The 72,089-nt window shown below is 45.0% G+C and overlaps 1 protein-coding gene and 1 long non-coding RNA gene across 2 annotated transcripts in view; one reads left to right on the top strand and one right to left on the bottom strand.

Annotated features, from left to right (window-relative positions):
- The window catches only part of LOC146008097 (uncharacterized), a 13,611-nt gene extending 11,327 nt beyond the window's left edge, over positions 1-2,284 (top strand). The window contains exons 2-3 of the long non-coding RNA XR_014444459.1: positions 836-1,203; positions 1,748-2,284. This is a non-coding gene — a long non-coding RNA (uncharacterized LOC146008097). The remainder of the gene's footprint in view (positions 1-835; positions 1,204-1,747) is intronic.
- A 17,036-nt stretch (positions 2,285-19,320) lies between these two features.
- Positions 19,321-46,624, bottom strand: RAB22A (RAB22A, member RAS oncogene family). The gene is made up of 7 exons (XM_083147023.1): positions 46,235-46,624; positions 36,774-36,853; positions 36,603-36,684; positions 27,779-27,850; positions 26,933-27,039; positions 25,030-25,139; positions 19,321-23,080 (listed from the first exon to the last, which is right to left on the bottom strand). Exons 1-7 carry the CDS (start codon positions 46,268-46,270, stop codon positions 22,986-22,988), a joined length of 582 nt encoding a protein of 193 aa, XP_083003149.1. The 5' UTR covers positions 46,271-46,624; the 3' UTR covers positions 19,321-22,985.
- Positions 46,625-72,089: the final 25,465 nt, after the last annotated feature.

Genomic DNA, 72,089 nt, shown 5'->3' with positions numbered 1-72,089 from the left:
GTATTAATTTTTCATACACCAACATGTTGTATGTGCGTTGTTATAGGCGTATGTATTAGTACATGGTTGCGTGTATAATTTTTCGTACACTGTATATACAGTACGTGTCTACCTACATTGAATGCATAATGTATGTTCTGGTGTGCATATCGGAATGGGCCGATACATATTGTTAATGTAAGATGGATTAATAAAGTTAACAATAAAAAAACTAGGTTTTAGACCAATCAGCAACCACCAAAAGTTATATATGTACCTGCAATTAATAACTGCGCCATTGCCAATATGTCTTTGACACGGGCTGCCCCATTTTCAAGGGAGGAACTGATGGCCCTAGTCTATGTTCTGGACCGTCACCTGGGGGCCAGGGGCCCTTATGTCTCCAATATGGAGAAGCGTCGGGCGTATAACGCTGCCAGGCGCTTAATTTACGCCAGGACCCACGTTCAGAGAAGCCTGGCAGGTGGAGAGGCGCTGGTCGGACTTGCGCCGCCGGCAGCCAGTGCTTCTATGCACACTTCGGCGGCATATTAGCTGATGAAGTATATATTTATTCTCAAATATGTATGCGTTTTTTTGCAATGGTTTCAGGAATTACTTTTAAAATGTGCATGAGTATGTGGGTGTATAGGGGTGTATGTGGGTGTGTAGGGGTGTATATGGATAAGTTCTGATTTTGTGTGTAGCAGATCTTAAAATTATCACTAACATTTTTAAAACAAAATGTAAATGTATCATTTATATTTATATGACCATGACTAATGTAATTTTTTCTTTCACTCCTTTTCATGAAACGCAACCTTCAATATCGATACCATCAACATCAACATTTCAGCACTCGCAAGGGCATGCATGAGTGCCAGAGAGGAAGCCCAGCTGCAGGAGGCCCAGCTGCAGGAGGAGGATTTGGTGGAGACCACCTTGGGGCCTGCTGGTACCCACACCATCTCCCCCTCCACTTCCACCAGCCAATCTCCCACCCCCAGCCACTCACCCACCCCCAGCCAGGCATCTGCCCCCAGCCATCACCCACCCCCAGCCAGGCATCTGCCCCCAGCCACTCACCCACCCCCAGCCACTCACCCGCCCCCAGCCAGGCATCTGCCCCCAGCCACTCACCCACCCCCAGCCAGGCATGTGCCCCCAGCCAGTCACCTGCTACTGGACACCCATCCAGTGAAGAACAGGATGGCAGAAGTAGCCGTAAGTAAACAATGTGCCAAATGTTTACATACACATTTATACACATAAACAATCACAACACCCACATATGTGTATCCAACATCATCATTAGTTGCAACATATCAATGCAGTGAGAGCCATAGCTGTGGCCTGTCCTCCTCCAGGAACAAAGGTCCTCTTGGTGTATTTTCAGAGTGTGCCCACGCCTCACCCCTTGAATAATTGACATAACAGTACATCCAATTACATATCATACAGTAGTGTTGTAAAAGTTATGTGGGACCAGGTGTTGTGTACAGATGGAGTTTGTCCCATCCTTGTAGGGGATGGCGCTGGCGACGCCAGCCGCCATATCGATGGCGAGAAGGGGACGGGCCCTTCCGACGGCGCTTTCATCCGCTCCCCCGGGTACCCGCCGGCTTGTCGGCGGTAACCCGGGGTTCAATGTAGTTGAAAAATGTGTGTCCTTCACACTTAACTCACAACTTCTTATTATGTAAAAATACAACACAGATTTGGGTATATTATATATTAATTATAATGTTTTTTTTTCCCTTCACTACAGACACTGGACAGCACCAGGATGAGGTAGCCCAGATATTGAGGGAAATCTACCTCACCCTATTATATTTGGAGATTCTCTTTGGCCAACTGGAGGTCCTCGTTTAAATTTTGTTTTCATTTTAATATTATTGTTATAAAAAAATAAGTTTATGTACAGTTAGAAGTTTTCTGTGTTGTTAATCAGAAATATGTTAGAGGGTTTGTAAGGGCAGGTACATACAGATGTGTAATGTCACTTATATTTGTAATTTGAGGTGAGGTGTAACGATTGATGTGTGAATGTGTATGTTTTTGAGTTAAATAACACATAGTGAAAATGCATGAATGTTTAATGTTGTTAGATTAAAACATCACACATAACATCAGGGTAGGTATACATGTTTAAAATTCTGATCAAAATAATTATGGACATAATTTAGTACATACACACAAACACCAACATAACTTTATTTAAAAGTAACAGCAATGTGGGGACACATAGATAGTGATTAAAACATTAGAACATAATAAATATACATGTAAGGAGGGGTAAAATGTATTTTTATTAGATAATAAGGTAGACAATTGAGGTAATAGAAAACAATAATTGATTAACAATTAGAATAATTCATTTAATTAGCTTAATCATAGTTGAAAGGCTAGATTAGCAGGGTCATATATGTGAAGGATATGCCAGCGTGCACGGACGTACGCTCACTCTCACAATCGGTGACATACGCTGAGTTTTCCATTGAAAACATGCAAGACCCGTCCGTGCAAGGTGGCTTTACGCTAAGATAGCCGTAAGATGTTGGTGTGATAGGGGACGAGACCCGTCCGTATACGGTGGCGTACGCTCTGTTGTACGCCAGTTATGGGAGTCTAAGAGGAGATCCGTCCATGTACGGTGGAGTACGCTCAAGTGTACGCCACTCCCCTTTGTCGGTGTTTGTGACTGTCCGTATGCGGATGTTTTGTGGGTGGACTTTCGCTCGCCGTCCGCGAACGGGAAACGTAGTGATACGGAACGTACGTATGTTTGGCCGCCCGAACCAGAATAAGGGCCAATGTATGCTATCTGCAGAGCATTGCACTGTGCCCCAGTTCTCCTCACTATACATGCTACAAGATAAAAGACAGAATGTGGGGCGCTCAAAGGTACACACAAAATATTAAAATTTATTGCAAAAACATAGACATACTTACGATAACAATATAAAATATTTCAATATATTTGCAAGTTAATAACTACCAAATATATGAGCTACTCCAGAGGTCTTCAACCTGTGGCCCTCCAGATGTTGTGGAACTACATGTCCCAGCATGCACTGACAGTTTAGGCATTCTCTTATAGGAAAAAATGTGGCAATGCATGTTTGAACATGTAGGTTCACAACATCTGGTTGCCCACAGGTTGAAGACCCATGAGCTACTCAATAGTGAAGGATCCTTCTGATTAAATATAAGGTGCTCTAATTGGATAGGTAATGTCTCGTATTGAAAAGGTCTCTATAAGAGAAACTGTGCCTGGTGAATGGTTTTAAATGTCATTATCTTTGATGAAATGGTAATTTGTAGCAGTCCTTAATAGGAGAATTCTCACTTGGGTGTATAGCTGAAAGATTTAAGTGATGTTTGTTAGGGGCATTTGCACCCTATTCAATATCCCGTGCTTCACTGATGTCCCGTGCTGCACAGAATTATTGCCAACTTTAAGCTGACAGGATTGCCCGACGTCAGGGGATGGTAACAGTTGATGTCTGCTAGAGCCGGAATATTGCTGGGCTCAATAGCGGCGTACGTCGGGCAGGGAGGGAGTGCTTGCCGCTGCTTGTTTGTAAGGCTCCGACACAGCCATATCGATGTAGAGCTCGGTAACCACGTGAGCCCGGCTGGGGGGATGCCGGAGCCGCTGTCTATCCCTTGGTCCTTGTCACGGATGGGGGAAAGTTGAAAGCAAAGCTGCTGTAATTGCAAGGTCTTCACTCAGGGATATCAACATATACCATAACCATATGTAAGTAGGGCTCCTTTCAAAAAACACATTTTGCCGCTCACTGGGCAGCTTTTTCAATCACTATGTATGCTATCTGCAGAGCATTGCTCTAAAGTCCAGTCCTCCTCACCATTGTAGTGTGCCCCCCTGGCAATGCAAGGCCCATCCCCGATGGTGCAAGGCCCATCCCCGATGGTGCAAGGCCCACCCCCTGGCGATGCAAGGCCCTCCCCCTGGTAACACAAGGCCCGCCCCCTGGCTTTTACATTTTCTCCCTGAAATGATATTTCAAAAGTAGGCAACCCTGACTACCCCTCCAAATGAAATACGTCCCTTACACATTATGCAACACGGAATGAGACAAACTTCACATTACAGTAATGCCACACGAGGAGCTAAAATTCACATTCTGACGCAGGGAACGTGCGCGACATTCACATTCTGATGCAGGGAATGTGCGCGACATTCACATTCTGACAGAGGGAATGTGCGCGACATTCACATTCTGATGCAGGGAATGTGCGCGACATTCACATTCTGACGCAGGGAATGTGCGCGACATTCACATTCTGACATATGGAATGCGCCCCAAATTCACATTCTGACACAGGGAATGAGCTGCAAACTTCACAGTGTGCCACACAGAATGACGCAAATTTCACATTGTGCCACACAGAATGAGCTAAAATTCACATTGTGCCACACAGAATGAGCTAAAATTCACATTATGACTAGGGTGAGTTTGAAGAAACTCAGGGAGCCCGAGGTGTGCTCCCACCACCAGTGCATTACTAAAGCCGTGCATAATGGGTCATGCGATCGAAGATCCTCTCCTATTATTTTCATAAGTTAATAACATTTTTCCTGGAGGGTACCAAATTTTGGGTTTAAAAAAATCTGCACTGACTCCCATTCCCCTACAGAATTCTCCTCAAACTCCTCCATACAAGACACTCTCTAAAGCCCCCACTAGTGCGATTTCGGCCCTTTTCATCCGATTCTGAGGAATCAGGCCAAATTCGCATGTGTTTAACCACACTCCCGCCCCATCTGGTAAGCCAATGAATGTCGCCTCTCCTCTACCCTGGTCTCTGCATCCACAAGATTTTGCCCATACTCCCCCCTTTACTGGAAGGAGCTCATTCCCTTTATTAGACTCTCTTCAGCCTTGCAAAGCTTCAAAGAGGCATAGAATAGCGTACCCTTCCTCAAAACTTAGTCACATTGCCACTCTCCCAACCTCCTGCCTCATGTCTTGGCCATCCATGCCCTGCTCACCTCCTGCCATCATTCCTCTTTGCATGCACCTCATGTCACCTGTCTGTCTCCCCTTCCCTCTAGATTGCAAGCATCATGGAGCAGGGACCTCTTCTAACTCCTAATCGCTTATCTCTTCCAACTGCAGCCTGACCCTAGTAGCATGCGAACAACTTTTTTACTTCTCTACATGTCAGCTATATTGTTGCACTGAGAATTGTGATTCTAATTGTTATGTGTACTCTGTTTTAGTTTTTTTAGTTGTGTACTAGTGATCGCAAATATGCGCTCACGTATTTTACCACTAATTTTGGACTCAATACTCTGAGTGGTTCCCAGGGATGTGCTCTGCTGCAGCCGGTGTAGAGGTAAAATGGATAGAAGTTTTCCCTGTAGTTCCCAGCATGTCGAGCAGTGTGCAGCCACCACGGTAAGGTGTGTCCCATGTGCCCTGATCTGTAGCATGACAGAGCCGGACAACCCCAGTGTCACAGAGGCTGTAAAGAAGCCCTGGCTCTGTCCTTCTTGGTTGTCTGTGGCCTGGTTGCTAACCGCTATTCCTACCTGAAAGGTCCAGACACCGAGTGAGAGCTTTAGCTGCCCATGCTACCTGGCGCCTGCTGCCAGAGCACTCCTGCTCCCTGGACCACACGCCATTCTCTGATGCTGGTGCTCTCTGGACCACCCGCTGATGCTCATGAGCCTTGCTGCTGGTGCTTTCCTGCTCCTCGGACCACCTGCCGCTGCTCCCTGCTGCTGATATTCTTTTTGAGTTGAGTTGGTTGAGTGGACATATCTCTGGAAAACCATGGAATGGATCGGTATAGGTCCTGGTTTTATCCGCTGGGTTAAGGCGCTTTATAAGTCCCCAGTGGCTAGAATTTCAGCGAATAAATTCATTTCGCCTAGATTCAAGATTAAAAGGGGCACTAGGCAAGGATGCCCGCTGTCCCCGGGCCTGTTCGCCATCGCCATGGAGCCCTTGGCCTGTCTTATCAGAGGCAGCGCGGAGATAAGGGGGATGAAAATAGGTAACATTGAAGATCGCATTTCACTCTATGCTGACGATATCCTTCTATTTTTGGATGATCATGTTGAGGCAGTGCCGGGGGCCATGGAGGTGTTGGAGAGGTTTGGGGACCATTCGGGTCTCCGTATAAACTGGAGCAAGTCATGTATTCTTCCCGTAAAGGGGCCTTGCCCACCGGTAAACTATGTTCCAACACAGCTACAATGGGTTACTGAATTTCAGTATCTAGGCATCAGGATTTCCAGAGATATGTCCAATTTTATCCCCCTGAATATTGTTCCTCAATTTAATTACCTTAAAACTAAAATAAATGTATGGACACGTCTCCCTTTGACTCTTACTGGCAGAATCAGCCTAGTAAAGATGATAGTGCAACCTAAGATTGGATATGTGCTACAACATTCTCCGATATACCTCCCGAGGAAAATCTTTCAGCAATTGGAGGGATTGATAGCTTCTCTTATATGGGCTAAAAAGAGGCCTAGAATTAGATTAAAAACGCTCACTAGAGATAAAAAAAACGGTGGTTTAGCACTCCCCGATCTTCGTTTGTACTATATGGCAGCTCAAATGGCCATGGATAAACATCTATTGGCTCTAAATAGGGCAGACGGCTTAACGGAACTAATAAGATTGACCACTAATGGGCATAACCCTCTTCAGCTGGTGCTGGCCGGCAACCTTCGGAAAAACTGGCCCCCAATAATCAAACAGTTTTATTTAATATGGCAGCAGGTGGAAAACATCCTAGGTAAATCAGGTATAGATCCTGAAACCCCACTATATAACTGTCGGGTCTTTCTAGAACTAAAGGATTTACAAATGAACGAAATCTGGGGGGTAAAAGGCATAAAAGAAATAGGCCATTTAGTAGAGAACGGGGAATTAAAGTCCTTCGACTCCTTAAAATCTTCTTTTTCTCTCCCTAATAAATACTTTTTTCGTTTTATTCAGCTGCGCCATGCACTCTTAGCCCAGTTTAAGGGGCCCAGTATTAATCTACAGCATTCTCTAACTAAACAGCTACTCCGGAGGTGCCCAAAAAGACACGAGGTATCATGTCTTTATACTTACCTTAGGCAGGAAGCGAACCCGGACGAATTATTAGTCCTGAAGGGAAAATGGGAAGAGGATTTAGGTCCCATAAACAGCGTAGAATGGGCGGGAGCTCTGGCAAGCATCGGCAGGACAACCAACTGCCTTAGATTCCAACAAATCCAATTGTTTATTCTTCATAGGACTTATATGACTCCTAAAGTTCTATTTAAACTAGGAGGTAGAGGGAGCGAGACATGCCATAGATGCCCAAATACCATCGGGGATTTTAAACACTTACTATGGCATTGCCCGGTAGTATCTAAATTCTGGAGTGAGGTAACGGAGGAACTTATTAGAAAAGGTATCCCCAAGGAAGTTCTAAAAACTACAGCCTGTATTTTGTCTATCTTTGACGGCCAGAAGTTTGATAAATACCTAAGGCAATTTCTAACTAATGTATTATCCCTTGCCAGAATCTGTATTGCAAGGAGGTGGATGGCCAGAGAAGGCCCCTCAATTGAATTGTGGCACTCTTTGGTAAAATCTACAATGGCCAATGAAAAGTTTGTCTATATAGCACGGGGTGCAGTGGACACATTTGATAAAATATGGAACAGGTGGCATATAGAATAACGGAAATGAGAACTTATAGGACTTTCCTAGTACTCGGGGGACCATGCCGGGGGGGGGGGGGGTGGACTCGGTAGGATGTGGCTAAAAATTTATTACTTTATTTTCCCTCTTCTTTTTTTTTTTTTTTCTCTCCCCTTATTTTTTTCCCCACTATTGGGCCTGTTGGGTAGATTTGGAGAATACATCGGGAAGTTTATGAAAAGACGGAGAACACCCCTATGGGGGGAAACTAGATTATTGAGGACCTATCCCTAGAAACGGGAAATAAGAAATCCATAAGACACGCGGGGAGATGGGACTTGGGTGGAGAGAAGCAGGGTTTTTGAAGATTGGCACTGGTACCTGAAACACAGTGGATAGGGAAAGGGAAAGGGGGAGGGTGAAACAATGAAGGGAACTGGGTAGGGGGAAATTTAGAGGCATTTAAGATAACAAGATTATATTTTTCTTTTTGTTTTTAAACACAAGTACACAGGAGAAGATAATGAGGGGAGGACTGAGATTAATTACTTCATCACTAAGGATTGCTTTGAATAGTCACGTTTAGAGTTTTAGTAGTATAGAGCTTACACTATTTAACCACTTGCCTAGCACTTTTTAAATTAAAGAATATATAAAGCACAAGGAACTTGAAAACTCCCTACTGAAACCGCTAAAGATATATTAAATCATGCTTTGGAATTTGGATTAAACTACCATCCATCGTGGTGTAACGTTATATAGGTAGATAGGTCTGCATTGTTGTTAGTATGTCCCCGTCTTAAAATTTTAACGAATAATACCCTAGGATTTGAAATACTCTATTCTACCCAACATTGTGTATTTGACAACTGGTTTTAGTGTATGTTTATATCTTGCTGTATTTCCTTTTTATATTATTGTGGAAAGAAAAAAAGAAAGAAAAGAAAAGATGAAAAACTTAAATAAAGTTGAAATTAAAAGTATGGTGTGGTTAGTGGGATCGGCTGACACAGAGAAGAAAAGGGGTGTGTGTGTGTTAACACACCTAGGGTATGCCCCGTCGGGAAGTTATAGCAGTCTGACAGTTCAGCTGAGTCAAAGACCTGCATGTGTTTGGAAGCCATAGTGGGTAGGCAGGTTGAAGGCCAGGGTTTACACCTGTAGAAGACAGGGAACACCACCAAACACTGCATTTGGAAAGCTGTGGCAGTCAGTCAATCCTGGGCGGAACCAGTGTAATACTGAATATACACTGGGCATTTTTTCCCAGTGTGTAAGCAGAGCGATCATGTGTAAATTCGCTGGCTGAAAATGAAATGAGCAAGAAGTGATCTATTTGAGTGCTCATATTGTATTTTTCACATTGCACCCATTGGTTTAGTTGGGTTTAGCTGCTTAATGCACCGAAACCCAACACTTTTGCAATTAAAAGAACAATTAATTAAAATCGCCCCACAATATCCCATCACAATTTGTTTTTTTTTCCTATATCGATCGTTTTGGCCCATCAGAACGATACTGGTCAAAATATTGGCCAGTGTGTATGTTACAAACGATGATGCGTGGTCCAGCTGCTCGTCTACTATTGGTGTTCCTCAACTGTGCAGGCAGGTCAATTTTGGATGTCTTTCACAAAAAGTAAAGCTAGATCATTCATCATATCGTTTAGTGTTTATGTACAAGGTCATTCATCCAGAACACTGCGGAAGTATAAAGGAACGCTTGGATCACTATATAGAGAAAATGCAGTGGACTGTGAGCAAATATCCGCCACCCAGAAGGAAAGAATAAACACCCTTTGCAAAATTGCAGATACATCGCTAATTGCAGTGCATTCGCAGATCTATTCGCAATTCCCGGAATAACAAAGAGAACTTACCGCCAGAGCAAATCTGAGGTTTGCACTCATCTGTGACTGAGACAGGCTGGAAGTGGTCAGTGCTGAAGTTAGAGACCCACCCTAAAAACACCTGGCAACACCTGCATTTTTCACAAACACACAGAAGATTTTATGTTTTTGGCCACCAAGCTCCAGCTTTCTGTCAGTCAAAATGCAATTGAATTGCTAAGTATTTGCATTTCGCCTTTTGAGTTCACACACACAGTGACTGCGCTTCAAGTGCGGATTCAGACCATAATAACTCACTTTGCACTTTCTCTAATTAATGATCAATACTGAATAACCCTCTATGAGAGAGCATTTTCAGACTAGCTGGCCAAGAATAGTCAGGAGCCATGCAGTGATTTAGTGCCCTGAATGGGGAGAAATTTGTTTTGTGTCTATTGTCAGTAATGCATTATGTCTTTCATTTCCCCCAGAAACTGTGTGTGGATTTTGACTAAGCACCAAAACACCCTGCTACCAAGTTAATTACCTCATTCCCTCACAATATATATGTATTGCACACTCATATTACACAATACATTACAGAAAATATTCATATTTACTTCTTGCTTCAGAGGTGACTAATCTACACTAAGGCGGTATGCAATCTGAGTCGTGCTCCCGCAGCCATCTCCCGACGAGAGATGGCTGCGGGGCCCTATTCAATGCTGTCTTCCCCGACAGCATTGAACGGGGGTTCTCGGCAGAACGAGCCTGACATCACAAGCTGTCGGGCTCATTCTGCCGAGAAAAGACGGAAATAGGCGAGCTCCCGGCCGGAGCTCGTCTATTTCCATCCTCAGCTCGCGGCCACGCCCCCTTCTCGCCGCTCGATGGCCGGGACATTGAATCCCAACTGCCGAGCTCCAGGCGAGCAAAACGAGAACGGGACAGGGGCGCGGCTGTCGCGCTAGCTCGACAGCCATGCCCCTGACATTGAATACCCCACTTAAGGTGCCTACACTGTGGCCGATATCGATGCACCATTGACAGATCTGTGAACGGTGTTATAAAGATATAAGCGATGCGAGGGGATGCGGTGCACTTGAAACTGTGTCGACATCCAGGTAAAAAAAAAAGTTATGGATTATACTTACGATAATGCCTTTTTCTTCGGAATACTTCATGGCAGCAGGGCCGGTGCAAGCCTCCCCCCCGCCCCAGGCAAATCCTGCGCGCGCTCCGGGGGGGATGTTTGTGGGCGACAGTGCGGCGGGCGCCTGCTCGCTGGGGGGGGTTTGCGGACGATACCGCAGCCATTACCATGTCCAGGGAGATGCTGCGGCAGGTGCCCGCTCTCCAGGGGGGAGGGGGTGTGTGTGGGCGATACCGTGTCCGGGGAGGAGGGGGGAATGCAGCTTTGATCACGGGCGGGATGGGGAGGGGAGAGGGAAGAAGCACACGGTCTTACCTGCTCCAAGGAGTCCAAGCTTTCTATGGTACCTCTCCTTGGCGGCTCATTACCGCCATCCAGTGGCCGGCGCCCTAGGCAAATGCCTAGACCTGCCTAGTGGTGGCGCCGGCCCTGCATGGCAGCCATTACATTGGGTTCATCCCTCTCTCTCTCCCAATTAGACAGGTAGTTTTTTCCCCCAGGCTCTTGTAGAGTGTGCTTTAATACATTCTGGAGCAACTCGTCCTACTTTCTTGTATGTATAAGGAATTAATTCTTTGAGCCATCTTGAAATGGTCTGCTTCGACGGAACAAATCACTTGTTTTCTCCTTGTGGAACCACAAACAATGCTTCAGACTGTCTAAAACTGGCTGACCTGTCCAAATAAATTTTGATGGTTCTGACGACATCCAAGGAATGTAACTTTTCTTCCTTTTTGTTTGTCGGATTCGGAAAAAACATGGTAACACAATCTCTTGATTTAAATGAAATGATGAAACTACTTTAGGTAAGAAAGATGAATTGGTTCTAAGCACCACTCTATCTGGAAATATTTTCAAATATTGATCCTTTATGCATAGAGCTTGCAATTCACCAACTCTCCTGGCTGAAGTAACTGCCACTAGGAACACCACCTTCCATGTTAGGAATTTCAAATTAACTCTTTCCATTGGCTCAAACGGGGCCAACATTAAACCATTTAACACTAAATTAAGGTCCCATTGGGGCACCATTAACCTAATTCTCGGTCGAATCCTCCTAATGGCCTGACAAAATCTCTTTATCAGGCTATAGGTGCGTACACACGTACAGATTTTCTGTCTGATCTATCTGGTGGGAACAAAAACCTGGAAATGTATGGGAGCATATGACAATCAAACATTTCCACCAAATACAGGAAAACAGAAAAAAATATAGGCTTTGATAAATATGTTATATCAGAATGATTTAAACAATGTGTCTGACTGATCGCTGTCTGTTTTCAAGTGTTTGGGAACAATTTTTTGATTGTCATTTGCTCCCATACATTTCCAGATTTTTGTTCCCACCAGATAGATCAGACAGAAAATGTGTACATGTGTAAGGTGCTTTAGTTCTGCCAGCTTTCTGTCCAATAATGCACTCAAAGCTGAAATATGCACCTTAAGAGTCGCCACTGCTAAGCCTTTGTTAAAGCCATCACATAGAAACTGTAACACGTGTGAAATGTTCGCTTTAGGAAACAGAAACTTGCCCTTGGACCATGCAGCAAATATTTTCCATATTCTGTAATACATACTTGAAGAAACTTTTTTTCTGGCTTGCAGAAGCACCTCAATCACTTCCGGCGACAAATTCTTACTTTTCAACCTTTGCCTCTCAATTTCCAAGCCGTCAAACACAACTTCCAAGATTCTTGGCAATTGACTGGACCTTGGCTGAGGAGATCTATTGATTGAGGGAGGAAAAATAGATCTTTTATCGCCATACTCTGCAACATTGGAAACCAAGCCCTTCGAGGCCAGCATGGTACCACGACTATGACTCGGCTCCTCTCGGTCCTGATCTTCCACAACACTCTGTGTGAGAGGAAATGGAGGAAAGACATATGCCAGGGAGAAGTCCCACGTTTGGGATAGGGCGTCTATTCCGCACGACCCTATTGTCTGGTATCTTGAAAAGAACAGTGGGAGCTTCCTGTTGACCGATGATGCCATCAGATCGATTTCTGGCGGACCGAAATGCTTTATTATCAATTGAAAGACTGACTCCTTCAACTCCCACTCTCCTGGTATCACTCTTGTGCGACTTAGAAAATTTGCCACCTGATTGTCTTCCCCCAGCACATGCAATGCTGATATCGATTGCAGGTGTTCCTCTGCCCATTCCATGATATTTTGAACTTCTCTTAGCAACACCTGACTTCGTGTCCCTCCTTGCCGATTTATATAGGAAACGGTCGTAGCGTTGTCTGAAAAGATCCTTAGGCGTGACCCTGCGATCTCTCTGCCAAAGAACCTTATCGCCTGCCAGACCGCTCTCAGTTCTCTGTGATTGGATGAGAAAGCTGCTTCTTGGGATGACCATATCCCTTGACAGACACGGCCTTCTCCATGCGCACCCCAGCCTATGGCGCTAGCGTCTGTGGTGAGTACCTTGTAACTTGGACTTTCCAAAGACAATTTTTTTGTCCTCAAATGTCCTTCATCCCACCACATGAGGGAATCTTTTATTGCCTCTGTAAATCTCTATTTCCTGATCTAGAGCAGGCTATGGCTACACCCGACTTCAAGGAGACTGAGCTGGATAAGTGTAACCTTTTCAATGCACTCTCCATTTTTTTTTATCCATGGAGTCCTTCAGAGAGGCCCCATTCTCTAATGGAATAGTCATCCGTGTCATAACTTCCGACACTGCTGCGTCGAACTTAGGAATACTACACCATTTGATAAACTCTTCATCTTCAATTGGGTACATCTTCTCAACTCTTTTAAAAGACCCCACTCTTATCTGCAGTTTACCACTCTTTAGATAGAATATCCTTTACCGCCTTATGTACAGGGAAACACCTGCCCTTTTTTGACCTGTCTTCAAACAACGTCATACAAATTCTTCAACACCATTTCAACCAATTCAGGGTTAAATAACCGTTCATCTTCCGGAACTTCCCCTGACTCTGTACTGGAATCACCAGTATCTGTGTCTGAGCCAACAACTCCCGGCCCATGATCATCATCCAAACTAGTCTGAGATCTAGACCTCTTAGAAGTTAAAAACTCATCCTTGGTAACAAAGTTTTTCTTCATCCAGCCCATCAATTCTGAAATCTGATCAGAGACACTGGGCTTTTCTCCCTTTTTTGTACAGTCTGGACATAACACTCCTTCTGCAAACGATATGTCACATACGCCATTGCCCTTGTAGGGCAATGGCGTAATGCGTCCCCTCGCGAGCCCCGCGAGGGGACGCATTACGCGTCCTTCCGACCTTTTCGTACCCCCACTATTAACGTCAGCGTGGAGTTGATTTTATATAGTGTGGTGAGCGCAGCGAGGCACGCGGAATACCTGTGAAATTACCTGTGTGCGCTCACCACTCTTTATACCAGGCATGTCCAATCTTGACCCTCCAGCTGTTTTGAAACTACAAGTCCCATCATGCCTTGCCACAGTTTTGCTATTAGGGAATGCTAAAACTATTGCAAGGCATGCTGGGATGTGTAGTTTCATAACATCTGGAAGGGCCAAGGTTGGACATGCCTGCTTTATACAATCAACTCCATGCCGACGTGGATAGTGGGGGTATGAAAAGGTCATTAGGACGCGTAACCCGTGTGCTCGCCACGCTTCGGGCTTCGTTTGCCGGCGCTGTACATTTTAGACACCCCCTTTGTTAGCGGTGGGCCGGGCTGTTTGTTTCTCTGTGGAGCTAAAAGTGCCACAATGACCTGTCAGCGCTGGGCTGCCGTGGAGTCACTACGCTGACAACGTAGTTCAAGGCAGCCTATGAGCTACGCTGATAATGTAGCTTAGAGAAGTAAGCTGGGCATACGGCTGCCAGGATTCAAACGTAGCGTACAGCTGCCGCCGTGAAACTAAACAAGTACCCCAAAAAAAAGTGAATAACCCCACGTCGACCTAATGCTTGTGTCAGCCTATTGACCTGTCGACCTGGGGTAATAAACAGGTTTAATTTTCCCAGAGATTACTGACACTAGCCTCATATAATAGGACAATATATGCCTCAGAGTCAATTTCATTTAGCTGCATAATACCTTTACAAAAATATTTGATTGAGCAGTGCTTCTTTTACGATGGACTGAATTTGTTATTTATTATCTGGTACTTGACACTCACTTTGCAATAATCCTGGGTGTGCGTGATATTATGAATTCATTGCTGCGCATGTGCAGTAGCAAAAAAATTCTCCACTGAGGAGTCCAATATTGACACTGAATGGACCTCTGAATCAGACCAGCAATGCTTTGTCTTTAATCTCTGATTAGCTTTCATTAATTTGCTTTTATAAACATATGTAACAATTCACAAAAACAAAAGCATTTTTATTATTTTTTACTTTTGAGCCAAGAACAGAGTTAAAACAGATTGACGTTAAAAAGCTTATGTTTGTTTTCCTTTACAAGTAGATGCCAATTGCACAAACAAACAATATTTATAATATTAGCACAAAATGAAACAATTATTACATTTTCTTGGTGCCTGCCCAAGTCTGAAGTACAAAAATGAATTTCTTTTGGAACTTTGCTCTGTAATATTACAAACAAATGTGGATATTCAATGAAGTATACAATTAACTATGTATAGATTGCAAGACAATTACTTAAAATATGTCAGTACTTGTAAAAACATTAAAATTGTAACCCAGTTTTAACAAAGCCTTAAAAAAATAAAAATAAGTAGTTAATCCGTTGTAGAAGGCATTTCAATTTAAATGTAATCTGCAATTTTGGCTAATGGTAATATTTTAGCAATGACCACTGCCTAAAATATACTGACAGACCATAACCCCGCCCAACCCTCACTACTAGAATTGGACATTTGTTACAAAACCTATTCACTCCTCTGTACTTTAAGGGAGGTGAAGCAGAATTACTTGTGAACTGTTAAACGCAACAGGCACTCATTTGCACCCACAATCTAATTTAATTGTAATTTAATTTAGTTGTATGCACACATGTATTTGGTGTGATATATGTGATGATGATGCCCGGCACTCCTTCCAACCTTTATTTACTTGCTGGGGTGCCTTCCGGATACCCCAAATGGGGTCTATATATGTAGAGTAGACAGCGGCACTCATCATACTTTCAAGTAAATAAAATTCCTTTATTTCGCCCTACAGCGTTTTGGGGAAGGTTCTCCCGTCTTCAGGGACACAGGATTAAAAGAGGCAATGTGCGTACAACATTTAAATAGCTCTCACACAATACAAAAAATTAAAACCTGACGGTGCTCACCTGTCTGACGCCGCCGCTCAACCCGGATCTCCACATGCTGGATTCCTCTGTCGCTGACAGTCTGCATGAGCCGGCGGCGCCAGCCAGTGAGGTCACCTAGATGCCGAGGCCCGGTTGCTAAGCAACTGCAGTAAACTGTGAACGATAAATACAGTATGTAAAGCATAAGTGCAACTGTATTGGGCAAGGCATTTGTTTAAAATACATCTATATACATTGGTTAAAAACAATTCATATATCGGAATACCAACACTGGAAACATATTGATTTTACTAGAACCTAAATTATACATAAGGCTATAATGGTTGCAGCCTCTACTATAAATATAATAAGGGTACCATACATTATGACAAGAACATCCCTAGGCTTGAGTGGGGATTATGATCAATATATTTAAGTGTATTAAAGAGATTAGTTACAAATGGAGAATATGAAACTACTTTGTTACAGAAAACATTGTAGCCCCAATGTTTCGTTAAGGCATCTAGGGGCCAAAGTATTGAGACCATGGGGGAAATTTACTAAAGGAAATTTGTAAAAAAAAAAATAGGTGTATTTGTATTTAGAAATACACTTATTTTTGACATTTACTATCCAGAAAATACGGCAATTCGTATTCGTATTGATGTGCTATCAATACGAATACGAATTGCCGTATTTTCTTGATAGTAAATGTCAAAAATAAGTGTATTTCTAAATACAAATACACCTATTTTTTACAAATTTCCTTTAGTAAATTTCCACCCATGTATCCACCTGCTTTCTTTCTGCAAGAGGATTTTTCCTCTATCACCTCCACGTAATGTTGGTGGAACATGGTCTATTATTATAGCTCTCAAACTGGGTATGCTATGCTTCTTGAGGGCACAATGCCTTGCAACTGGTTGTTCACTAGTTCCACTAATGAGTGCATGTTTGATGGCACATCGATGCTGTGCCATCCGCTCACAAAACGGTCTCTGGGTTTACCCAAATAAGACAGGCCACATGCGCATATAGTTTACATGTGTAGTGGTACATGTAACTTCTGATGTGATATTGTTGCGCTTGCCAGTATGAGGGCGCAACAATATCACATCAGAAGTTACATGTACACACACACACTTCCAGTGTGAAGCTCTCACTCTCCTTACACGGCACTCCAAGGATTTGTATGGTGGGCAAAAAATACTTTTAATATACACAACATTTCAAGACCCTAAGTCTCATCGTCAGGTGAGTCAGTCTCGAAACATTGGGGGAAATTTACTAAAGGAAATTTGTAAAAAATAAGTGTATTTGTATCCAGAAATACACTTATTTTTGACATTTACTATCCCGAAAATACGTCAATTCGTATTCGTATTGATAGCACATCATTACGAATACGAATTGCCGTATTTTCGGCATAGTAAATGTCAAAAATAAGTGTATTTCTGGATACAAATACACCTATTTTTTTACAAATTTTCTTTAGTAAATTTCCCCCATTGTGTCTATTAATACAATTCCCTGGAATGCCATGAGGAGAGTGAGAGCTTCACACTGGAAGTGTGTCAATTATCAGTACTTGTTTCCTAGCACGGCGCCCATCGCATCGTATACCATAAGCCTTACAATGGTATGCGATGAGACGCAATGGCACCCGATGTTATACAATTTAAAATTGTATTCCATTGTATATGGCATACAATGCGATGGTATACAATTTTAAATTGTATAAGCACCGTAATGGGTGCTTACAATGTTAAAAGCACCCCCACGACACCCCCACTATCAATGCCAACCCGAAGCGCTCGCCACGCTTCAGGTTGGCGTTGATAGTGGCGGTGGCATGGGGGTGCATTTAACATTGTAAGCACCTATTAAGGTGCTAATACAATTAAAAATCGTATAGGGGGACCATTTAACATTGAAAAAAACCCATTAGGGTGCTTATACTATTTAAAATCGCATCGCATTGCATTGTATGCCATATACAATTTTAAATTGAATACAATGCCATATGACTGAATATCGTGGGCGCTGTGCTAGGAAACAAGTACCCAATTATCTACAAAGGCACCCGGGCAGTTGCGAAATTATATATATATATATCACACACACACAGTGAGTATCTCTTATCCAAAATGCTCGGGACCAGAAGTATTTTGGATAATAGATTATTCCGTAATGAGGTATTTAGAATTTATGTTGTGTACACACACACACGAGATACATACAAATATATTTGTATGTGTCTACTCTCCTAGGCAATGAATTTGAATGCCAAGCAATTCTTTTTTGCACATCTTTCGGGCCAGGTTTATATAATTTCCCCAGTCGTGCTTTTATAAAAAAAAAAAAAGTAAAACTGGAATTTGGATAAGGGATACTCAACCTGTATATATGGGTTAGGGCTAGGCCGCTAGGGGTATTAGGTTTAGGCACTAGGGGGTGGGTTAGGCCAGTGGTAGCCAACCCTAGCCCTCGAGAGCTACCAACAGTTCACATTTTCCAGACAACCTAGATGCTGCACAGCTGCACTCATTAATCACTGACACATTTTAAAAGATACACAGATGGAGCTAATTAGCTCACTTGTGATTCTGTGAGGAGACCTGCAAAACATGCACTGTTGGTAGCTCTCGAGGACTAGGGTTGGCTACCCCAGGGTTAGGCACTAAGAAGGGGAAGAGGGTTACTGTTAGGCTGCAGAGAGAGAGGGTTAGGTTTAGGGATTGATCAAGAGTATACTTACACCCAGGGCTATTTTTCAGCAGGCTCCAGCAGCAACTGAGGCCCTTATTCTAGTTCACTCTTTCTGACAAAATATTTCTTAGATGGACAAAACCATGTGCACTGCAGGTGAGGCAGGTGTAAAACCCCACCCAAATCTAATTATCTCTGCCCAAGTAACACCTGCCTCACCTGCAGTGCACATGGTTTTGTCCATCTAAGAAATATTTTGCCAGAAAGAGTGAACTAGAATAAGGGCCTCAGTTCCTGCTGGAGCCTGCTGAAAAATAGCCCTGTTTATACTCCCCCCCCCCCCCCTCCCCTCTGGATTTTCAGCATCGGAATGCTGCTTATGGGTTAAGGATAGACTGCGAAGGGTTAGCCTAAGGAAGAAGGTAAATATACTTACCACACCCATTGGGATGTTGCTGACCGCCACCAGACTGCTGGCATCTTGACTGACAGCCTCATGTATGTATATATAATATACATACACACACACACACACACACACACACACACATATATATTGTGTTACTATAAAAAGGGATCTTGTTAAAATGCACACTAAGTCATTGCCCTTATCAGTTTTCTCTGGCAAAAATCCCTCATTCAGGATAATGTAACTCTCATTCTTTTTGCATATCAAGTTCTAAATGATTCAATGTAATACAGATAGACAAAGGCAGGTATTCAATGCTGTTTGCGAGTGGTGACAGCGAGCAGGGCTTCCTGCTCGCTGTCACCACTCACCCTGACAGCATTCAACACAGCCTCCGCATCCGCCAATTCCCCCTCGCTCCGTTTTTTGAGCAAGGGGGAATTGGCCGATGCGGCTCCAGAAGCAGCGAGACCCGCGGCTAAAAACTGCGAGTTTTCTGCAGCAGCCGCGGGTCTCGCTGTTTTGGGGAATTCTCGCCGTCCTGTGACGGCGAGGATTTCCCCAGAACGTTGAATAGAGCGAGTGGCCGGCGCGGGGGTTAAACAGCGAGGATCGCTGGTTTTCAGCAATCCTCGCTGTTTAACCCCCTCGCTGCGGCATTGAATACCCCCCAAAGAGTACACCAAAAAGGGAAAGGTGGTTCTTATGGGATGTTGGGTATTTTAAAAATAATTAACAAAAACCATCACATCCCACTGGCATACATTGGGTCTTTAATATTTGTAAACCTGTATTTGCATGCATTTTAATGTTCCAGAATAAAATGTCCCAGATTTGCTGTAGAAACTAGTGATATTTTTAGGCAATAACTGAAAAAAAAAAGAAACTTAAGCTAAAACCATATGCAACTTTCAATAATCCAACTGTGTTTAACTGGATGCACAAATGATAAGACTTTTGAAGCCAGTTTTATACCTTTTGCCATAGACAAAGGGAGAAAATACCATTACCACTCCAGTGGTCACCTAATCTACAGCTGAAAAGCCATTATGCAGTATTTTATGCAAATACAAGTTCCATTAAGCAATATTGGGGTTATATGAAATAACATACTTCCCAACAACCATTTTAGTGCAGAATTCACATCGAAGACTGTAAAACTAGTCTGACATAAAATAGTGAAAGTGTTAATTTTCTTATATTTGTGGCTCATTAAAAAAAAAAATACAACAACACTAGCAATGACCTGGCAAGAACAGGCCTGCTGTTCTCTATAATGTTTTTATAATTGCAACCAAGATTTATAAATGCAAATGAAAACAAAAACAGTGAATTAAAAAAAGAAATATGGGCAAATTCTGCAGAGCTAGCCTTGCAATTACCACCATCCTAGTTCTCCACCGAAATGAACAAAGAACTTTTAGTGGTGTTTATGTCTACTACTGGACATTCAATTGAGTTTATTGATTTTTAAAATACTTTAAATTGCTACAAGTACTAAATAATGATCACAAATATCTATTGTATGCAATAGATTCAAATTACAAGTGGTCATATCACTTATGATAGTACACACCTGAGCAATGGATCGGCTGGTCGTGTTAAATGCTGATTGATTTAACTATTCTTTAAGTGCCATGCACAAATGTGCATACACATTGATCAATACTCTGCCCAATATTTCTGGCTACAGGAGCAGTTTGAGATGTCACAGTTGGCAGTTTCTGGACAGGCATATGGAGCAGTCGGCCACACAGCCAGCCAGATGAGCAGATATAATCTCTACTGCAGGGCCAACATCATATGTAGCGCTAATGATGTTGCTCATATACATATCTTCGGTACACACCCAATGCACTGTGAGACACCCTGTTCGTTGGCTGAACAAACGACATATTGCATAGTGTGTACTTCGCAATAAAGTAATGCACAAGAGAAATTAATATTTCCCCTAATGAGGTATACTTATTTCTAAGATCAGTATTGAATGACCATTTAGCAAACTATGGTGCAAAACAAAAGGATACGATATTTAGTGAAGTCAGATACCATAATTCTGTGTGAACTGGTTCATAGGGCACTCACAATTTATAATTAATTCACAGGCAGATTTGTGTGTCTGCCGCTATGGTGTGGAGCACACATTACGTCCAAATGATGCAACATTTGAAGAAAAACTAAAGTTGGGAATTGAAAGTCAGAAAACTGCAGGACTATGGGGGTCTATATACTAAACTTCCGAGAACGATGGAGGGGGATATTAAGTACCAACCAATCAGCTCTTAACTGCCATATTACAGACAGTTAAACAACAGGAGGTGGTTGGTTGTGGTATTTTATCTTCATCCACTTTCTCTCTCTCCAAGGCATAATACATAAACCCCTATTTCTCCTGCAGCCCCGAAACACATTATTTTAAAGAGAATGAAGATTAGTTTGTGCAAGTTTTTTTTCTTTCGAACAATTTAAAACTACACTGTGCAATAAATGAGCAATTCTAAAAACAAGAATACAATAGGCGATCTATAGCTGTGCAGCTGCATTTGACACTGGGTAGCAGGGTATGGGGTGACCTGTAGTGCCCCAGAAGCTAAATAGCCAGTTTGGCATAAAGAGAGTTTTATTCTTAAGAAAACAAACATGCAGATTGCACTTGTTCTTGGAAAGGCCTGAGCTGTCCCAGGAAAACTTTGTAAATTAAAGATTGTACAATTAAAGATTGTACTGGAAAATAAAAAGTTCTGAAAAGGTGTCCCTTTGTATACTACATCCCGATCATGGCTTGATCTGTCCAGATACAGCAAGACTCTCCACATTCCACTGAGGGGGAGAGTAATTCACTTTCATGCCCGGGTAGAACATGGACCAGGAGACTACACTATACGGTTACAGGAATTAAATTCTCTATCTTACATATAATGTTAATTATCTGTTATATAATGTTTATGACATGAACAATTACATAAGGCATGACCCCTATATCCTACTAGAACAGCGGTTCTCAAACTGTGGATCCTGACCCCAAAGTGGGTACCGACCTTCTCAGCATGGGGTCGCGACTGCATGTTGCTGACCATCAGGCTGATGACTTTTCTAATCTCAGTCAGGGATTCAAGGAGTATGAAAAATCTGTTGAATTGTCTGTTATTTTAGACTCCTCCCATCATTTTGTGTCTCCACAATGCTGCCTGCAGCTTACAAATGATGATGACATTCTGTGGTAACTTGCTGGGGTCCTGTAATTATTTTTGTCTGATGGGGTCCCAGAGCAGAATAGTTAAGGGCCCCTGTCCTAGAGGAGAGACATGGAAACCATGGGCTGGAATGTGTACCAAAATACAAATTACTTATATGTGTGGTTGGAAGCGTAGGTTTTGCATACAACTATGGGTTTCAAGAATTTAAAAAAAAAAAAAAATTGGTAAAAAGAAGATGGACGGTTTATATATACACACATCTTTTCCCTTTATAGAACATATAGTACATGCAAAGTCTGTAGCATAGGAAGTGGACACACTGGGACTGAGGCAGAGTTGAACACCTTTTATGTGGCTTATCTTGCATGATTTCAAAAGGAGCATGCTCAGAAATTTGTCCCTCAACTAACAGAATGCAGAATCAAATGCATTCAGATAGCACTACCAACCAAGAAGGTGAACAGGGTTATAATGGGGTGTCCTGACATAGGGAAAATTCAGTAATGGTGTGACCAGGCAAATTTGACTTAAGCAGACCTACCCAAGCCTGTTTGAATTCATATCTTTTGCACCTAGTATAGGGCAAGTGTAAATAAACATGAATGAAGCCTTGTAGTAAAGCAAACGTATATGCTGCTGATGCATATGCATCTAGAGAGGCTTATAGCTTTACACATGGGCAACAATACACTATTTCCAATCACATTACTTTTCAGTAAGGTACATCCATTTTACTTCTAACTCTGCATCTGCCTCATTGTGTGCTTAGCTGAATAAGACTGTTGGAGGCTTATTTGCTATATTGTTTTGCCTAAAAGTTCACATCCATCTGGTCAACAGCATCTGTGCTCAGCCTCTGATGACTGTCTTCGAAGCTTGAATCCCTTTCCAGGAGTAGCGCCAGCATTGGCCGAAGGTATTCTTCTACCTAGTGAGACAGAATATAGTTATAATTGTTGCTGCACCAAACTTCTGTGCAGGAGCATAGGTAAACCCCTAGGGAGGGTGAGAGTTACGCTTAGCATTAAGTAAAGTATAAGGTTAATTTGGAGCTGGTTTTATGCTTAGTCAGACAGTGTTGATAGGTGTGTTTAGGGTTGGAATAGATTTATATTTCCTTGTCGTATAGGGACTGCGCTAATTTTTCCTGCGTTTCCCACCCACCAAAGTTTTTTTCTTATACTTTTCAGGTTACAAAATGTATGTTACCAATTTTTGTGGCGGAAAAGAATGGTAGTCCAGTGGCTATTGGCAAATGGCTTTGAGGTGCACTCTATCACAATAGACCTGTTTAGTCTGATATATCCTGCTGGGGTCAGTGGCAATGGCTGTCAGGCTAGAACCTGTCATGGTGTTTTGTGTAGAGAGTTGGAGCTTGGTCATTTCAATAAAGCAGGCAAGGTAATTGGCCCTAGTATTGGTAGTTGTTTGTTTATGGAAAGTGTATCACATAATGTCACTGAGCAGCTGGCCACCACTTCTTTCATTTTCTATTAAAATGAAAAGCTTGACCAATTTTAATACATTTCACATGGTCAATCGTTATTTTAAATAAGCATTATATAAGGGTTTAATACATGGTTGCCTACTTCCCAAGTCTCCTCTCCAGGAGAAGCTGCCTGGAGAGGAGACTGTCAGCAGCACTTCGGTATGAGGGGCCTGCTGTAGACATCAAGTCCAGCCACCCAGTACTGCAAATCTCCCGTGATTTATGGGTCCTCAAGGAGGACCCTATTTTCATATTAAGCCCCCTTCCCCTGGCTGCAAATCATGGTCATTTAATGCTGCGGCCGGGGAGATGCTGGGGGTCCTGCAGAATACGAGAGGATTGCCCACCTTTCCGGGGGGCCAGATTTCCGGGACCCCTAGGCAACCCAGGTTTATTTGGCATGGTTTGACATTTGTTAGCTAGGGTCTCTCACATCTGCAGATAGGAGAGTTTATATTTAATCTTCATAAACTTCACTAATATAAGACCAACACAGTTGGGTTTTGTTTCCTCAATTTAACATTGTTAGCAAACACTACCCTAGGTTATTATGTGAAGTTCTCAAATTACAATAATGGGCCTAATTCAGATGTGGTTGTTTGTGCTGTTGGTATATTTTGCCATACACTGGTGAAAATGTGCCTATGTTCCAGAAGCCATCTGGAGAATAGGGACGGGATGCCAACTGCTATCTCTAAATGTCTGGTGGACATCTGTAATTGCTGAAACATCAGAAATGTGGTATATCGGGTTAGGTTGCAGAATCTGAGTGCCTCTGTAGACACACAGGCTGGGCTGCTCTCCTAGGACGCAAAGGGTTCTTCAATAACCAGTGAGAACTTCTAATTTATGCAGAGTTTTTCTGACCACTTTCCGTTACCATGCCCTTACACTGTCTTCTTGTCACTGGCCAATTTACAGTATTTGGTGCGACCACAATCGCATTTCACTCATTGCGGGTGAGCAGTGCAGCTCAGATGCAGGCACACTCGGAAAACAGAGACTGATTTGTGTACAATAGCAGCTTTGCGATCGCATCTGAATTAGGCCCAAAAAGCGTAGCCATCTGAACTGAATATACACAATAGATACAACAGTTTAAGGAACATTCTAAAAAATTATTACATATTGAGAACTAGCTGATGCAGTAAACAGATTTTAAAACAAACTATTCCCTGAAAATCTATTCTGCTTCTGAATTAATAGAATTTGATTTTCATAAAGATTCCCATAGGATTCCTGATATATACACATTAAAGATTTATTAACTTTTAATTGACAGTGAAATACAACAGAATATACAAATGGTCTACTAAAGTAGAAAGTAGTGTACTACAGTATAGAACTCTTCTTTCCTCTTTTTGTTGTACACATCTTTTAATACTTACTAATTTCTAAGAAAAGCTCATTAATGTTGATGGCGTTCTTGGCACTTGTCTCCACAAACACAGCATTGATAGAGTCAGCATAGTCCTTGGCATCTGCTTCTAGCACCTCTCTAAAAGTATTAAAAAATATAGTTAGTTTACAGATTTCTATCCATTATGCCAACCAATTATAGGTCTCTAAATTTGCTGAAAAACGGCCTCAAAGTATAGCTATACAACATCAAATCTGCAGCCAATGCAATGCACACAGTTCATGCAACATTTCTTGCCCGACTGATTTATTTACTGTATATCATACAATTATCCTTGCAAGATTGTGAGAGCCTTAGCTACTTTACTAGCTGCTTGAGGGAAACTTATGAAAACTGGTGCAAGGTGGGAAATAGCACATATAAACTAATTGGTCATTTTTGTAGTGCAGATAAGAAAACCTATCCAAGCATTTGGTTGATTGCAAAGGGTAGCACCAACTACAGGTTGAGTATCCCTTATCCAAAATACTCAGGACCAGAAGCATTTTGGATAACTGATTATTCTGTATTCCTGAATAGTTTAATATTTCAATTAAATATCTTGAGGATGGGAGCGATTGTGTGAATACAAAATTAATTTACTGTAGGTTTTATAAAACACATCTAACACATGAAATACACAAATATATTTTATTTGTGCATGAAACAAGGTTTAAAAATATGAAACAAAGTTTGTGTACGATCTCAGACACTGAATTTGAATGGTAAGCAATCATTTTCTTGCACATATTTAGTGCCAGTTGCATATTATGTCCCCAGTAGTGCCAGTTACACTTACTAAGATGATTTGGATAGGTACTCCCCATACCAATTAATTACATCGCACAACAGTCCTTAAAATAGATGTTCCCAGATTGTTAGCTTAAAAAGGAGCTAGCTACACTTTTTAGGGAAGGGTCTCATTACCATAATAGATAACGATTGTGTGTCATTTTATATGACTGTCATAACAGAAGTTTAAAAAACACACAATGTAAAGTGGACCATACACAAATTTATTGTCCAATCTGGCTGGTTGGAACAAAAATCTGGTAAGGAAAATTTGCTCCAAAATTCTGGAATACTGACAAATCAGTTAAAACAAATGGTTTTAACGATTTATCGGATAAACCATTTTGGCTGTTTTTCAGTATGGGTATCATTTGCACTCATATTACCAGCCAGATTGACTATTCACTTAAAGCTTTATTGTCCAGTCTAAAGCCCCATAAGCACTTCACATTTGTTTTATATATTTTAAGATATCGCTCAGAATGGCCCTTCCGAGTTACCGAAATTGGCAGTGTCGCTAGTCAGCTAGTGTGTATGGGGTTTAAGTTAAGCAAATTATTTAAAAGGTTTAAACCAGGTAAGTCCAACGTTGGCCCTCCAGATGTTGTGAAACTACACATCCCAGCATGCAATAGTTTTAGCATTCTCTAATAGCAAAACTGTGGCAAAGCATGCTGGGATTTGTAGTTTCACAACATCTGGGAGGGCCAACGTTGGACTTGCCTGGTTTAAACTATTACTTAAATAACCTGAAAGTAAAAAAAAAGTCTCAGCAACAAATTTCCGACGAGGGAAATAGTGGCGGGTGCCTATTCAATGTTGTCTTTCCCAACAGCATTGAACAGGCATCTCGGCAGAATGGACCAGACTTTAAAAGCAATCGGGTCCGTTTTGCCGAGAACGGCCGTGGATTGTCCAGATCACGGCCATATCTCAACGATTCATGGCAGTTTCTCATGCCCCCCTATTCCTCGTTCGGGAGGCAAGACATTGAATCCAGTCTGCCGAATATCAAGCGTGCAAGCAGAGAAAAGGCCAGGGTCGCGACCCGGGATTGAATACCCCCTAAATCTCTATTAATCAAAGTGTGACAGAAGTACCTGACATCATTAAGGTCACACTTGTTCCCAGCTATAGCCACCACAATGTTGGGAGGTCCATGCTGACTCAGCTCCTTCACCCAGTTTTTTAGTGTTGAAAAGGTTTCCTGCAGAAAAGAATATGTGGCAAATTACTTTTTTCACAAAAGTTTATGACCACGGAGGTCAGGTTTGCACAAGCATGGTTTCTTTTTTCATAACCAATTTTATTTCTATATAATCCCATAAACACAGTCATTCTATTGTGTGTGGCACAAGCTACACAAAAAAAGTTTTGCACAGACACGTTAAAAAAAAAAAATTCAATCAATTTACACTCTAGGGCAGGGATTCACAAAGTTTTTGACTCACGGCACCCCAAAGCATCAGAAATGTTTTTGCGGCACCCTTAGGCTAAAGGTTTCTCATTGAGAAAGTCAGAAACAAATATTAAGTTAAATCTAAAAACAAATTGTGTTTATATCTCAATCTTAGGGTCAGTTATGTGGTAATGGACAGGATTACATTCTGTTTTTCCAAAATTTGACTATTATAATGGACACAAAAAAACTTGAATTGATCCTGGACCACAAACCCAGGGCACCCCTGCAAGTCCTCCAAGGCACCCCAGGGTGCCATGGCACACAGTTTGGGAACCACTGCTCTAGGGTGAAGAAGAGCACATTAAATCAGTCCATTTAGTGATCTCTATGGATTCAAAATTAGCAAATAGTCACCCACAAGCGAGGGAATGATTAAATAAGGTTTGGCAATTATAACATTCAAAAACTTGTACAGAAAAGTAAAGTAGAGACATGGAAAGTAATCAGCCTGGCATGTTGACTACAATCAGAAAAAAAACCTCACCTCTTTTGTGATGTCATAAACAATGATAGCTGCAGTAGATCCTCTGTAGTACATCGGGGCTAAAGCACGGAACTAAAATAAGAGAAATCACTATAAAAACACCATAATATTAAAATCTTTACTTTCTGAAGTACCAATTACATCTTCTCCATCAATAAAAGGAAGGATTTACATTTTATAATATAGTTGCATAATAGACTAAGATGAACCACATTTACATGAAAAAAAATAATAGTTTATATAAAAAGTTACTTTTAAATTCAATTATTAAAAGGTTTTTTTTGTAAGAACTTACCGTTGTAACCCCTTTCTCCGAGTCCAGACCGGTGACACAGCTTCACGTAGGGATGTAGGAGGGTCCGCAGGAGCCAGGCACCTATGCTGAAATCTTTCCTCTGGTTGCAGGCTCCTTCCCCTCATCATCCCATCATGCTTCAGTTCACTTTCTAAAGCACACTAGGATACACAACTCAGTACAATGCCCGACATCTTATATGCACAATCATATAACCATAACATGATACACATGAATGGTATGACTTTCTGAGCATAGGGGAGGGATCGCTGTGTCACCGGACTGGACTCAGAGAAAGGGGTTTGAACAGTAAGTTCTTACAAAAATCCCCTTTTCTCTTTCGTCCAGTCTGGTGACACAGCTTCACCTTGGGACGTTCACGAGCCGGTATTATGGGAGGGTACACTCAGACTGCCAGTTCTCATTACTGCCCGTCCAAATGAAGCGTCCTCTATCGCAAACTCATGGAACCTGTAAAATTTGGTAAAGGTGTGAACAGAGGACCAAGTGGCAGCCCTGCACAACTGCTCTGCTGTAGCTCCATGACGCACAGCCCATGAGGAAGCAACTGACCTGGTGGTGTGTGCATTAATCAGAGAGGGAACAGGTCTACCAACCTTGGTGTAAGCAAAGGCAATGACTGACCTTAACCACCTGGCAATCGTCTGCTTAGACGCAAGCCATCCTCTTTCATGCACATCATACAAAACCAACAACAGATCTGTTTTGCGGATGTCCTTTACCCTTTTGACGTAGATTCGCAAGGCACAAACTACATCCAAATTCCTTAATTTGTCCCTATTTTTTACCCCTTCTGGCGGGGAAAACACCGGGAGCACAATCTCCTGGTTTAAATGAAAAGTAGAAACCACTTTTGGTAAAAACTTAGGTACTGTTCGACGCACAGCCCTATCCTCATGAAAAATTTAATGTGGAGATGGACAATGCTCCTAACTCCGAAACACGCCTAGCCGAAGCAATGGCTAACAGAAAAGTAAATTTCCAAGAAACATATTTTAGGTCAGCCGACCTTAACGGTTCAAAAAGGAGGGTTCTGCAGAACTGGCAGAACTGACAGAGCCAACGATAAATTCCAAGGCGCCACCGGCTGCCTATATGGGGGTTTTAACCTAGTAACACCCTGTAAAAAGGTTTGAACCTCAGGTAAAAAGGCTATCCTCTTCTCAAAGAAGATGGATAGAGCAGAAATCTGTACTTTTAGGGACTGTAATCTCAAACCTGTAGAGAAACCATCTTGAAGGAAATCCAACAATGTGGTCAATTTGAATCTGGAAGTGTGAACCTTCTGACGCTCACACCACCTAATGTCAATTTTCCAGACTCAATGGTAATTTGCAGTAGACACCGGTTTACGATCCCTTAGCATAGCCTGGATAACTTCCACAGACAATCCTTTCCTCCTTAGTAAGGAGGTCTCATAAGCCAAGCCATCAAACTGAGTCGAGCTAGGTCCAGGTGCAGAAATGGCCCCGGTCTTAGAAGGTCCTGACGAAGAGGAAGGGGCCAAGATTCTGCTGATAACTTCAGAATGTCTGAATACCACGACCTCTTGGGCCAGTCTGGAGCAATCAGAATTGCCTGCACTTGAGACTTCACCCTTCTCAATACCCAGGGTACCATTGGGAACGGAGGAAAAATGTATACCAGGTGAAATTTCCACGGAACCGCCATAGCATCCACCGCCCAAGCAGTTGGGTCCCTGATCCTGGAACAAAATTTCGGAACCTGACAGTTGTTCCTGGATGCCAATAGATCCACTTCTGGGAGCCCCCCCCAGCGACTATTTCCTGGAATACCTCCGGATGTAAGGATCATTCCCCCTCCAGCAAGTCCTCTCTGCTGAGAAAATCCACCTCGACATTCCGGATCCCCGGAATGAAGATCGCAGACAGAATAGATATGTTTATCTCTGCCCATCTGAGAATTTGAGACTTCCTGCATCGCCATGCTGCTGCAAGTACCGCCCTGATGATTCAGGTAAGCCACTGCCATGGCGTTGTCTGACTGTACTCTGATTAAAAAGCCTTTCAGACAATCCTGCGCTGATTGGAGTGTTTTCCACACTGCTCAAAGTTCCAAAATATTTATTGGCAATCTGGATTCCTGTTTGGACCACGGGCCCTTCAACCACCCCCCAACCACTGAGACTGGCGTCGGATGTTAGGACCACCCAGTCCCAAGAACGGAGTGACCGTGCCAGCTACAAGGTTTCTATGTCCGTCCACCATAGTAAGGACTCCTTTGTCTCCTGAGAGCGGAGTAACCTTTCTTGTTTCATGGTTTTCGCATTCCCTGACCAACAGGAGAGGATGTTCCACTGAAGAGCTCTGGAATGAAACCTGGCAAACTGTAGTGTCTCGAAGGTCGCCACCATTTTGCCGAGGAGCTTCTCCCCTTGCCAAAAACTGTAGGCTTTGAAGCCTGCAGTAACAGTAATACCAGCTGACAAATGTCCCTCGCTTTGGATTCTGATAGAAATACCCTGTGCAAGTGGGTGTCCAATATTACTCCCAGAAACAGCAGTCTCTGTGAAGGGATTAAATGGGATTTGGGTAGATTGAGTACCCAACCCATGTCTCTCAAGAGCTGTGCTGCTACTGACAGGTGTTCCTGCAACTTGCTCTCTGACTCCGCTTTGAATAGCAGATCGTTCAGGTAGGAAATAATCACTATTCCCCTCAGCCTGAGTGACGCTGCCATGACAGCCATCACCTTTGTGAATACCCTCGGTGCTGTAGCCAGACCAAAAGGGTAGAGCCTGAAACTGCAAGTGAGTCTCCCCTATCGCAAAGCGAAGTAGGGATTGATGCTCTGTGCATATGGGTATGTGAAGATATGCATCCTGAATATCTACCGAAGCCAAAAATTCCCCTGGCTCTATACTGCCAAGCACTAAGCGCAGAGACTCCATGCGGAAGTGATCCACCCAATGGTGTTGGTTTAAAGACTTCAAATTTAGTATAGGTCTGACTGACCCATCTGGTTTGGGCACCAAGAAAAGGATTGAGTAAAAAAACTTTATTGCGTTCCTCCTGAGGAACCGGGACCCCCACCCCCTTTTCCCTGAGAGCCAATGCGCCCCCAAAAGAGCCGTGCGTGAAGTGGTTCTTGAGACAATTGAAAACACCCAAGGGTCTGAGGTTGGAATATTCCATTTGTTCTGAAACTGCAGGAGGTGACACCCCACTCTGAGGGCAGAACGGGGAGCCTCCACCCCACCATGCAGATGATTTTTCCTCTCCTTTAGACACCTGCTTCTTTCCAAAGGCTCCAAATCTGGATTTGGAAGATTTTCCTTTACCGGCCAGGAATCTACCTTTTCCCGCCTGTCCTTTGTTAGGCGCTCCCCCTCGAAAGGATGAACGAAAGGCAGGTTTGAAAACTCCAAATTTTGAACCTGAAGCTTTCTTATCTGGAAACGTCCAGGCTTCTCCCAAAAGGGAGACCATACCTTCATCAGCAGGGATTGTAACAGACTCTTTACGCATTCTTTTAAAAACCCAATGCGCCTGAACCCTGTCTTCTTCAGACAGGTCCAAAGCCTGTTTCACAGCATGGATTAAAACCTCAATGCCCGGGACAGAAGCATCAGCCTCTTTCCTTTGCTCCCAACGTGAATCATCTTCACAAACACCATCATCATCAGAATCCACAGATAGCCCTTCTTCCAGAAGGCCTTCAGCTATCAGAAGGTTTTGCAAACTTTTCCATAAGAGCATTCATCTTATGAACCCCTTGAGCAGTGTCCGGTATGACCTGCAGTAACATGCAGTCCCCTTGCGAATGAGCAATAGATCCCATAGAAGTCTGGGAGGATGAACTAGGGCCAGGAGACTTAATAAGGTTATCCTTTTGCCTATTGAGAGCCTCGGCCAAGGCATTCATAGACCTCCCCAAAGCAGCAGCCCACGCAGTTTCTTGTTGCTCAGACCTCAGGGCTGGCGCACTAGTGGGCGCAGCTTCACAAGCAGGGAACAAATCCCCTTGATCCATCTGTTCACATGTTAAATTTACTCCTCAGGATCTGCAGTCTAATAACATGGCCCGCACCTCCCCCTCTCCGCAGCAGCATCATCACAGGTGTCAGTCATATTTAACCCACGGTGCACAATGTCAGGCAAAGTACCAGTCAATGTGTATAGTGTATTATCTGACTTATCTGACTGCTTGTGGTAGGTGACTTCAGCGTCAGCGGGGTTGGCGTTTTCCAGGAGAAACTAATCTCTGTACCTTACAGAATTCAGCTCTGCAGTGGAGAGAAATTGGCACCAGTACACAGAGTAGGAAGAGACCAAGTCTCTGCTTCAGCAGGGTAGGATAGCCAAATTGGCGCCCTTTCCCCCTTTAGCCGCTCCCACAAGTGTTTCTACTCACCTCCAGTGCCTCCCCTTCTTGCTGGGATCACTTGGAGTCATCCAGCAGTGCTGGACACCTGTAATAGACTTCACTTCCACAGAGGGATTTGGGTCTATAAACCCTCCAAGATGGCATCCGCCATCGCGGGAGGTCTGTCCCCCACGATCCCCTTCTAAGTAAGGAGCCAGTTTCAGATGCTCCGCGGGCCCTGGAAAACCTGTCTTCAAAAGAGGTTAAGCGCGATGCAGAAGACTCCACTGCATCTCTTTATATGAGACGCAGCCACGTCCCACCACACACAGAGCGCTGACAGGACACGCTTCTGTCAGCCTCTGCTGCGCTCTCAGTGTGCGGCGCTTCCTAGAAGCAGCACACTGGAAAAGAAAAGAAAAAACAAGGGGATACACTGCGCTAACAATAATAAATGATAAATAAAAAGTGTGTGTCAATTGCGTGAAAAAATGACATATTATTTAATTATAAAAACATAGAACATTACATGACATGGTAAAAATAAAATTAGGCAATAAAAAAGAGGGGTAATGAAAAATAGTCTAGTTCATATGGTACCGTATTAGTAAAACCACTGATTGGTGAGTCCGTTCCTATAGTATCTCCTAGTTGATGACTGTTTAAATTTGTATCCAGTGTGTCCAGAGTTGCCCACGGTAGGTGTTATTATGGAGTAATGCTCTCCTACTAAAGCACCGTACACACAGGGGAGATATATTGCTCAGCATATATCTGGTGCCCTTGGTAGTAACTGGTGTAAGGAAGAGGAGACTGGTCCGGATCAAAACAGTGGAAAATGACAGAGTCCAGAACTGGATAAAGACACCCTCTTGGTCCACCAACGCGTTTCGCCAAGTATTGGCTTTATCAAGTTGTACATGGTGTTGCCACTGTGGGGTTTATATACCCATCTGGCTATCACAATCCAATTGGCACATGTGTGAGAGTAAATATATTAGTATTATTACATTTTGAATGTTTATATGAGGCGCATGAGCAGGAGAAACTAACCAATAATATAAATAGGAGGATTCAGTCAGTCGCACAAGACAAAAGATATGCAAGGGTGGACCCCCCTTAGGTAGATTAATGTGTGTATTTATAGAAATACAGATGCGGGGTGTGCTACCATCGGACATAAAAATTTGCAAGATTGAGAAAAAGAGAGGAGATGTCCTATGTCGGTGCACCAAACATGAAAATAAAATTTAACCTTTATTAGTTTCTTTTAAGAACTGCGAGATAAAAAGTACACTATATCGAAATTCACCATATCGGACCGCCGGATAGTGATTGATATGAGCCGGCGGTCCGATATGGTGAATAAATTGTATAAACAAATAAGGAACTGTGCAATAGGGCGATATGCCTGCAGAACGCAATAAGGAACACCATGCGTTCCACAGACAGGAAATACACCGCCCTCCAGCGTGACTAAGTGCCGCCGTGTCATGTCCTGTGCTAGACCTGACGCTCACGCTACAGCGGCCGATCCGGAAGTGTCGTGCGTTCCACATACAGGAAGCACTTCACTTTCCAGAAGACCTGTGCGTTCCACAGGACGCTGGAGCTCTACATCCGGTTTTATAACCAAAGTGTTTTTAATTTTTCACTTATTTAAAACACTTGTTTCTGTATTTGCTATTTATATTATTGGTTAGTTTCTCCTGCTCATGCGCCTCATATTATTAGTATTATTACATTTTGAATGTTTATGTCTTTACTCTCTCACACATGTGCCAATTGGATTGTGATAGCCAGATGGGTATACAAACCCCACAGTGGCAACACCATGTACAACTTAATTAAGTCAATTCTTGACGAAACGCATTGGTGGACCAAGAGGGTGTCTTTATCCAGTTCTGGACTTGGTCATTTTCCACTGTTTTGATCCGGACCAGTCTCCTCTTACTTACTCCATTTACTACCACGGGCACCAGTTGTCATTTCCATCAAGGGCCCATCCACGATTTAACCCGGACGGAGGTCATCTACTCTAAGTAGGAGAGCATTACTCCATAACACCACCTACCGCGGGCAACTCTGGACACACTGGATACAAATTTACCCAGTTATCAACTAGGAGATACTATAGGAACGGAATCACTAATAAGTGGTTTTACTAATACGGTACTATATGAACTGGACTATTTTTCATTACCCCTCTTTTTTATTGCCTAATTTTATTTTTACCATGTCATGTAATGTTCTATGTTTTTATAATTAAATAATTAGTAATTTTTTCATCCAATTGACACACACTTTTTATTATTTATCATTTATTATTGTTAGCGCAGTGTATCCCCTTGTTTTTTCTTGTACCCAAAAGGAGGTTGACTACCCCCTACCCACACTGCAGCTTGGTGAAGCACCTCATATCTACTGCGCCCCCTACACTGGTCGGTAACTTGTTACCCACTATCTTTCCAGACACTGGAAATGAAAAACCTGCACTAGGTTAAGTTAATAAAATAATAAAGATTCCTAACTTTTCTAGTAAAATTACAAAGGAAAAAAGTTGGCGGCTGCAGGAGCAGCCGAGCATAGCACCCACTCCTGTGGACACCTAAAACGAACTGAAGCATGATGGGATCCGGAAGGGGAGGAGCCTGCAACCAGAGGAAGGATTTCAGCATAGGTGTCTGGCTCCTGTGGACCCTTCTACATCCCAAGGAGAAGCTGTGTCACCCGACTGGACAAAAGAGAAATTATAGTAATGGCAACACACGGTGTGAAATAATAAGTACAGAGCAGGGTGGATCTGCAAGTGTGAAGTACCCATTCTGCAGAAATTTGCATTTGTCATGCTACAGTATTTGTTGGGCAGACAGAGATGGTTCAAAAAAAAAAAAATGGGTAGGAGGGGGTCACCACCATTTCACAGACATTTCTAGCCAGGTTGACGCAGACTCCCTAGACCCAGGAACAGGCACGGATAAAGAAGGGGGCGAATGGGGCGGAAGCCCCCCCAGGCTATAAAACACCTGCTTTCAGCCGGGACATACAAACACTCTTTGAAGTCCTGCTAGGTTACCTCCTCCCTCCCTCTCCCTGGCTGCTAGCTTTCGTCAGTGGAGAGGGCTCCCAGACGCATGTCACATTAGATGCCTCTACTGCAGTTAATCAAGATAGTTTGTCGATTAGGATTGCTTTCATCTTCTAAGCATCTCCAGTCCACAGTGCTGATAAAAGGAGGCCCAGGACCCTGGAAGTTTGCCAGCACGGTAACAATACTATGCTTAAGATTAAAAAAGCTTCAACAATCTCCCATCCACATAATGCTGTTGATATTTTTACCATTGCAAAAGCGTATGGAATCCAAATTCAGTATAAAACATTCTCCTGCATATTTTGAACTGGTGGGTACAGGGCAGACAGCTTGAGTGTTGTGTCCCTGGCACAGATATACAGATAAGCTGTAGCAGCGGTGGTCAGTAGGGGTTAATGTGTCTGCATTGCAGTGTTTACACTGGGTTCTGTGGGCAGGGAAATAATGCATAATCGCTGCGGTAATGCTACCCATACACTTATGCGATCGGATTCAATGCAACATCAAAGTGCGATGTCCATCTAACCCGATCGCATCTTGTGGTGCTAAAAGTGCCCCCTTTCAGCACCCGATGTCGCATGGCATCTTGAGATGGCACATCGGTTGCTGGAAGAGGGCAGGCAAAGGGCAGTGTTGTAGCGTAGCGCTAGATGTAGCGTTAGCAGGTGGCGGGGGTCAGCGGTGGTGGCAGAATTGTTTAAACCACAGGGCAGCCCTCAGAGAGCTCAATTGTTTGATTGTTTTTGAGGGGGGGGGGGATATTTGGATGCCAATTACCATCTGAAATCACATTGGTGTACCACTTCGCTAAACACACTTTAGCCAAGATGCTTCTTTCCGGAGCCTCGGTGTACGGCACAGGTCACTATTCCTTATTGTAGCCACACTAGGGTGGCCAATCCTGGGATTTGGCCCTAAAATCTACCCGTATGTCTAGGTCTTCAACTGAAGAACAACATTGCGAGCCTCTTGATTTATTCAATGGCTATTCACACCCAACAACCTATTGATCAAGTTTCGGAATAATATGAACTTTCCGGGAAGGATACAAAAATTATATTATTTGAAAGGTTTCATTAATCAATACTTACCCGCTCTTGACCTGCAGTGTCCCAGATAAGAAATTTATGTAATTCATTCTGATATTGTACTGTCTTGGTCATAAAGGAAGCTCTGGAATATGTAATTTATAAATAATTAATATATTCATTGATCTAAAAGTTTCCAAATAATATCACTAAGTATCATCATGACATTCTTACCCTATAGTTGGATTGATATTGGGATCAAAGCTGTCTTCTACAAACCGCCAGACAATACTGGATTTTCCAACACCTGTATCCTGCAGAAGAATAATTAAGTGTCAGGTTCAACAGGGTAAAGAAGTGGTGTTATTTGTACAGTGCATTTTCTCCAACAGGACTCAAGGGGCTTTACAGACATCAAAACAACACAAATACATAGGATTTAGGTAATACAGCAAAAGTCACACAGACATAAAAGAAAGCATTGAGAGTACAGTAGGCACAATGCAATGTTGGTGCAGGTATTTTGGATAATAACTTCCATGTGTTGTGTTTTCAACCCTAGTAAGGTACCAGGAAGACCTCGTTGGCACACTGCATAGGATTACCCTGGGTGGAATAGGTTACCCCTAGAAGAAATGACACAAAATGGGGTGATTGCAGCATAAATTAGGGTCCTAACAAGACGCTCAGGTCCATGTATTTATCATCCCATCCACATATACCAGATAAGGCAGCCATGTTGGGTGCACTACAAAGGTTACGCTGTAGGAGGTTAGCCATAAAAAGGCCCAATGTATATATTGGAAAGCAGACACTTGTGTAATAATAGGATATACAGAGTATGGAAACAACCACGTGAAGCACATCCTGCGGTGGAACCATCCGAGGCAACTAGCTGGAGTTCACTGCGTAGGTCACTGCTGGCAGGGTGTGCAATCAGTGGAAGTACACATTACAGGAATGGCACATGGTGGGGGCAAAGGTACACTGTTTTTATGATGTGCCGCCCCCCCCCCCCCTCATAACACTTTTTAGGGTAAAGGTCCCCATACATTAGGCCAGACAAGTCAGACCTGATATGCCCAGCAGCTCCCCGGGAGGGCTCAAATATGAGTAGGCACTTGATGTGCCAAGTTTTGCATGTGATATATCTCCTGCGATTTATCACATGCAACTCCTGGGAAGTTGCAGGCAGAGGGGTTCGCGGAGTCTCGAGCAGGAGGAGCCGGGAGCCAGCTGTTTTTTTTTTTATTCACCTGCGTCCGGCTACTCCTGCCCACCTCTCTGTGTTTACGCTGGCTCGCAACATCCCTCCCTATCGGATGCGATATATCATGGGTGCTAAAAAGCACACACAAAGTGCAGCCTGTCCAACCTCCGACTCCAATGCCCGTGGGACTGCGCATCAGATTAGATGTCATACACATGCAATTTGGGCCGATTTCACGGCCCGATCCATCAGAATCAGGCCCAAATCGCATAGTGTATGGGGCCTCAAGACTAAAGGCCACAATATAAAGGCCTTATAACATGCAAATGGACACTAGTTTAGTAATTGTCAATGTGAGGAGTCTGGTTGACCGCTGCAACCAGACTCCCCACACCTGCAGAGGGGACTGCTCAAGATTAATCCTTCTGGATCTATCAGCAGCTTTTGATACCATGGACCATGATATTCTAATTTAACGCCTGAAAAATGTCTGTGGGTTGGATGGCACAGTTCTTTGCTGGTTCAAATCATTTCTCACTGGTAGGTCACAGAGTTTAATCTGGAGTGTATTCATCATCACCAGTGCCACTTCCATGTGGTGTCCTGCAGGGTTCCATATTATCTCCCATGCATTTTGCTGTTTACATGCTACCACTGGGTGAAATAATCAGACATCATGGCCTGGTTTACCATTGCTATGCAGATGATACACAAGTATACCTGTCCTTTGCTCTAGGTACTGAGAACCCAATACCAACCCTAAATGGCTGTCTAGCTGAGCTACAGGAGTGGATAAGTGCCAGTTGGCTGCAAATGAACCCTGATAAAACAGAGGTGCTTATTATAGGTCACAGGACAAGACTGCAGAAGAGCCAACCAACAGGACTTACGCTTGGGGTGCAGAACTTCAAAATATGGATAGTGGCTTGACACTTAAACATCAGGTATCAGCAACAATTAATTCTATCATCTAAGAGGAATATAGCCAGAATCAAGCACTTAATGCCCTCAGAAAATCTGCCTAAAGTCATACATGCATTTATATAATCGCGCCTTGACTACTGCAATGCCCTCTACCTCGGTCTCCCAGCAAAATAATTGCACCGCTTGCAGATGTACAAAATACAGCTGCCAGGCTATTAACCAATCAGCCCCGCTCCAGCCACATAACACTCATTCTGTATTCCCTTCACTGGCTGCCTATAAGATGGCAAATAATTTTCAAGATTGGCTTATTGACTTTTAAAGCTCTACATGACCAGGGCCCAAGGTACCTGCAGCAGCTTCTGATCCCTTATTTTCCCACTCGATTACTACAATCGGTTGTTGAAGGACTACTAACAATACCCAGAATTGCCCTGAATTCATCTGGGGGTCGAGCTTTCAGTGCTGTGGCTCCAACTCTATGGAACTCACTTCCCTGCTCAATTCGAGAAGCTTCCACTCTGGAAACATTAAAAAAACAGACTCGAGACTTTCATGTTCACCCAAGCATTTCACTAATGTCCCTTGTTAAGTTTTTAAGTTTGTTTTGTATTTTGAGCTTTAAAAGGCTCATGCAATCACTTTGAGTCCTATTAGGAGAAAAGTGCTATATAATTAATTATTATTATTATTATTATTATTATTATTATTATTATTATATTCCTACAATACGGACCAGTTCAATATTTATTGATGTTCGATATTTTAATCTCATATGTAAAACAATATTGTGTAACAACCAGCGCTACCCTTTAAAGTTAGATGTCAATGTGATGTCAAAGTTACATTTAAAGTTAGATGTCAAAGTACATATACTTTTGATACAATATTTTGATCTGGCAAGTGAAATTTTTTATTTTTCTGCATTTTTTTTATTAACCCCTTGAGTGGTGGGTTTTGCTGGGGCAGGACAAACCTACCAGGGTAGGTAAGTTATGGGGCTTTAAAATCAAGGACATGCTGTGTAATAGTAGAAAAATACTTTATTTTAACTTTTCAATGTTTTCTACATTTTTTACCTGCCTTTTGACCTATATATCAGAGATTGAATAGATTCTCCATATCTATAAACAGTAACTAGTGTACAACAAATAAGGTCACAGAGAAAACAGATACAGTATTTTGAAAGTCAAAAGACCAATATTGATACACCCAAAATCATCAACTTACAGGGCAACATTTCCAAAAGGCATTTGGCATGAAGGTGTTTCATATTACATCTTGTGTACTTTTTTTAACAGTACATAATGAAATACCTCAGTATTAACAATAGATTCCTAGAAGAAACCAGATTCTCCCCAGTGCCCACCTACTGTATAAATCTGATTCTTACTAGGTATTTCGGTACTTATTTCCTAGCATGGCGCTCAGATTTATTACGTACACAAACGTACTGAAATCGCATCGCGTTACGCTATAGTAGCATGCGATGCGATTTTCCCGTTCCCGCTCCCTGTCATTCCCGCCCCCTGTCAGATCCTCACATAAATCACTCTGAGGTGATATTCTGTCGTGACAAAAAGTGTACCTCAGAGCTGGTGGAGATTTGTTGGATTTTGTGAGACTTCGTGATTTTCAGTGATTTTGAGATGGCTTCATCTGTGATGAAAGTGTTCACGCTGCCGCAGACAGAGGAGGAGGAGGAGGCGATAGCGTTCTTCCAAGGACACTACCCGCTTCCTGTGTCGCTGAATTGCGCCAATGGGCTGGTCATGCGCCTTTCAGTGAAAGAGTGCATGTGGTGCTGCCATGTGAAGGTATGCCGCCTGAAAGTTAGCCTGAGAACGGCCCAGTGGTTCCGGGGTGCCGCTTGTCTTTCGTCACCCTGGTGCACTTCATATACGCATGGGCCCAGGAGATGACATCGATTGAATTCTGCCAGGAACAGCTGGACATTTCGAAGAAGACAGCTGTGTTGTACAACCGATGGATGAACGAGGCATGCTCGTTGGACCTCATGGTGCAGCCACAGCGCCGTATTGGCGGTCCAGGGCACATCGTGGAGGTAGACTAGTATGTTCGTCCTAAGGAAGTATAACGTTGGCCGTATGCTCCCACAGCAGTGGGATTTTGAGGGAATATGTCGTGAAACGGAGCAGTGCTTCCTCACTATGGTGCCAAGGCGAGATGCTTCCACATTGATGGCGGCTATTGAGGAGCATGTCGTGCCAGGCACAGCACAGAACTGCTGGAACTTGCTGGGTATCAGCACGCCCATGTCAACCATCGATTTAACTTTATCGATCGGTCCACAGGGGTGCATACCCAAAATGTGAAACGGATGTGGGGCGTGTGCAAATGGTGCAACAAGCGCCACAGGGGTACAGCGAGCCACATGCTTAATTCTTACCTCCAGGAATTCATGTGGAGAAAAACATTGGGTGGGTATAACCCATTTCAGAGAATCCTGTTTGCACTGTCCCTCCTTCCTAAGGATGACTAATGATTTCTAAAATGACCATGTTCTTGTTGTGATTCTTTCTGATTAATGTTTTAAGTGTTTTTAATCTGTTAATTTTTGTTATTATCTTTATTGTTATCGATTAATTATTGTTCTTATCTTTATCGTTATCTTTTTCAGTAAATTTTACAGTTCTTAGTTAACACGTCGTCTTTACTGTGTCAGCTGTATGATTTTGCAGGTGTGAATGTGTTCCTAAAACACCAGCACTATTCATGCCACCCCGAAGTGTGGCGAGCGCAGCAAGCCCCGCGAGGGGCGGCGGAATGCGTCCTCAGACCCTTTCATTCCCCCACTATCCACGTTGGCGTGGAGTTGATTTTACATATTGTGGCGAGTGCAGCAAGCCACCGAGGCCAAAAGCGTGGTGAGGGGAAGCGGATTACTTTACATGTATTCCGCGTCCCCTCGCTGGGCTCGCCACACTTTATATAATCAACTCTACGCCGATGTGGATAGTGGGGGTATGAAAAGGTAATGAGGACGTGTTCCACCGCCGCTCGCCACGCTTCGGGGTGGCGTGGATACTGGGGGTGACGCAAAACAATGCCAGAGGTCCTTATAATTGTAAGCACCCATCACATGTAATACTATGCACAAATCACATCTCATTGCATCACGTCATAGTAAGCACCCATGGTGCTTGTACAATGAATGGTGCTTGTACAATGAAATATCGCATCGCATTTAGTGCCATGCGATCCTATGTGATATTTGATTGTACAAGCACTCCTGTGCACTTAACATGGACATCGCATCGCACTATACACGGTACGCGATGCGAAATTCCTACACAGAATAGCCCACTAAGCTATTTGCTTAGTGGGTGCCGTGCTAGGAAACAAGTACCGGTATTTCTTTAGAACCTTAACTATGGGTTGTACTCCAGTAATAACATAGGGAGGGCAATATAAATAATACTCAGATACCCCAGAGTTATACAGTATACTAATTAATGGTAAAAACGAATAAAAAAAAATCTTATTATACAAAGCCTCAATTTATTTTTTTATCCATGGGATCCCTAAATTATCCTAAATCTTCAAGAGTAATGGTAGATACAGTAGTTAAACCTGCCACATCTACATATATACGCTTAAAAGCCGTGCCACCCCTACAGTGTGTGATGGACAGCTCTGTGTCCATTCACACTGGACGGTCACGGCGCGGCCGCTGGGTAGCAGCCGGATCTTGCCTCTGCAGCGTGCGGCTGCCGTGCCGTGGCCGTCCCGTTCTACCCATTTAGTGTGGTGTGGAAGGCAATGGGCGCCTTCACACACACCACGGAAATTGACGGATACTTACGCCCGCATGTGACGAGTAGGGCGGGCGTACACCCCGTCAGACTGGACATGCCAGTCACACTGTTTGGACTCACCCCCATGTGACGAGGGGGCGGGGCCACAGGATCTTCAAACCGGACCATGTGAAAGGTCCTGAAATCCGGCTAAAAACCGGACAAAGTGGGTCTGGCTTTTTTCGTCCGGTCAAAACCGGAGTGTATGAAACCAGCCTTACCGGACAAATCTGCTCAATTCTAGACTGGCAAAACTAAGGATTTTCCAAGTACTGACAGTACTTAAGGTCCATACACGCTGGGACTATGCCCAGCGTGTATGGACAGCGATGATGACACTCACCACTGCGGGGAAAGCCGCTCAGTGCATACACACTGAGCGGCTTTCCCCCTGCCCAGCACCAACGAAGGGGGGGGGGGACTTTGCATAGCGCAGAACGATTCAAAGCCGTCCTCAAAGCTGCTCATCTGCTGGTATTACCAGCAGATGAGCGGCTTTCCCGGCGATGTTGCGGGAGCGAGCAGCAGAGCTCACCTCTGGGGCATACACACTGGACGGCTTTGAGCTGAAAGCCGCTCAAACAGGCTGTTTCGAGCGGCTTTCAGCTCAAAGTCACCCAGTGTGTATGGGCCTTTCAAGTCTTTCATAATTTTATAAACTGAAAACATTCTGTCTGTCTAGTGAGATATTGGAATGAATCCTGACCCAGGCCTTCTATTGATAGAGAATGTATGTAGGTGTATTTACATACAATTTTTTATAAAGATTATGGAAAATTAAACATCAGAAAAGAGTATGGGCAGTATTCAATGCTCCGGCGAGCGCGGCACAGTGTACGCCGCTATTTTTTCCACCTGTCGCCATGCCTCCCACTCACCTTATTCAGCGCATCATCTGCTCGCCACCCCTGATGCGACCGAGCATTGACCAATGTGGCATACAAGGAGAAAATGGATCCATTTCTAGGCAGTGTTCAAATATTGCAAAGAAATGCAGAAAAATGCAAAATTAGCCTAAAAAACGATTCCAAAGCAGATGACTGTGAAAAGCTGTGTATCTCCTCAAAGGCCAAACAGAGGAGTGAGGAAGAAGAGGTGAATCATGGGTAGAATAAACAGTGAGAAAAAAAATACGCAAGTTGAGTTCACCTAAAAAAAGATGCCAAGAGCAAAACGGAGAGGCATACAAAAAATAAAAAAAATAAATTTTTTTACCATTGAATACACAAAAGGCGCTCGCTGGAAAAAAAACAGCAAACTGGGAGCATTGAATACAGCCCAGAGTGGGAACTTCGTTATATGCAAAAAAGGCAAAACCACCACCATCAGCTCCACTTTTCCCATTTCTACCAGCTGACTGAATGGATTCGCATTTGATTAAAAGTCCTCCCTGCCTAGGAATCACTGCTGCATTTAAGTGCAGCGTATCCTCCTGGCACCCAATCGAATTCCCCAAAAAATCATAACACATATATTATGCAGGAAAAAACATACTAAATTTACTGCCGAGGTGGTAGTGGTAGGGTTACCAAGAGTACTAAGATGGAGTTGGCCGTCTTGCCCATTATTATTTATAGTTTCTTATTTATCATATAAAAAGGTATAAAACCAGTCCTATTTATTCCTATATCGGATATAGAAAGTGCTACGGGATCCAGGCTGCTTCCAAGATTTGACAATTAAGCACAAACACAATATATGTAGAAAGGTATTCATTTGGCCACAAACCCTCCAACACAAAAGGTTGATGATCCGATACATCCTGGCAAGTTGTCATGCATTCTCTTTGATAAAAATGAAAATTATGATTCTTGGTCTTGTCTGGGGGTGGACCCAAATCCTTTCCCATTCCCTCTCGTGTTCTTCGAGAGAACTATAAAGGAACTTAAGAGAGTAGAGACCATACCCCTATGCAGTGGAGCAGAAAGGCAGGATGTGTTCAAACTGAGATGGGGGGCAGACTCTGATGGGAGAGAACTAATGTCTAACTAATGAACTAAATGTCTAAGCTGAAGGTATTCATAAAATCTCAGAAATAATCTGGATAAAGGGTATGGAGTATCCACAGGTCCCCGATTGTCAATGGTGTACCAGTGGGTATGTTAAAATAAATGTGTTAATTGCCATTTTTACATAAAGACTGGAGAGTGCCTTTTTCCCCCTCCTGTAGATTATTATTGTAGCATTATAACACACACACACACACACACACACACACACACACACACACACACGCGCCTTTATATAAGCAGTAAATAGAAAACCGTTTTTACAAGGGTGAAAAAACCAGCCGAAATGCAGAAAATGAAGTTGGAAAGAAAGAAAAAGCTATTTAAGCTTCAGGAAAAAATCTGACCTCCCAATAAATGTTATTAGCTCAAAGAGCACACTGGCAGGCATTTTAGACCTGTGGGGACACAGTTAGTTTTCCACTATTTTCCTATTTAAGTTTGCTTATAGAAAAATCGGTACTTCTGAAGTTTCACGGCGCCAGTATATTATATGCACCCCCATTGTTAACGCCAACCCGAAGCATGGCGAGCCCGTGAGGGGAGGCGGTACGCGTCCTCCGACCTTTTCATACCCCCACTATCCACGTCAGCGTGGAGTTGATATTATATAGTGTGGCGAGCGCAGCGAGCCACCAAGCCTGAAGCGTGGCAGGCCCCGCGAGGGGACGCGGATAACTTCACATGTATTCCGCGTCCGCTCGCCACACTTCGGTGGCTCGCCACACTATATAAAATCAACTCCACGCCGACGTGAATAGTGGGGGTATGAAAAGGTCGGCGGACGCGCACCGCCGTCACTCGCCATGCTTCAGGTTAGCGTTGATAGTGGGGGTGGAGTTAACAATGGGGGTGCATTTAACATAGTAATCACCCATCAGGGTGCCTGTACAATTATAAATCGCATCGCATACCATTGTAATGGCATGGGATGCGATATTAAAAATGTACAGTGCACGAAAATTGTGTCCCATCGCATTCCACTAATTAGGGCATGCGATGGGCGCCGTGCTAGGAAACAAGTACCCAATTGTGCACCGCCACATAACAGACCCTATGGATGGAAAGTAGACACAATTTACTTAAGTGAATATATTCCGAGAAATCGGATGAAAAGGGTCAAATCAGATGTGTTTTGTTTTCAATTACAATCCGATAAGCGGTACCATGCGCAGATCAGAGCCGAAGATTGGAGCTGCTGCACCAAGGATTTATCTGATCCTAAAAGCATTGACTTGGATCGCAAACAATACATTGTATGCAAAAGGACCAAATAGGATGCATTGTATGTAGTCTAGCTGCTCGGGAGCTGCTGGGAGAGTTGGCGTGGTATCACATGAGATACCCCGAAGTAGTGGATGGGCATCTTAAGAGATTGTGATTCTGATGTAACCATTTGCTTTTCCATTTGAAGTATGATGTATACTGTCGTATAATTGACAATACTGTGTGATATTGAGCAGCACTGCATAATATTACTTGCAATAGACCTGGGATTTCAACCCAAAGTTTAAATACATAACATGTGGCAGTGCTGTATCCCGAAGGTGGCTGACAAGGTGCTGTCAGAGCAAGGACTGAACGTTCATCTGCCCACAGCCGAAACATGGCATATACCATATAGCTCTCCGTCCGTGTACACAGCACAGGAATGATACATTCTATAGGGCATGATGTCACATTCGATCACAGAAGACGGTCCAAGCTAGTCAGCAGCTAGCAGGACACACTCACCCCCAGCAGGCAGACTTTCAGCTCCCTCAGAGCCATGGCAACGGGGACCAGCAATGCCTACCAGCAGCCCCGAAAACAACTACAGATCTCCGGCCTGCTGTGGCACTTCGGCCTCCCTGGGCCCTGCGGTACCAGCCGAGTCTCCCTCCCCATTCCGCCCACAGACCAACCTCCTCCCCGAGCCGTGCAAGAGCCGAGCCCGCCTCCATTGTCCTCATCAGCTCATAACCCCGTACTGTCCCCGCCCTTCTTTATCATCTACATCCCGAGCTGGGGTTCCCTTCCTGGGCGCTGCAGGGTCTCACTCTGAGCCCGCCCGACTACACGACGCCCATTACTGGCGTCTCCTATCCTGGGCCGCCTTTCTTCTCACCCAATCCATTCCATCCCGCCTCCTCCCCTGTCAGATCATCGGACCGTCCCCTCTTGTCAATGCCAGCATTGCTGCAGTAATTACAGTGCGACGCGCCTCATCACACTTCTGTGTATGTTGCTAGTTACAGCACTGAGGTGTGTCATGATAGCTACTGTGTATTTCTGTGACTCGTCTCCTGAGAAGTATCAGTGTGTTCAGTGGCATATGTTCGTCCCAGTTACCCTGAGGCACTTTTCATCTGTTTTCTTGGTCCGATCCGTCAGAATAGGATGAGGGGTGTGCAGTCAAAAATGATTAAAAATAACAATTACAAAGCTGATCTTAATAACACACATATACGATGTAAAAAAAGATCTTATTCGTATTTTGTTCTTTTGTAAATCATTTATGCGGTGGGATATCATCAGGGGCTGGCTGGCAACTTTTAGCCTAGGGGGCAAGTCCAGAGCACTGGCCCATACCCCCCATCATTCTGGAAAGCTGAATGCTTGTGCGCGCCGGTGGCGTGCAGAAAAATTGGTCGTGTGGCCTATCATAAGGGGGCGTGGCCTGTACCTTGATTGTATTGTGTAACTGCAGATTGCACATTGTGATGCTAATTACACATTATGCCGCACACCTTGATGCCCATTGCACCCCATACTGTGATGGCAATTACCCAATGCTCCCCACACCGTAATGCCCATTACGCCCCATACCATGATGCCCATTACACCACACAATGTGATGTCCACAGTGCCAGATTTGCCCCCACAGTGCCAGATATTCCGCCACAGTGCCAAATACACATATGCCCCCACAGTGCCAGAGACACATATGCCCCCACAGTGCCAGAGACACATATGCCCCCACAGTGCCAGATATTCCCCCCACAGTGCCAGATACACATATGCCCCCAGTGCCAGATATGCCCCCACAGTGCCAGAGACACATATGCCCCCACAGTGCCAGAGACACATAATATGCCCCCACAGTGCCAGAGAAACATAATATGCCCCAACAGTGCAGGATACACATATGCCCCCAGTGCCAGATATGCCCCCACAGTGCCAGAGACACATATGCCCCACAGTGCCAGATATGCCCCCACAGTGACAGATACACATATGCCCCCACAGTGCCAGAGATGCCCCCACAGTGCCAGAGATGCCCCCACAGTGCCAGGGGGCGACACACATGCCCCCACAGTGCCAGAGATGCCCCCACAGTGCCAGAGACGACACACATGCCCCCACAGTACCAGAGACGACACACATGCCCCCACAGTGCCAGAGACGACACACATGCCCCCACAGTGCCAGAGACGACACACATGACCCCACAGTGCCAGAGACGACACACATGACCCCACCAGCAACTCACCATTGTTGCTGGGCTGGGGGGTCCGGGACAGACAGCCCTCCTGCTCCCCCGGGCCGCTTAGCCAGTCACTGGCTGCTGGCCGCGCTGGATCACCATCCACCTCCTCCAGGCCACCCTCCTGCGCTGGCCGCGGCTTCCAGAGCACGGCCGCGGCTACAGGAAGATGGCCGCCGGCCGCCTGCACTAAGGACATGTCCTCAGTGCAGGGGGCCGGCGTCCATTTTCCTGTAGCCGCGGCCGTGTTCTGGAAGCCGCGGCCAGCGCAGGAGGGCTGCCTGTGCCTGGAGGAGGTGGATGGTGACCAGCGTGGCCCGCAGCCAGTGACTGGCTTAGCGGCCCGGGGGGCACATGGCACCCTGGCCCCCGGCCCAGCCCGCCCCTGGATATCATTGAAAACTGTCTGCAGCAGCGAGCAGGGCTAATCGCAGGCAGAAAAAGAAACTGCAAAGCCCTTTGAAAAACAATGGGGAATCGGCACCTACACATCTGCCTCAAGGTGCCCATACACTGTACAATGGTGCTGTGCGATGTGAGCTCCCACGGGCATCCCATTGCACATCACAAAAGTCTGTGCAACCCGTTCTTTTTTAACTAGGTCCTGATCACTTTGCACGCAAATCACATGCAAATCACATGCAATGCTATCTAGTTCAAAACGCACAGGATATTGTACCGTGTATGGGCACCTTCAGGGACATGGCTTCAGCTCATATACAAAGCGGAAGCGGGACCATTTGTCTACAGCAATAAGATAGACAGCCATTAGGTCGACACCATTAGTTCGACAACCAAATAGGTCGACATGTCAAAAGGTCGACATGCCAAAAGGTCGACATGCCATTAGGTCTACAGTGTCTAGGTCGACAGTCAAAAGGTTGACATGGGGTTTTTCACTGTTTTTCCACCCAAATGTTGACACAGTCGACATGGACACAGTTTGACGTGAACCGCAGCCCCTCACTTCGCTCGCGATGCTTCGGGCACGGTGCCTCGCTGCACTCGGCACACTATTTTATTCTCACACCACCCCCTAGTGGATGGTAGGGCATGAAATACCGCCTGTCGGCACATGTCGGCTCAAAAAACAGTGAAAAACCCCAGGTCGACCTTTTGACTGTCAACCTAGACACTGTCGACCTCATGGCAGTGTCGACCTAATGACATGTCGACCTTTTGGCATATCGACCTATTTGGTTGTCAAACTAATGGTGTCGACCTAATGGCTGTCTATCTTTTTGTTGTAGGCAAATAGTCCGGATACCATACAAAGCACACCCTGTCAGTTAGACAGATGTGATAGGACAGCAGATCAGTCTGTCACATACTTGCAGCCTGTATCCGTTGCCTGTCACTGCTGCTTAGTGTCAGTCTGACCCCCCTGGCATCGCCAATGACTGTTATTGTAGTGGGCATTGCGAGGGTAGCAGCCATTGGCAGCAGAGGTAGTGGGCATCGGCGGCGGCATTGAAAGAGCGTAAAAAAATTGAACATTTCAAAATGGCCATGGCCAGTCAATCACAGCTCACCGTTGCATCGCCCGCCTCCTTAAACTGGCTATATTAGCCAGCACGAGACAGGGGGCTGCAGTTCAATGGTGGAGGAGGAGCAGTAAAGAGCTTTTAAAGACACTGAAGTTATGGGAGGCTGCGGTCATAGCAGGTGAAAACTCCTAAGCCTGTGGGTGAAGACACTGCAGAAGACCTGGAGGGGAGGGGAACCCCCTTTTTTTTTGGGGGGGGGGGGGGCACCTACTTAATAACTCCCGGGCTGACTAGTTATGGTGGGTAATGTTTATCCACAGGACCCCGGCAAGCATGTCCCCTTGCTATGGCATTACACCCCATGCTAGTGGAACCCGGTGATGGTCCTTAAAATACAGGGGACCCCCCACTCATTTGGTTTGTTTTTGTATATTACTTGTGAATAAATGTGGCAATAATAGATACTTTTTATGCAAAAGTATCTTGATTGTTTTTTAATAGACTATGTGTTCCCATTTGTGAGCTACAGTAGCTCACGTTTTTCTTTTACTATCATGGTGATCACCTGAGTCCTTACCAACCTCATTGATCATGACCACTTCCATGGAGAATTGGGCAGTACAGGGGGATAAAGATGCAAATTGTGGTACATCACATCATTAATCCCTGCCACCAGTGGTGTAACTACTGTAAGGCAGCCCCAGCTGCCACTTGGGGGAGCAAGCCACAGTGGGGTCTATGTGGGTGCCAGCACCAGCTGAACGCACTGACATGCTGCTGCCTGCCACTGCCCACTGGCTGAGCACCGGAGGCGAGTCAGCCGCAGCGTGGGTGTGGCCATGGCAGAGATGACAAATCCCCCCCACTAATTCAATTGACTGTACACAGAGCCGGCTATTGGCTACTGTGTCCTGGATGGGCGGGTGGATGGGCGTGCCGGGGCGGCCTGGGATGCGTCGGAGCAAAGGGAATCAGCAGTGTCTGCTGGTTTCTCTTCCTCTATCATGCTTCAGCTTCTCCGTTATGCGTGTGACGTCATTACCTCACACTGGGGAAACACACTGGAGAGGAGCCCGGGGGGGGGGGGGCAAACTTTTTGGCAGGGGGGAGCAAAATTTATGGTTACGCCACTGCCTGCCACTACTACATTGTGCTACAATTCAAAGTACTGAGCAGTGCCATTTATTAATGAGAATAATGTCCCCCTTTAACACATGATTTTGGAGCTCCCCTCTGTTGTGATCTGGAATATCAGTAAATCATGGCACCTGAACCAGAAGAAGATTTTGCTCTCAATGAGCCCCATAAGTTGTTCCTAGAGGAGCATTGCACAAATAAAGCGTGGTGTCATGACAATACATCAGATGCTTTTTGGATAGGATAAAAAATGTTAATGTAACACAAAATGGTTTCATCCACTGTGGTCAGTCAGTTTACTTTACATGTTTCACACGTATTAAGCCTTCTTTCAAAAGACCTAGAGCCTGGTTCAGATTTGTCTGCAATTCTGATGTTCACACAGCTGAGCATTTATTGTTAGACTGTGCACACACCGAGGTAACTCTATCGATGACGCCTGCAATCAGACCCAAAAATATAGTGCTATCGATGTTTGGAGGGAGAAAAGCCCCAAACCAGTATCTTGCCTAGGGTCCCATGAGGTCTAAATCCACCTCTCCAAGGGGATAAAAATGATTTCTTAGCAATTTCAGTTAATTTGTTAACATTGTTTTTATCTCTTTTCTGTTGTGTTATGCTCCTTGTCAGGGGCGGATCCAGGATAAAATGACAGGGGGGGCACCATGATAAAAGAGGGTTTAGGTGGGGGAGGGCCAGTGTTAGTCGTGCCAGTGTACATGCTAAGAGAGCGGCAGAGAGAGGGCGGCAATGGGATTAAAAATAGGCCCTGGCATTTAAAGTACGCAGGCCCACCATGGCAACAAAAGTGAAGGATGTAGTTGTGCGCGCGCCGAAGGCGCGCTCTGGAAAAGGGGGGTGTGGCCGCTCAACAGGGGGCATGTCCTTGAGTGTAGTGTACAACACCATATACAACTTCTACACATTATGCAACAAAATACTAGACCCCATTATACTTGCCCCTTACACATGATGCCAAATGGAATGAGCCAAAATTCAAACAATGCCACATGGATTGTGTCAAAATTCACATAATGCCACACAGATTGAGCCAAAATTTACATAATAACATACGGATTGAGTCAAATTCATAAAATGCCAAATGGATTGAGCCAAAATTCACATAATGCCACATGGATTGAGCCAAAATTCACATAATGCCACATGGATTGAGCCAAAATTCACATAATGCCACAGGGATTGAGACAAAATTCACATAATGCCACACGGATTGAGCCAGAATTCACATAATGCCACACAGATTAAGGGCAGTATTCAATGAAAAAAATTCTCTGTGCATGGCGAGAGATTTTTTCTCTCGCCATGCACTCTCCCTGTTCCGGAGCCTCCTGCTCCCACTATTCAATGTATTTAAGACTCGCCGCCACTCGCGGCGAGTCTTAACCCCTGCAGCGGACAAGCGTCCGCGGCAGGGAGCTTTCAGGGAGCCGGGGGACGGAAGCAGCCAGAGAGATTAAAGTCTCCCTGGCTGCTCCAGAGGAATGTGGAGGGGAGGTGGGCTCCCCGGGACCCAGGCAGCACAAGCTGCCCCCCCCCTATAGCCAGCGGGGGACCCAGTATTCACTGCACCCGATCGTGCATATTAACGATCGGGTGCAGTGAATATATGAATATCTAATAAGCGGCTCGAGCGCTCCGGCCCCCTGCTGGCTGCACTGTGTAAAAAAAAAAAAAAAAATTAAATTTTTTTTTTAATTAAATATATATTCATGTGCTATAAGCACATGAATAAAAATAACATGCCCCTTCACAGAAAAAAAAACCTGATTTTTTTACACCAAAATTAAAAAAAAAACCTTTTAGTTTAAAAGTTCACATTCCAGCTCTCCATCAAAAGATGGAGAATTTCTACACGGAAAGAGACGGCGAAAATCACTTAGAAAGACGGCGAATATTTCACATTGAATAGGGTGGTTCACTTTTGGAGAGCAAAATGCTCCGTCCAAGGTGAAAAAAGCAAAAATTCTCCATAAAACACGGAGAATTTTTCTCATTGAATACTGCCCTAAGACAAAATTCACAATACGCTTCATAAACAGGGACATTGTCCACCAAAGACGCGCATTAAACATTTACACCATAATGCATTGCACGTTAAGTTACACGGCATGATGTCCATTATGTATTATGCCAAACACCATAATGCCTATTAAAAATTCTGCTACATACAGTAAGTGCTGCTTATCTACATGCTCATTGCCAAGAGTTCCATGCTCATTTCCAGAGGTGCCATGCTCGTTGCCATGTGGGATTACATGCTCATTGCCAACGGGGAATACATGCTTGTGGTAAATGGGGGACAGCCGCCGCCAGGCAGCAGTGATAGCCACTGACAGTGGCAGAGCCTGGCTGTATTCCGAGCACTGTAGGTCCCAGCTATTTGAAATAATACCCATTTCACACCAGAAAATGCATTCCCAGGTTGGCCCCTTTTACACCAGCCTAGTCCCTGCATTTTCTGGTGTGAGGGGGAGAGAAAACCACCCCTCCCCCCCTTTAACCAGTTATCTCATTTAACCGGCTATATCTTCAGAACTAAAAGACCCATTTACATGAGACAAGTATCATATTGAAGAACTTTTGAGTGGGCTTTGAATGATTTTGGTCCAGTGAAACTGGGCCGTTTGGTTCCAGAGTAATCTGCCCTCAAAGAACATGAACAGCCATGAAATTACATTTCAAAAATAAAAAAATCAATTTACACGCTATATCTCTGGAACCGATTGACCGATATGGACCATCCTGGTATCATATTGAAGGCCCAGCGATTTGGAATTGATGCCAGGGAGGGAACTGGCAGCCATCGGAACCGGGTGGGGGTCAGAATTGACGGGTCCCATATTATCCTATGGGGAAAAAATGTTACAGCTTTGCCAGGCGATATCTCCGGTACCCGGGGGGCTAGAGACATGGGGCTGGACTCGTTGGAAAGCTCTGGTCCTCATCTACAAAATGAATGACAGGAGGGGCACGTGCCCAGGTGCCCCCCCCCCTGAATCCGCCACTGCTCCTTGTCCCTTAGTTTTTATATTTATTTATTTATTTATTTACAGTTTCTTATATAGCGCAGCAGATTCCGTTGCGCTTTACAATAGTAGACAGTGATAAGACAAACTGGGTAACAACAGACAGACTTGGAGGTAGGAGGGCCCTGCTGCAAGCTTACAATCTATAGGGATATAGGGGGGAAACATAAGGACAGGCACCAGTAATAGCATAGCAGTTACAAGTCCAGAAGGGAAGCTATATAATACATAAGTGCCTCGGAGGGTTATGCATGTAGAACTTAAATATGATAGGCTTGCCTGAAGAGGTAAGTTTTCAGGGAATGCTTGAAAGTTTGGAGACTGGTGGAGAGTCATAATGTGCGTGGAAGGGCATTCCATAGGATGGGAGCAGCCCGATAAAAGTCCTGTAATAGTGAATGGGAGCTAGTGATCCGTGCAGAAGAGAGAAGCAGATCTTGTGTAGAGCGTAGTGGTCGAGATGGGAGATATTTTGTGATAAGTGCAGAGATATATGCTGGTGCAGTATGGTTAATAGCTTTATAAGCAAGTAGAAGTGTTTTATATTGAATACGGTAATATACAGGCAACCAATGGAGGGACTGGCAGAGCGGATCAGCAGACGATGAGCGTCTTGCAAGGAAGATCAGCCTAGCAGCAGCATTTAAAATGGATTGCAGTGGTGAGAGTCTGTTCTTGGGAAGTCCAGTTAGGAGACTATTGCAATAATCAATGCGGGATATAATGAGTGCATGGATAAGAGATTTGGTAGTGTCTTGTGTGAGATAGGGTCGTATTTTGGATATGTTTTTTAGATGCATGTAACATGATTTGGAGACAGATTGAATGTGGGAAAGAAAGGACAGTTCAGAGTCAAGGATGACCCCTAAGCAACGAGCTTGTGGGGTAGGGTAGATTGTCGAGTTGTCAACAGCGATGGAGATGTCAGGATGGTAACTGTTCTTAGTTGGCGGGAATATAAGTAATTCCGTTTTGGAAATATTGAGTTTGAGTTGGCGACAAGACATCCAAGATGAGATGGCAGAGACACAATCAGAGACTCGACCCAAAACCACTGGTGACAACTCTGGGGTTGATAGATAGATTTGAGTATCATCAGCATACAAGTGATACTGAAATCCGAAAGAGCTGATTAGTTTGCCAAGAGAGGAGGTATAGATTGAGAAAAGCAGAGGACCTAAGACTGAACTTGCGGAACTCCGACTGACAGAGGTAATGAAGAGGAAGTAGAGTTAGAGAAGCGAACACTGAAAGAGCGATCAGATAGGTAAGATGTGAACCAGGCAAGGGCTGTATCATTAAGACCTAGGGAGTGTAGTGTTTTATATGATACAGAAAAGTCAAGTTGGTCTATTTATCCTGTGTACACTGAATACAGAGGAATACTTGTATGCTTAACTTACATCACTATCCATTTTGTTTATCAATAAAACTAGATAATACTAATACAACAAAATGACTTGTGTTTGGTATATGCAAGCAGGGCCTCATGATGGGTGAAGGGTATAGCACTTTAGGTTGGGTACAGGATCCTGACCGTCATAATGCCAATGGTCCAAATACAGACAGTGAGATACCAATACATTTAAGTAAGTACTGTAACCCTAACCCACCCATCCCACAGCCTAACCCTAGCCTCCCCCTCCCATGTCCTAACCCTAACTTCCCCTCATCCGCAGCCCAACTCATACTTACTTGCGGAATGTGTTGGGATTCTGACGGTTGGGATGCCGCTGTCAGTACTGTGACTGTCATGATGCTGACTACACCCCCACCATTTCCCCTGCACCCCTCCCTGCTAGATCTTACCAGTGTGGTGCAAAGAGGTGTGTGTGTGTGGTCAGTGTAGAAGGAGAGGGACAAATTGTTACATACATACATACATGTGTGTGTAATGCTATTATCACACACAGTTGGATGCAAGCACGTGCATCAGTGGTGTAAGTTCGTCCCAGTTGCCCGGAGGCAAGATAAATAATGGTGCTATTAGCTGCCGCCGTCCCGGACTTTCTCCTGCGGCTAGCAGGTCCGGGACGGGCGGCGAGTGTCAGGGCGTTGCTCAGCAACGTCCCCGAACTTCCGCCCGGCGAGCGTCCCCCAGTGCGGCTGACTTCAGCAGCCACCGGGGGCGGGAGATTTGAATAAATAGCTAGCGTCTGCTGGGCACAGATGCCGGTTATAGCTACTTGGACCCTGCCTCACAATTCCAGTGGTGTTCCTGGTTCCTGATATCCCTTGCTGTTGTCCCAGAGATTCTGTTACTGCTGCAGCTAAGTTCTTGTTACGCGTTCCATTCCTGCTATCCTCCTGTCTCCTGATTATCCAGTTACCACCTTGGGTATCTGCACTGTGGGGCTTGTCCCTAGCAGTGCAGGGTAGTTCAGTAGAGGTTGTTGTATATTTGGTAGCATCGTCTGAGCATTGTTGCTACTATTTTACAGTTTATTCCATCTTCAGTGCATTGTTGCTATTGGTTATTATCTCATATTACCCTTTGAGCATTGTTGCCTTTTGTATTTTTATATTCCACCACTGTGCATTGTTGCATATTGTTTTGCCTTAGGGTCATAGGCCTGCACATTCCGGGGTTAGTTAGATATCCTTTTGCTACTGGTCTGTCTCCACAAATACGTTGTCCCCTCCTGAGACCTGACTGTAATGGAGTCTGGGCGGACCTAATTTGCCCTTACAGCCGGGACGGTTAAAGGTGAAGCCTAGCTCCGCACGTATTCGTGGACTCCAGGTTGGGGCAACAGAGTCAGGGAGCAGGTCTGCTGACCTCCTACAGAGTCCTAACATTATAACCGGCCATATAACTACATCACAGAAGTTGGTCGTAGTATTTATACCCTTTTTTGTTTTGTCATGGATCCCCAGACGGGGCAGCCAGCCCAGGTTTTTGCTGACCAATTACACCTTCTGACTCAGCAATTACAAGATCTCACTTTGAGGGTTGAATCACAAGAAGAGATTAAGAGAGTTGTACCCGCCATGTCAGCTCAGGTTAGGGAACCTAAGATGAACCTTCCTGATCGGTTCACAGGGGACAGGAATCAGTTTTTTAATTTTAAAGAGAGTTGTAAACTGTATTTTCAAGTACGTCCCCTCTCTTCGGGATCTGAAACCCAGAGGGTAGGTTTAATAATTATCCTCCTCCAGGGGGATCCACAAACGTGGGCTTTTGGTCTGAAGGCAGACAGCCCGGCCCTTCGTTCTGTGGATGCCTTCTTCAAAGCAATGGGCATTCTATATGATGACCCAAATAAGGCAGCCTCAGCTGAGGCCCACCTCCAGTCCCTTAAGCAGGGCCGTCATATGGCAGAGGTCTATTGTTCAGAGTTTCAGCGTTATGCCAATGGCTCTGGCTGGAACGACCCAGCATTGCGTTCCCAATTTTGCCTGGGGTTAGCTGACCAAATTAAGGACTGTCTGGTCCTGTACTCCCGGCTCCTTGGATGATCTCATGCAGCTGGTTATTCGCATTGATCGCCGGCTTCGTGAGAGATGCTCTGAGCGAAGTCCGCTTCCGGCTCCATTCCCCAGTGCCTCTGAGGACCCACCGCTTGACCTTGGGGAGTCCATGCAGCTTGAGTCAACCCGCTTGTCTCCTCGGGAGAAGGCACGCCGTCGAGCCCAGGGACTCTGCCTCTATTGTGGGACCAGAGGGCATCTGGTGAATGCTTGCCCAGAGCATCAGGAAAAACGCCATGGCCTGAGGATGCGGAGAGACATCCTGTCAGGCCTATCAGCAATATCTCCCTATAACTCCCTATTACTTCCCGTTTGTATTTTTTGGTCTGTACATAAGTGGGAGGGTCAGGCATTAGTTGACAGCGGGGCTGCAGGGAATTTCATTGACTTTCAGTTAGTTAGAGATCACGGGATCCCTCTCATTCCCTTTACCCCAGAGATTTCTGTCCATGGTGTGGATGGTAACCGTCTGCCATCAGGGGCTATTACACATCGTACAGTTCCTCTGAATGTGCATGTTGGGGTAACTCATATTGAGAGATTGTCTTTCTTTGTCTTTCATTGTCCCATAGCTCCTGTAGTCTTTGCACTACCCTGGCTTAAATTACATAATCCGAGGTTTGATTGGCAAATGGGGGAGTTACTCTGCTGGGGGAAACAGTGTGCCTCAAACTGTTTAGTTCTCTCTGTTCGCATGACTACCCCATTAGTCCCAGGGTTACCCAAACCATATGCTGCCTTTTCTGATGGCTTTTCTAAAAAAGAGGCCGATACCCTGCCTCCTCATCGGCATTATGACTGTGCCATTAACCTTCTCCCCAATGCCAAATTGCCCAAGGGTTAATTGTATTTCCTATATTCCCTATGTCTGCCTGAAGAAAAGGCCATGGAGGAATACATTGAGGAGAACCTCAAGAAAGGGTTAATCAGGTCCTCTAAATCTCCCGTCGGAGCCGGTTTCTTTTTTGTAGGAAAGAAAGATGGCTCCTTGTGCCCGTGTATAGATTACAGACAATTGAATCTTGTCACCTTAAAAAACTCTTATCAACTGCCTCTCATAATCTCAGTATTATAAGATCAATTACGCAAGGCTTCTATTTTTTCTAAAATAGATCTCAGAGGTGCCTATAATCTGATTCGTATAAAGGCAGGAGATGAGTGGAAGACAGCATTTAACACTCATTCAGGACATTATGAGTACCTTGTTATGCCCTTTGGGTTGGCTAATGCACCTGCTGTCTTCCAGGACCTGATTAATGATGTGTTAAGGGACTTTTTGGGAGTTTTCGTTGTAGTATATCTTGACGATATTCTAATTTTTTCATCTTCTTTGGAACAGCACCGTCTTCACGTTTGTGCTGTCCTTCGAAAGTTGAGGGAGAATAATCTTTATGCTAAGTTAGAGAAATGTGAATTTGAGGTAGATAGGATTTCCTTTTTAGGGTATATCATCTCTCCTAAGGGTTTCCTAATGGACCCAGTGAAGGTCCAAGCCATAAAAGACAGCCTTCCAACCTCAAATCCACACAGAGATTTTTAGGCTTTGCCAACTATTATAGAAGGTTCATTCCTTCATTTTCGGACATCGTGGCACCCATTGTAGCCTTGATCAAGAAAGGGGCGGATCCTTCCTTCTGGCCTGATCCTGCTGTTGAGGCATTTAAGAAGTGGAAATCTGCTTTTGTGTCTGCCAAGATCTTGAGGCATCCCAATCCGGATCTCCCCTTTGTTCTGGAGGTAGATGCCTTGGAGATTGGCATTTGAGCCATTCTCTCTCAGGTAGATGAGCTCGATGGTCTCCTGCATCTTTTCCAGAAAGTTCTCCTCGGCTGAATGCAATTATGATGTGGGTAATCGAGAACTCCTTGGCTCCTGGAGGGAGCTAAGTTTCAGGTCACCATATATACAGATCATAAAAATCTGGCATACCTCCAGTCAGCTAAGAGGGTTAATGCTAGACAAGTCAAGTGGACATTGTTTTTTGCCCGCTTCAACTTTATCATTACCTACAGGCCGGGATTAAAGAATATGCTTGCTATTGCCCTCTCTAGAAGTTTTGCTGCAGTCCAGGATCCTCACATTCAGCAGGAACCAATCATTCCATCCCTCATGTATCATTGTTGGTCTTACACAAAATCTTTTAGATCAGGTTCTTCTTGCTCAGTCTACAGCACCTAAGTCCAGTCCAGAGGGTAGACTTTGTATTCCTTTGGAATTTCGTAAAAAAAAAAATCTGAATTTCACCATTGCAAGTCTGCGGGACATCCTGGGGTGGAGAAGACATTTTCTTTGCTGTCCAGAGCTGTCTGGTGGCCTTCTATGAAAAAGGACATTGGCTGATCTGCCTTCTGCCCAAAAGTTGGCTTCTTTATTCTTGTCTCACATTTATCACAGTCCTCGGTTCACGACACCATCTGGGTAGTAGTGGATAGGTTTAGCAAGATGGCACATTTTGTTGCATTGGCTGATCTGCCTTCTGCCCAATTGTTGGCTTCTTTATTCTTTTCTCACATTTTTCACTTGCATGGATTGCCTTCTGACATCGTCTCGTCCCGGACTTTCTCATGCGACTTTCTCCTGCCAAGCAGCACCCCAAACTTCCGCCCTCACTCTCCCTGCTGCTGGGCGTCGCTCAGAAATGTCCCCGAACTTCCGCCCAGCGAGCGCCCCCCAGTGCGGCTGACATCAGCAGCTGCCGGGGCAGGAGATTTGAATAAATAGCCGGCGTCTGCTGGGCACAGACGCCGGTTATAGCTACTTGGACCCTGCCTCGCATTTCCAGTGGTGTTCCTGGTTCCTGAACTCCCTTGCTGTTTTCCTAGAGATTCTGTTCCTGAGTTCCATTCATGCTATCCTCCTGTCTCCTGATTATCCATTTACCACCTTGGGTATCTGCACTGTGGGGTTTGTCCCTAGCAGTGCAGGGTAGTTCAGTAGAGGTTGTTGTATATTTGGTACCATCGTCTGAGCATTGTTGCTACTATTTTATGGTTTATTCCATCTTCAGTGCATTGTTGCTATTGGTTATTATCTCATACCACCCTTTGAGCATTGTTGCCTATTGTATTTTTATATTCCATCACTGTGCATTGTTGCATATTGTTTTGCCTTAGGGGTCATCATAGGCCTGCAAATTCCGGGGTTAGTTAGATATCCTTTTGCTACTGGTCTGTCTCCACGAATACGTTGTCCCCTCCTAAGACCTGACTGTAACGGAGTCTGGGCGGACCTAATTCGCCCTTACAGCCAGGATGGTTAAAGGTGAAGCCTAGCTCTGCACATATTCGTGGACTCCAGGTTGGGGCAACAGAATCAGGGAGCAGGTCTGCTGAACTCCTACAGAGTCCTAACAGGTGCCTACAAACTCCACACAAACACACCACCTTATATAAATATATGTATGCATGTGTGTGTGTGTAAGTATGTTATGTATAATATGCTAAATATAAAGAAAGCATGTCGTCTATGGTCTCTGCTAGGAGGGGGAATCAGGCACAGAAGCGATATTGATGGCTTTCAATTAACTGATTCAAACATGAAAGGAGGAGAGGTGCCCCCTTGGGAGCAGGAGCCCGGTGGCAGATGACTCCATTGCCTCCCAGAGTTACGCCTCTGATGTGCATGATAACAGCATTACATACACACATATATGTGTGATAGGGGCGCTGGACTGGATTTTAAGGAGGACTTTAAGAAGCTGGGCTGGAGCTCCATGTTCTGTTTGAACGATGCATCCCTGATGATAGTTTATACAGTATATTAAACTGAAACATTGGAGTGAATATAGCCTTTTCATATTAAATAATATATGCCTTGTTGAACATACACACAGATACTGCATCATTGTTGCACTGTCATATGTACTATGTGTAAAGTTATGTTATTGAATAATAAAATATATATGTTTTGTGAGTAAAATATACTATTTTATACATATGTTCCTGCCCAGTAACAGTGGGCGAAATGTAATAGGGTGCGAAAAAAATCGCACCAAATCGCACATTAAAATAAAATAAAAAATAAAAAATTTTGCAGCGAATTCGCATATGTAACAAGATGCAAATTTGCGGCAAAAAAGTGCGATAGGGTGCGATTTAGGGCGATTTTTACTCATGAAAATGTGCGCATTTTCAGTCATGAAAATGTGCGCATTTTAAAACATGCGATTTTATGTAAAAAAAAAAAGGGAAAAAAACGGCGTGGGGTCCCCCCTCTGAGCATAACCAGCCCCGGGCTGAAAGAGACGGTCCTGGTTTCATAAAATCACAGGAACAAACAAGTTGGGGTTCCGTGGATTTTATAAAACCAGCACCAGGCTCAAGGGTCCCCCCCTCCAGAACTTACCTGCCCATGTTGAAGCCCGGGGCTGTCCTCGATGCCCCTGGGCAGTGGGCATCAAGCTGATAAATGGTGTAAAACAAATAGATGAAAAACTATTATCTTATACCGTGGAACTATGAGTCCCAGCAAGCCTCCCCCGCATGCTGGGACTTGGAGAACCACAAGTCCCAGCATGTGGGGCATTAAAGGGCCCGCTGGCACTTGTAGTTCCACAGTAAAATAAATATTTAAATAAACACACTGCCACCCATTTAAAATAAAACTTTAATACATACAAAGCCTACACATACTGATACTTACCTATATTGAGCCCGTCGGTAGGTCCCTTTGTCCGATCCGGTGGCTTGGTTCCGGGGCTGGTCCGGGGCTCCAGGGCTGAAGAGTCCGGGGTCCTGGATCCGAAGAAATCCACGGGGGATCTGTGGAAGGAAATTCTACTCACCCAGGTCCTCTGGCGAACATCCAGACATCTTCTCCGTCTCCGCCGCCGGTACACGATTGGAATGAGAGGCGCAGAGATGTTTAATCTTCCTTGCCTCTCATCCAAATGATTCTATTCAGGAGCCGCGAAAGTTGCCTCCTGATTGGCCGCTAGGCGGCCAATAGAATCATTTGGATGAGAGGCGCGGAAGATGAAACGGTACTTGTTTCCTAGCACGGCGCCTGTGATTTTAATTGTACTCATCGGGTCCTAAAAAATTGCGTCAATCGCATCGCATGCAACCAAATCGCATGCGATGCGATCGACGCGATCGATGCGAGTTTTACATTGGAACCAATGTAAAATGGTCCCTGGGACCCGATTTTACATTGGGCCCAATGTTAAATGCCCCCCAGACCTCAATTTTCATTGTATACCCACCCTGATGGGTGAAATGCCCCCCATTGTTAACGCCACCCCACGATGAATGCCAACCCGAAGCGTGGCGAGCGCAGCGAGCCCGTGAGGGGCGGCGGTACGCGTCCTCCGACCTTTTCATACCCCCACTATCGACGTCGGCGTGGAGTTGATTTTATATAGTGTGACGAGTGGAATGAGAGGCGCAGAGATGTTTAATCTTCCTTGCCTCTCATCCAAATGATTCTATTGGCCGCCTAGCGGCCAATCAGGAGCCGCGAAAGTTGCCTGATAGACGTCCTCCGACCTTTTCATACCCCCACTATCCACGTCGGCGTGGAGTTGATTTTATATAGTGTGGCGAGTGCAGCGAGCCACCGAGCCCGAAGCATGGCGACCGCAGCGAGCCCCGCGAGGGGACATGCATTACTTCACAGGTATTACGCGTCCAATCGCGGGGCTCGCTGCGCTCGCCAAGCTTCGGGCTCGGTGGCTCGCTGCGCTCGCCACACTATATAAAATCAAAGGTCGGAGGACGCGTACTACCGCCCCACGCGGGCATGCTGCGCTCACCACGCTTCGGGTTGGCATTCATCAATGAGTGGGGTGGCGTTGGCATTCGGGTTGGCATTCATCAATGGGGTGGCGTTAACAATGGGGGGGCATTTCTACTGAATGCTGGATACAAGTGCAGGATTCCAAGTAACAGGTGCTGAACTGCAGGTAATGAGTGTAGGTTACAAGTGCAGGATTCCAGGTGACAGGTGCTGGGTAACAGGGGCTGAACTTGCAGTTAATGAATGGAGGATACAGGTGTAGGCTTCCAGGTAACAAACGCTGGGAAACAGGAACACCAAAAAGCATAAGCTGGAGCACAGTTTGAAGGGATTGACAACAAAGCACTGGCGTCTGTATGCCCCAGAGAGCTCAGCTTTATCCCCCTGGGTAGATCCTGATTGGTGGAGCTGAACTGAGGACCAGTGCTATTGGCTGGCTACAACAACATGGCGGCGCCCGGCTGGAGACAAACGCCTACTGCTAGTTCCCCCACCGGGAGCGCACACCGGAGGCCTCAGGAAGATGGTCACGGCTGGGAAAACTGGACGGCGCGCTCCCTGCCCTGCACCCGGACGGACGGCCAGCAGACCCCACCGCCGGAGATGAACAGGTGAGGGTGGCACCCCAGTACTGGCCGTGACAGCACCCCCCCTTTCGAAGTGGACTCTGGACACTTCCATGGTTTTCTTGGATTCTGTTGATGAAACTTTTGGACAAGTATGGGAGCATCGATGCAAGAGGCATCCACCCAAGAACACTCCTCTGGACCGTAGCCTTTCCAATCTACCAGATATTGAACTATTCCAGAATGAATCCTTGAGTTAACCACATTTTTTATTTCGAAGGCTACATCGTGACGAGACTGAGGCTGCGGAGACTTGGGTATTTTATTCTGGAAGCGATTGAACTCCAATGGTCTTAATAAAGAAATGTGGAATGTATTTGAAATATTCAAAGAACAAGGCAGTTGTAATTTGCAAGCTAGAGGAGATATCACGTTAGTAATTGCATATGGACCAATGAATCGAGGTGCAAACTTCATAGACGGGAACCGGAGTCTAATATTTTTGGTGGAGAGCCAAACTCTGTCACCTACTTTGAGTTTTGGGACTGCCCACCTGTGGTTATCAGAATTTTTTTTTATACCACTGAGGGGCTTTTCTTAAAGAAGCATGGGCATTCCTCCAGACATTTGAGAAGAACTGAACAGAAGAATTAACTGACGGCAAATTAAAAATGGGAAGACTTTGAAACTCTGGAACACGTGGATTGTGGCCATAAACAATGAAGAACGGAGTCTTTTCAGTGGAAGAGTGGTAAGAGTTGTTATGTGCAAATTCGGCCCATGGCAGAAGTTCCTTCCAATTATCTTGGGAAGAGGAAAGGTACAAACGCAAAAAGGCCTCCAAGTCTTGGTTCACCCTTTCTGTTTGGCCATCAGGTTGCGGATGATAGGACGAGGAGAAATTCAGCTTCACTTGTAGAGCAGTACACAATGCCCTCCAAAACTTTTACACAAATTGTACCCCCCTGTCAGACACAATCGCTCTCGGAAGTCCATGTAACCGGAATATTTCAGTAATGTATATTTGAGCCAATTTAGGAGCAGAGGGAAGGCCTTTTAGAGGAACAAAATGAGCCATCTTTGAGAAGCGATCAATGACGACCCAGATCATGTTGAACCCTTGTGACGGAGGTAAATCAGTGATGAAGTCCATCAACACGTGTGACCATGGTGACTTGGGTATAGACAATGGTTGAAGAAGAACAACAGGAGTTTGACGAGAGGACTTGTGACGAGAACATTGGATACACGATGAGATGAAGTCAGTGACGTCTGTTTTCAATATGCTCTTTTGATGAACTCTAAGGTTTTTTTTTATTCCAGAATGGCCAGAAAAAGAGACGAGTGAGCCCACTGTAATAAAGACGGTCTGAGACCAACATCAACAAACGTCTTCCCTCAAGGAATGGACAGCACAGAGGTCTTTGCAAAAACTGTAGGACTTAGAACTGGACTTATTGGGTGACATTTAATAGAATGTGAGTTTTTCGCAATTTTAAAAATCACACCACATCGCCACACATCGCACTTTTTTTTTAGCATTTTTCCCTTGTAATCCGCATATTTAATGAAATGTGAATTAGGGGGGAAAAATTGCGGTATGGTGCGATTTGTGGCGATTTTAAGTCATGGAAATGTGTGCATTTTCAGTCATGAAAATGTGCACATTTCAAAACTTGCGATTTTTGGTAAAAAAAAAAAACGTAAAAGAAACGGCGTCAGTCCCCCCTCCTGAGCATAACCAGCCCCGGGCTCAAAGAGCCGGTCCTGGTTTCATAAAATCACGGGGCAAAACAAATAGGGTTCCCCTGGATTTTATAAAACCAGCACCAGGCTCAAGGACCGGTCTTGGTTCCCAAAATGGGGGGGACAAAATGAGTAGGGGTCCCCCGTATTTCAAGAACCAGCACCGGGCCCAACCAGCCAGCAGGGTAATGCCACAGCCGGGGGGAGACTTTTTATACAAGTCAATGGCCAAAGCATTCATCCCCCAAAGAAGGGGCCCCCCCTCCAGAACTTACCTGCCCATGCTGAAGCCCGGGGCTGTCCTCGATGCCCCTGGGGAGCGGTGGGCATTGAGCTGATACTTGTGTAAAAAAAATAGATGATAAACTATTATCTTATACCATGGAACTATGAGTCCCAGCAAGCCTCCCCCGCATGATTATATGCTCCCCTGAGGTCAAGTTTGGTGAAGACTTTGGCTCCTTTAATTCGGTCAAACAGCTCGGTTACCAAGGGAAGCGGATACTTGTTTTTAATGGTGATGTTGTTTAGACCTCTATAGTCAATACAGGGCCTCAGGCTCCCATCTTTCTTTTTAACAAAAAAGAACCCGGTCCCTGCTGGTGATGTAGAAGGCCGAATGAATCCTTTCAGCAGGTTCTCTTTGATATATTGGGACATGGCTTCAGTCTCCAGAAGAGAGAGAGGATAGGTTCGACCCTTTGGAGGAGTTTTACCTGGGACAAGATCGATTGGGCAATCCCAGCGCCTATGAGGAGGTAACTTGTCAGCAGATCCTTTACAGAAGACATCGGAAAAGGCTTTATAGACTTGAGGAAGAAGCTCAGAAGATGTAGAAGTAGTGGACTGGACTGGCAACAGTTTTGGAAGATGGGTATAGTGACAGTTCGTTCCCCAAGAGAGAACCTCCATTGTACCTGTCACAGCCTCCCGGACTGCGGTGGTCACTTACCGGGTCCGGGGGCATGGGTGGTGCGGGCGCCTTCTCCGGGCTCAGCGGCGGCTGCGGCGGGTCTGGGGCTGCGTGCAGGGCTGTCCGGGTCAGGGCGCTGGGTTCCCCGCTGGCAGCAGAAGTTTCCCGGCTGCGCCGAAGGAAACAGGAGGCAGGGCTCTGTCGGGCAGGCGGGTGCGCGCTCACTAGGGACGCGCGCGCCGCTCTCATGCACTTTTAAAGGTACAGGCAGGAAATTAGGGGTTTTGCCTGCAGGGATAAAAGGAAGTCCCTGACAGGTAAACCCCGCCAGAGTATAGGCTCACACCTACTCCGCGTTCCTGTGCCTTGTATCTTATCAGACTTACTATCGTTTTGACCCGGCTAGTTCCTGACAACCCTCTCGCTTAACCCCTGGTACTCCATTGACCTCTCCGTGTATGACCTCAGCTTACTCCCGACCATTCCTCCGTCTCATCCCAGTGTACTGCAAACAGTGTCTCCCGTGTATGACCCGGCTTGTTTTGGACCTTCTTTGCCTCTCCCCTGGGCTCCTAACTGTCCGTATAGATACCGACCCGGCTAGACGACCTCCTCTCCATATTACCTACTCCCGGCCTCCAGCTCATAAAGGGAAACCTAACCAGAGGACCGCGACCGACGTGTCAAGTGCCGCAGAAGCCCAAATCCCAATTGGTGGGGTCACTGGCAGAAAACCCTCGGCACGGTTAGACTCCGCACCTCTGCGTTAGGTCTAGCCAATTCCCGAGCTGAATAGGCAGGTAGTCAAAGTACATTTGTGACAGTACCCCAATCGATGTTTGGGGAGTGCTGTTGGAGCCATGGAAACCCCAAAATAATGGCAACTTGAATTTTGATGGGCGTGGTCTGGCTGGTGATGGAGGCTTGAGGGATAAGACTCCGTCCACGGCAGATAACTGGAGCGACTTACTGGATTCAATTGAACTTGAATTTTGATGGATGTGGTCTGGCTGGTGATGGAGGCTTGAGGGATAAGACTCCATCCATGGCAGATAACTGGAGCGACTGAGAAAGTTTCTGAGAACTCAAATGATGATGGAACGCAAACTGTGCAGACATAAAGTTTGCTGCTGCTCCAGAATCCAGGAGAGCTAATACTGTAAGCGGACCACTAGGCAAAAAAAATTGTATTGAGAGCAAAGAGTCTGACTTGGGTGGAGATTTCTTATATCGTCCTAGCTTGGCTTCTCCAAGGCCAACTAGGACCGGGAGTTTAACGGACAACGAGTGCATTTGGCTAGAAGATGACCGGGCTCCCGCAATACAGACATAAATTCTGTTGTTAAATGGGTACAGTTACATAGTTACATAGTAGGTAAGGCTGAAAAAAGACTTGCGTCCATCTAGTTCAACCTGGTATAGATATCCATTGCTGATTTGGTTGGTTCTGGTATTTTACAGACAAATTATATTTCTTATTTGTACCCATGGATGTTTTTCTCCAGTAAATGTTTGTCCAACTTTGCCTTGAACGCATTTAATGAGCCAGCCGTTACCACCTCTCTGGGAAGAGAGTTCCAGAGTTTGACTGTTCTGACCGTAAAGAAATTCTTTCTACTAGCTGAATGAAATCTTTTTTCTTCTAATCTATACTCATGCCCTCGCGTCCTAGATTCCTTTCTAGTAGAAAATAGGGTGTGTGACAGTTCCTTATATTGGCCCTTGATATACTTGTACATGTTGAGCATGTCCCCCCTTAAACGTCTCTTTTCTAATGTAAATAGTCCCAAATTGCTTAATCTCTCCCCGTAGCTTAAATTCTCCATTCCCCTAATAAGCTTTGTTGCTCGCCTTTGGACTTTTTCTAATTCTATGATGTCCTTTTTATAGTGTGGGGCCCAGAACTGTACTCCGTACTCTAGGTGAGGTCTCACCAATGCTTTATATAGTGGCATAATTACCCTTGAGTCCCTAGTTTCCATTCCCCTCTTAATACATGCCAGAATTTTGTTGGCCTTTTTTGTAGCTACATTACAATGGGCACTACATCCTAGATTGCTGTCTATTTGGACTCCTAGATCCTTTTCAAGTATGGAATTGCCCAGTTCCTCTCCACTAAGGTTGTAACTTGCACACTGGTTGTGTCTCCCAAGGTGCATAACCTTACATTTATCTACATTGAACCTCATCTTCCATTTTTTTGCCCACTCATCTAGAATTGCAAGATCATTTTGAAGCATGGTGACATCTTCTGGTGATTTGATGACTTTGCTAAGTTTTGTATCGTCCGCAAAGATGGATACATTGCTGAGTAACCCTATCCCAATATCGTTAATAAAAATGTTAAACAAAATGGGCCCCAAAACCGAACCCTGGGGCACTCCACTTAGTACCGGTATCATATCTGATACGGCACCATTCACAACCACTCTTTGTTCTCTATTACATAGCCAATTCCCTACCCATCTGCAGATATTTTCACCCAATCCTAGGTTCTCCATTTTATTAATCAATCTCTTGTGTGGGACAGTATCAAATGCTTTAGCAAAATCTAGGAAAATCACATCTACAGCATTTCCATTATCGAGGTTTTTGCTAACCTCTTCATAGAACCCTAGTAGATTAGTTTGGCATGAACGATTTTTCACGAACCCATGTTGGTTAGTACTGAGTAGAAGGTGATGATCTAAATATTCCTGGATACTATCCCTTAAAAATCCTTCAAATAGTTTACCCACAATTGATGTTAAACTAACGGGTCTGTAATTAGCGGGATCTTCCTTTTTTCCTTTTTTGAATATTGGCACTACCTCTGCTATTCTCCGGTTAATCTGCTTTGGCTCATCTGAAGAAATTAAAGGAGGAGAAGGAGATGAGGAGCAGAGTATAACTTGCTCCGATCTTGACGGGACCTCTCCAGCTGACGCTCCCGAAAACGAAGATCCAGCTTGTTTCAAAGAGATATGATCTCTCCCAATGAGGTGGGGATATCTCAGTAGCCAGTTCATCTTTCATGCGTTCAGACAACCCTGCCAGGAAGGTGGAAATGATGGCCTCCTCATTCCATTTAAGTTCAGATGCCACCGTTTGGAAATGGATGATGTATTGGGCCACAGAACGGGATCCTTGACGAATCCGCAAGATTTCTCACCCTCCCAGGTTTGTCAAAAATTCTCCTAAACTGAGAGATAAAATCTGTATACTTTGAGAGCAGAGGGTCATTGCTCTCCCAGAGTGGGGAGACCCAATCTAAAGCAGAACCTGACAATAGGGATACGATATAGGCCACTTAGGTTCGGTCAGAAGGAAAGTTCATTGGTTGCAGGGAGAAATGCACCCCGCATTGATTTATAAACCCCCGACAGTAGTGAGGAGTACCTTCATATTTGGAAGCAGTGACACCCTACCCTCCGGGCCTCATTCAGGTCTGGAGGAGACTGAAGAGTAGCAGGTTTGATATAAGTCTTTCTCATAGAAGAAGCACTGGAAGATAAGGCCAGCTAGGAAAGCTGCGGAGCAGAGAACCCAGCAAGACAACTGGGCAACTGGGATGGAGTTCACAGAGAATGAGGATGATTTGTCCAGGAATCTTTACCAGGTGACAGGGCTGGACCGTGAAGAAGAAGAAACTTGTCCGGGAACTCTGACCAGATAACTGGACCGGATCGTGAAGAAGAAGAATACTTGTCCGGGAACCTTTACCAGATGACTGGACCGGATCGTGATGAAGAAGACTTTTCCGGGAACCTTTACCAGATGACTGGACCGGATCGTGAAGAAGAAGAAGACTTGTCCGGGAACCTTTATCAGATGACTGGACTGGATCGTGAAGAAGAAGAAGACTTTTCCGGGAACCTTTACCAGATGACTGGACCAGATTGTGAAGAAGACTTGTCCGGGAACCTTTGCCAGATGACTGGACCAGATCGTGAAGAAGAAGAAGTCTTGTCCGGGAACCTTTACCAGATGACTGGACCGGATCGTGAAGAAGAAGACTTGTCTAGGAACCTTTACCAGATGACTGGACCGGATACAGAGGACTGGCAGCAGATGTAGATGACTGTCAGCAGGTACAGATGGCTGGCAGCGGGTACAGATGACTGACAGCAGATGTAGATGACTGTCAGCAGGTACTGATGACTGGCAGCGGGTACAGATGACTGGCAGGTACTGAAAGCTGGATACAAGTGCAGGATTCCAGGTAACAGGTGCTGAACTGCAGGTAATGAGTGTAGGTTACAACTGCAGGATTCCAGGTGACAGGTGCTGGGTAACAGGTGCTGAACTTGCACCTAATGAATGCAGGATATGGGTCCAGGCTTCCAGGTAACAAATGCTGGGAAACAGGAACACCAAAGAGCATAAGCTGGAGCACAGTTTGAAGCTTCCTCCCAAGGGATTGACAACAAGGCACTGGCGTCTGTATGCCCCAGAAAGCTCAGCTTTATCCTCCTAGGCAGATCCTGATTGGTGGAGCTGAACTGAGGACCGGCGCTATTGGCCGGCTACAACAACATGGCGGCGCCCGGGCTGGAGACAAACGCCTACTGCTAGTTCCCTCACCGGGAGCACACACCGGAGGCCCCAGGAAGATGGTCGCGGACGGGAAAACTGGACGCCGCGCTCCCCGCCCTGCACCCGGGCGGATGGCCTGCAGAACCCACCGCCGGAGATGAACAGGTGAGCGGCGCGCCCCAGTACTGGCCGTGACAGCAGGGCTGCAGCCATCCCAGGTAAAATCCACCAATGTGTGAAGAAAGATGAAGTCTGTCAAACTGCACTGGCTTAACTGTGACTGACAGTGACTTCAACCTGCCACTCACCCAAGGCAGTCCTATTAGGAGGTGTTTGCTCCCTCTGGGATGCCTCTATGTGTGCTGCTGCCTGCTACCCATAAAAACAGGTTTTGCACATGCGCAGTACCGAGGACAATACTGCACATGCGCTGGGCCCGGGACCCAGAATATGCATCTGTAGATTTCTTCCAAAGCAACCCATAGAGGCTGGGGGCCAGCGCATGTACAGTAAGAGAGAGGGATAGTGGCACACACACACACTGGGTGACAGAGAGGGCATACACATGGACCTGGTGAAAGGGTACTGCTTTCCTAGCATGGCGCCCACGATCTAGATTGTATGTGTGGGGCTGATATCTCAAGCATCTCATGCATCTTTTGTGTTTGTGCGGCATAAGATGCATGAGATGATGCAATCGACGCTATCGACGAGATTTTTACATTGCAAGCATCTCATGCATCTTATGTGTTTGTGCGGCATAAGATGCATGAGATGATGCAATTGACGCAATCAACTAGATTTTTACATTGGAATCAATGTAAAAAGGCCCCAAAACCCCAATTTTAATTGCTAACCCCCCTCATAGGTGAAATGAGGGGGGGTTTGTTAACGCCAACCCACTATTGACGCCAACCCGAAGCTTGGTGAGCGCAGCAAGCCCGCGAGGGGTGGCGGTACGTGTTCTCTGACCTTTTCATACCCCCACTAGCCACGTCGGCGTGGAGTTGATATTATATAGTGTGGCGAGCGCAGCGAGCCACTGAGCCCGAAGCGTGGCGAGTGCAGCGAGCCCCGTGAGGGGACGCGGAATACATGTAAAGTAGTCCGCGTCCCCTCGCGGGGCTCGCTGCGCTCACCACGCTTCGGGCTCGGTGGCTTGCTGCGCTCGCCACACTATATAAAATCAACTCCACGTCGACGTGGATAGTGGGGGTATGAAAAGGTCGGAGGACGTGGAATACATGTAAAGTAGTGTGCGTCCCCTCGCGGGGCTCGGTGGCTCGCTGGCTCGCTGCGCTCGCCACACTATATAAAATCAACTCCACGTCGACGTGGATAGTGGGGGTATGAAAAGGTCGGAGGACGTGGAATACATGTAAAGTAGTGTGCGTCCCCTCGCGGGGCTCGCTGGCTCGCTGGCTCGCTGCGCTCGACACACTATATAAAATCAACTCCACGCTGACGTGGATAGTGGGGGTATGAAAAGGTCGGAGGATGCATAC

The sequence above is a fragment of the Crinia signifera genome, chromosome 6 (genome assembly GCF_055691185.1).
Source record: "Crinia signifera chromosome 6, ASM5569118v1, whole genome shotgun sequence".
NCBI lineage: Eukaryota > Metazoa > Chordata > Amphibia > Anura > Myobatrachidae > Crinia > Crinia signifera.
This window is presented reverse-complemented; position numbering and strand designations above follow the sequence as displayed.

Coding starts and splice junctions, on each gene's coding strand:
- RAB22A (XM_083147023.1), bottom strand. CDS start 46,270: ATGGCTCTGAGGGAGCTGAAAGTCTGCCTGCTGGGG. Junction 36,685..36,773: donor AATATCAATCCAACTATAGG/GTAAGAATGTCA, acceptor TACATATTCCAG/AGCTTCCTTTATGACCAAGA. Junction 27,851..36,602: donor ACACTGCAGGTCAAGAGCGG/GTAAGTATTGAT, acceptor CTCTTATTTTAG/TTCCGTGCTTTAGCCCCGAT.